Source organism: Zea mays, chromosome 8 (genome assembly GCF_902167145.1).
Source record: "Zea mays cultivar B73 chromosome 8, Zm-B73-REFERENCE-NAM-5.0, whole genome shotgun sequence".
NCBI lineage: Eukaryota > Viridiplantae > Streptophyta > Magnoliopsida > Poales > Poaceae > Zea > Zea mays.
In genome coordinates, this window is record NC_050103.1 from 142,531,700 (window position 1) to 142,602,646 (window position 70,947).

Genomic DNA, 70,947 nt, shown 5'->3' on the forward strand with positions numbered 1-70,947 from the left:
GGCATGGGGCCCATCAAGGACTTGAAAGGCGTACAGAGAGTCATGGGATGCCTTGCGGCCTTGAGCCGCTTCATCTCACGCCTCAGCGAAAGAGGCCTGCCTCTGTACCGCCTCTTAAGGAAGGCGGAGTGCTTCACTTGGACCCCTGAGGCCGAGGAAGCCCTCGGGAACCTGAAGGCGCTCCTCACAAACGCGCCCATCTTGGTGCCTCCCGCTGCCGGAGAAGCCCTCTTGATCTACGTCGCCGCGACCACTCAGGTGGTTAGCGCAGCGATTGTGGTTGAGAGACGTGAAGAGGGGCATGCATTGCCCGTCCAGAGGCCAGTCTACTTCATCAGCGAGGTACTGTCCAAAACCAAGATCCGCTACCCACAAATTCAGAAGCTGCTATACGCGGTGATCCTGACGCGGCGGAAGTTGCGACACTACTTCGAGTCTCATCCGGTAACTGTGGTGTCATCCTTCCCCCTGGGGGAGATCATCCAGTGCCGAGAGGCCTCGGGTAGAATTGCAAAGTGGGCGGTGGAAATCATGGGCGAAGCGATCTCGTTCGCCCCTCGGAAGGCCATCAAGTCCCAGGTCTTGGCGGACTTCGTGGCTGAATGGGTCGACACCCAGCTCCCAACAGTTCCGATCCAACCGGAACTCTGGACCATGTTCTTCGACGGGTCGCTGATGAAGACAGGAGCAGGCGCAGGCCTGCTCTTCATCTCGCCCCTCGGAAAGCACCTACGCTACGTGCTACGCCTCCACTTCCCGGCGTCCAACAATGTGGCTGAGTATGAGGTTTTGGTCAACGGGTTGCGCATCGCCATCGAGCTAGGGGTCCGACGCCTCGACGCTCGCGGTGACTCGCAACTCGTCATCGACCAAGTCATGAAGAACTCCCACTGCCGTGACCCGAAGATGGAAGCCTACTGCGATGAGGTTCGGCGCCTGGAAGACAAGTTCTACGGGCTCGAGCTCAACCACATCGCCCGACGCTACAACGAGACTGCAGACGAGCTAGCTAAGATAGCCTCGGGGCGAACAATGGTTCCTCCGGACGTCTTCTCCCGAGACCTGCATCAACCCTCCGTTAAGACCGACGACACACCCGAGCCCGAGAAGGCCTCGGCCGAGCCAGAGGCGCCCTCGGCCCAACCCGAGGCACCCTCGGCTCAGCCCGAGGCACCCTCGGCCCAGCCCGAGGCACCCTCGGCCCAGCCCGAGGCACCCTCGGTTCGGCCCGAGGTACCCTCAGCCCCCGAGGGTGAGGCACTGCACATCGAGGAGGAGCGAAGCGGGGTCACGCCTAATCGAAACTGGCAGACCCCGTACCTGCAATATCTCCACCGAGGAGAGCTACCCCTCGACCGAGCCAAAGCTCGGTGGTTGGCGCGGCACGCCAAGTCGTTTGTCTTGCTGGGGGACGGGAAGGAACTCTACCACCACAGCCCCTCAGGCATCCTCCAGTGATGCATTTCCATCGCCGAAGGCCAGGAGCTCCTACAAGAGATACACTCGAGGGCTTGCGGCCATCACTCAGCACCTCGAGCCCTTGTTGGAAACGCTTTCCGACAAGGTTTCTACTGGCCGACGGCGGTGGCCGACGCCACTAGAATTGTCCGCACCTGCGAAGGGTGTCAGTTCTACGCAAGGCAGACCCACCTGCCCGCTCAGGCCCTGCAGACGATACCCATCACCTGGCCTTTTGCTGTGTGGGGTCTAGACCTCGTCAGCCCCTTGCAGAAGGCACCCGGGGGCTACACGCACCTGTTGGTCGCCATCGACAAATTCTACAAGTGGATCAAGGTCTGACCCCTAAACAGCATCAGGTCCGAACAGGCGGTGGCGTTCTTCACCAACATCATCCATCGCTTTGGGGTCTCGAACTCCATCATCACCGACAACGGCACCCAGTTCACCGGCAGAAAGTTCCTGGACTTCTGCGAGGATCACCACATCTGGGTGGACTGGGCCGCCGTGGCTCACCCCATGACGAATGGGCAAGTAGAGCGTGCCAACGGCATGATTCTACAAGGACTCAAGCCTCGGATCTACAACGACCTCAACAAGTTCGGCAAGCGATGGATGAAGGAACTCCCCTCGGTGGTCTGGAGTCTGAGGACAACGCCGAGCCAAGCCACGGGCTTCACACCGTTCTTTCTAGTCTATGGGGCCGAGGCCATCTTGCCCACAGACTTAGAATACGGTTCCCCGAGGACGAGGGCCTACGCCGACCAAAGCAACCAAGCTAATCGAGAAGACTCGCTGGACCAGCTGGAAGAGGCTCGGGACATGGCCTTACTACACTCGGCGCGGTACCAGCAGTCCCTGCGACGCTACCATGCCCGAGGGGTCCGGTCCCGAGACCTCCAGGTGGGCGACCTGGTGCTTCGGCTATGACAAGACGCCCGAGGGCGGCACAAGCTCACGCCTCCCTTGGAAGGGTCGTTCGTCATCGCCAAAGTTCTGAAGCCCGGAACGTACAAGCTGGCCAACAGTCAAGGCGAGGTCTACAGCAACGCTTGGAACATCCAACAGCTACGTCGCTTCTACCCTTAAGATGCTTTCAAGTTGTTCGTATACCTCGTTCCCACGCAAAGTTTAGTCATCAAGGAAGGGTCAGCCTTGTCTCGACAAAGCCCGACCCTCCCTCGGGGGCTAAAAGGGGGGAACCCCCTCTGCGTCGAAATTTTTCCTCGAAAAAAGATCCTTTCTGCCAGAATGTCTTTCGTGCTTTTCGACTACTTCGAAAGTGGATCCTGAAAACGACGGAGTACACATAAGCAGCCAAGGCTGACCGAGCCGAGGGACTGCTACGCCTCCGGGATACGGATACCTCACTCATCACCTTCTGCGATAAGTAACTCGCGTTCGGATAAGTGATTCCGCGGACCGAACAAGTTTTCACGCTCGAAAGCCCCTCTGTCGAAGTGATTCTTCGGGCCTTCTCGACTACGTCGGTGATAGAACCCTATGGACGGGCAAGAGTGCGCGTAAGCGGCAAGGCCGACCGAGCCGAGGGATTCCTACGCCTCCGGGATACGGATACCTCACTCATCACCTTCCGTGAAAAGCAACTCTCGCTCGCACAGACAATTTTGTTACCGACGAAAAAGTCCAGATACTCGAAACAAGAGGAAAAGAAGCGCAGCTTTACAACATGACGATGGTGTGTTTGGGCCTCGGCGGCCGCAGAAAACACACGCTACAAGATAATCCGACCCTGCAGGCTCGGATCTTGACAGTTGAAGGGAGCAGCAGCACCCTCGGCGTCAACTACACCTTCGGCGAGGTCCGACCTAGCCTCGGACGGCGACGCGGTCCGAGGATCTCCACACTGAAGGACGACAACATCACCACGCCAGGGCCATCACCGCCAGGGTCTTCTCCAAGAATCCGGCTCGAGCAGACGACTCGGCCGGTCACCCCGAGGCCTCGGCCAGCTGTCCCCCGAAGATATCAGCCCGGCCCGAGGCCTCGACAACTCAATTCCGGCATCGGTCCCACCAGTGGACGTCCCGGCCAGGCTCTGGCCGACCAAGTCTTCTTTTCGAGCCAACTCTGCCTTTGTCCGTGCTGACACCGCTACCCCTGGCTTCGGCTCATCGAAGAGCGGCCAAGGGGTTCCTTTAACTATGCAAGAGAAGCCTCGTACAGCAAGGCCGACCGAGCCGAGGGATTCCTACGCCTCCGGGATACGGATACCTCACTCGTCACCTTTGCCCGGGGCGACTCACGCTGGGTGAAGCGGTTCAGATAACCAACAGGCGAGTCTTAGTGCTCGAAGAATGAGGAAAACACGGCTCCGCGCCAAAAATACATACATGTTCAGGCCCCGACAGCCGCAATGAACAAAACACCGGCATTCAAGATGCCATTACAAACGGAACCCCGGTTCCACCTCCGCAGGTACGAACAACCCCACACGATTGGGGGGCCTGCGGAGCAACAGAAGACCGACGGGTGGCTCGCCGTCGCCCGCTCCGGCAGCAGCGACAACGACCCCCGCTCCGGGTGGCCGAACTGCAGCAGCGATGGCCTCAGGGCAGACGCCGCTGCAACCTTGCCCTCACCCACGCCGGCGCTCGAGGGGCGAGGACAAGTACAAAGAGTCGGAGGCCCAAAGCACGGATGGTGGCGGTGATCCCGTCGGCGACGAGGACTTCTCGAGCCGCCTCCGCCTCGGCACCGACGATAGGGGTCGTCAGCCCATCGGCAGATCACCACTCAGATCCTCCCGGACGAGTGGAGCACCGACCCCCGCGCGGAGGCGCCGTACCGGTGCAAAGGCAGGACAGCCCCAGAACACGAACGCCGCCCTAGCAGCGCGCGACGTCTTGGGCGGTCCTCCCGTGCGCGCGGCACGACAACCGCCCTCGCGGAAGGAGGGGGCACCGGGAGCCAAGCCGGCGAGCCCAACGCGCTGAAGCTGACGACGCCCGCCGTCTACCAGCCCCGCGTTGTCGAAGTCCGCCCCTCTCGCAGGGCCAGTGAGCGCCCTCTCCCTCGAACGCTGAAGGAGAGGCTGACCCACGAACCCGCGTGGGAGGTAGAGCTCCGGCTCAGCCCGGCCTCCACCCCAGCGAGGATGATGAAAATCCTTGAAGCCGAACGATGGCTGAAAGGTACCAACTTCCACGAAGTTGCGTTCCTCCAACGACAAGGCAGAAGGATTGTGGGTGTCCCCCATCCGGGGGCTCGGAAGGTGGAAAGACACGATGCATAAGGGAGCGCGAAGACATGGTCGCCTTTCAAGGGGGTCACCCTCCTTTTAAAAGGCGACTCTCCCTACTTGTGTCCCCAGCCATCATGGGCTGAGTCTTCTCCAACACGCTTCAAGGTCCTCCCCCTACGGCGCGGGGGCTGGGTCCCACGCGTCATGCAAACTGGCTCAGGGCAGAAGAAGCCAAACCGCCGCGCGCGGTGCATGCAACCGCCCAGCGGTTACAAGAATTCCTCCACTTTCGCCCAGAACAGCGGGTGAAAGGGCGGGAAGCCATGCAGGCGGCATGCAACCGCGCCAAGTGGGCGCACCCCTCCAACTTCCAACGCACCCAGCATGGAGGCCCAGGCCCACACGTTATGCAACCGGCGCGTCGGTTGCTACGTGCGAGCAACTGCACTGCCACTCGCGCCAATACCATGCCTCCTCGACTGTGGAACCAGTACCGCGACTCGAGGCAACCCTACGTACGACCCAGCAGTGCCAGCCAGGCGCGATGGTCAATACGGCCAAAAACGGGCCGGTAGTAATGGCGGTGGCAGGCGGGCAGGAGCAGCGGTCACGTCGTCAGCCAAGCTCACGTCCCATCCAGGGACAGCGAGAGAAACCTCTCTCACGGCGTGAAGAAGGCGCGCCCGTGTTCCGTTCCTCGAACGGCTCGCGCACGCGCAACGGCCGCCTCGCGAACCACTCACCCCGTCGCATTAACTCCGCGGCGGGACAGGCGGCGCCTCTGGCAGGGGAAGCGAGCGATGCTTCGCCTTCGCCATAATGACCGCGTCAAAAAAAGGTATGCCACGTCATTCGATTTCGTATCCTTTTCCTTTTCCTCTTTCTCTCTCTTACAATAGGGACCGGGAAAGGGGGATACCCCGAAAAGGATCCTTCTCCATGAAGGAAATAGGCCCCGAGCCTCCCTACTGATCAGAGGTTCAAAGGCTGGCCCTCGGAGGGGTTTAACAGCCGCCTCAGAGCGCGTGGGCTCCACACCCACTACTGGTCAGAGGTTCGAAGGCCGGCCCCTCGGAAGGGTTCAACGGCCGCCTCAGGCCACTCGGGCTCCGCGCCCACTACTGATCAGGGGTTCGTAGGCTGGCCCTCGAAGGGTTCACAGCCGCCTCAGACACAGAGCGAGGGATGACCCTAGGTACGTTCGATACATAACCAAGGCTCGGGCTACGCTCCCGAGGTACCCTAGGACATTTCCGAGACCAGCGGGAACGATCTTGTAACGGAATCCCATCAGAGGGAGGCATCGAGCCCTCGGACCCCGTCGACAGGGGACCGGGTCCAGCAGATCACCCGCAGGTACTTTTGAGCGCGCCTCTGGGCCTCTAGCCGACCCCTAACAAATGGGGCACGGGCGTCCACTCGGATTACCCGCCAACAGCTCACCGGAGACACCATGTTCGGCGCCCTCCGAGGGCAACATGGCGCTTTCCCCCCCTCCTCCTTGCGGAAAGGCGACGCAGGGGCGTATGCAAAATAGTCGAGTCTATCCATGACCGTCCTCTCGCCCTGTGCAGAGGCTCAGGGGCTGCTCTCGCAAACCCGGCTCTGGCCAAACCGTTGACAGCGTCAACATACCAGCCCGAGAACTTGGGACCCGACCGTGCACCCGGGCTACGGCCAGCTCGCATGAGGGAACGACCAGACCAGCCGAAGCATTGCGCAAGGCATTAAGACCTCGGAGGAGTCAAACCACTCCTCCGAGGCCTCGGGGGCTACACCCGGCGGGTGCGCTCGCGCGCACCCACCGAAACAAAACGCAACCGAGAAAGGCTGGTCCCTTGCAAAAAAGTGCGACAAAAGCCTCCAAGCGAGTATTAACACTCCCTTCGAGGCTCGGGGGCTACTGTCGGGGACCATAATTAGGGGTACCCTCAAGGCTCCTAAATCTCAGCTGGTAACCCCCATCAGCACAAAGCTGCAAAGGCCTGATGGGTGCGACTAAGTCAAGGATCGGTCCATTCGAGGGACTCGATCACGCCTCGCCCGAGCCCAGCCTCGGGCAAGGGCAACCGACCCTGGAGGATCTACGTCTCGCCCGAGGCCCCCCTCCAGCAACGGACACACCTTCGGCTCACCCGAGGCCCAATCTTCGCCAAGAAGCAACCTAGGCCAAATCGCCATGCCAACCGACCAAATCGCATGAGCATTTAATGCAAAGGTGGCCTGACACCTTTATCCTGACGCGCGCTCTCCGGTCGACAGAGCCGAAGTGACCGCAGTCACTTCGCCGCTCCACTGACCGGTCTGACAAGAGGACAGCGCCGCCTGCGCCGCTCCGACTGCTGTGCCACTCGACAGAGTGAGGCTGACAGCAGCCAAGTCCGGCCCTAGGCGCCATGGGAAACTCCGCTCCGCCCGACCCAGGGCTCGGACTCGGGCTCAGCCCCGGAAGACGACGAACTCCGCTCCGCCCGACCCCAGGGCTCGGACTCAGGCTCAACCCCGGAAGACGACGAACTCCGCTCCGCCCGACCCCAGGGCTCGGACTCGGGCTCAGCCCCGGAAGACGATGAACTCCGCTCCGCCCGACCCCAGGGCTCGGACTCGGGCTCAGCCCTGGAAGACGACGAACTCTGCTTCGCCCGACCCAGGGCTCGGACTTAGCCCTGGCCTCAGCCGACGGTCTCCGCCTCGCCCGACCCAGGGGCTCGGACTCGACCTCGGCCTCGGAAGACAGACTCGACCTCGACCTCGGAGGAGCCTCCACATCGCCCAACCCAGGGCACGGACCGACCACGTCAACAGGAGGCATCATCATTACCCTACCCCAAGCTGACTCAGGCTACGGGGAACAAGACCGGCGTCCCATCTAGCTCGCTCCGCCAGACAAGTAATGATGGCGCCCCGCACGCTCTGTGACGACGGCGGCTCTCAGCCCCCTTACGGAAGCAAGAGGACGTCAGTAAGGACTCGACAGCCCCGACAGTTGTCCTTCCGCCAGGCTCCAGCGCTCCTCCGACGACCACGACACCACACGAACCGGGTGTCAAAACCTCTCCGGCTGCCACGATGGCATGTACTTAGAGCGCTAGCTCTCCTCCGCTAAACACGTTAGTACACTGCTACACCCCCCATTGTACACCTGGATCCTCTCCTTGCGCCTATAAAAGGAAGGACCAGGGCCCTCTTACAGAGGGTTGACCGCGCGGGGAAGGACGGGACAGGCGCTCGCGCGAGGCCGCTCGCTCCCTCCCGCGTGGAACGCTTATAACCCCCTACTGCAAGCGCACCCGACCTGGGCGCGGGACAAACACGAAGGCCGCGGGATTTCCACCTCTCACGCCCGTCTCCCTCCGGCTGCCTTCCCCCCTTCGCGCTCCGTCTCGCGCCGACCCATCTGGGCTGGGGAACGCGGCGACAATTTACTCGTCGGTCCAGGGACCCCCCGGTCTCGAAACGCCGACAGTAATTTTTTTTATATGTGTATGGTTATATAGGTGTGTGTTTTGTGTTTATTATTTAATTTAATGTCAAGTTTTGTTTTAATGTTAGTTTTTAGTTATCGTTTATTATATCAATATTTGTTTTTTTATTTGTCATATAAATTGTTTTGATTTTATATGTTTAGTTGTGTAGTTTTTATTTAATTGTTATATGTGTAGTTATTTAATATTGTTATTATGTAGGTTTATGTGTTGTAGGTGATAGTTTGTAGTTTTTTTTTGTTTATAGGTGTATTGTGATATTTTGGTTTGTATTTTAATTATATTTTATTTTATTCATTTATTTGTTTTATTTGTTTGAGTTGTATTTTATAGTTTTGGATTTTTAATTGTTCATTTTGTATTTTTATATAATGGATATATTTAGACAGTTATAGTTGTGTGGTTTTATACTTAGTGTGAGTGTTTTTGTTTTTTTTGGCGCCCACCGTGGGGAATTTTTATTGAAGGCGCCGTCCGTGGGGATTATTTATTTTAATATGTTAGATTCATTATTAAATTGGTGATTAGAGTTTGTATTAGTTGTATTGTGTTTGTGGCAAATTTTTCATGTGGTAATTCACTGTTGGGTTTGAAAATATCATGATATTTTTTTGAGTGTTTGGATGTGTATGCTTTGTATGTTTTTACTTTGGTGTTATTTTTTTAGTGTATTTGTTTGTGATATTTTTAAGAGTGTAGTATTAGTATTTTATTCATGTGTGGTGTAATTGCATTTGTTACATGATTTGTGTTTTTTATATATTTGTATTGTAGAAATATTGTGTTATGTTTGGGTTTTGGTTGATTTATGTTAGTACGTTTGTATTTTACATGATATTGTATTTAGTTAATTTATTGTATTGAATAATGGAATATTTTTATATTTTTTTTTCATTCAGTGTGTTTCTTATTTTTGAGTGTTACATAATTACTATTATGTGTAACATTTTGTATACGATTTGTTTGTTATTTATATTTTTTAGAAGTATTTAATGTTGATGATTAATTTTTGATTGGTATAAAGTTTGTTATTGGGTTGCGTAAAAGTTAGTTTTTTATAATTTTGTATTTGGATGTATTTAGGATTTTGTTTATATTTTATTTTGTAAGTTATTATTTTTACTTTGTATTATATTTGTTAAATTTATTATTGTTTGTTTGTTGGATTTGTGTATTTTTGTTTTTTAGTAATGTTAGGGTGTGTTTTATAGTATTAGTTTTTGTGTAACTATATTAGTATCGTGGAGTTAATTGTGTGTTTATTGTAGCAATTATGAGTAAGATGGCGCCCCGCACGCTCTATGACGACGGCGGCTCTCAGCCCCCTTACGGAAGCAAGAGGACATCAGCAAGGACTCGACAGCCCCGACAGCTGTCCTTCCGCCAGGCTTCAGCGCTCCTCCGACGGCCATGACACCACACGAACCGGGTGCCAAAACCTCTCTGGCTGCCACGATGGCATGTACTTAGGGCGCTAGCTCTCCTCCGCTAGACGCGTTAGCACACTGCTACACCCCTCACTGTACACCTGGATCCTCTCCTTGCGCCTATAAAAGGAAGGACCAGGGCCCTCTTAGAGAGGGTTGGCCGCGCGGGGAAAGGACGGGACAGGCGCTCGCGCGAGGCCGCTCGCTCCCTCCCGCGTGGAACGCTTGTAACCCCCTACTGCAAGCGCACCCGATCTGGGCGCGGGACAAACACGAAGGCCGCGGGATTTCCACCTCTCACGCCCGTCTCCCTCCGGCTGCCTTCCCCCCTTCACGCTCCGTCTCGCGCCGACCCATCTGGGCTGGGGCACGCGGCGACAATTTACTCGTCGGTCCAGGGACCCCCCGGTCTCGAAATGCCGACACCCAGCCTTGTGGAAGTAGCGCCGAAGCATGACACACTCCTCAAGGGTGTGCTTGACGAGACCCTGATGATAGGGGCACGACTCCTTGAGCATCTTGTCGAACAGGTTGGCGCCTCCGGGAGGCTTCTGAGGGTTCCTGTGCTCGGCGGCGGCGACAAGGTCTGCGTCGGCGGCGTCGCGTTTCACGTGCGACTTCTTCTTGCCCTTCTTCTTGGTGCCGCGCTGAGCGGACGCCTCGGGGACGTCTTCCGGCCGGCGCCCCTGAGGCTGCTTGTCCTTCCGGAAGATGGCCTCGACCGCCTCCTGCCAAGAGGCGCACTTGGTGGTGATGTCCATCAGCTCGCTCGCTCTGGTGGGAGTCTTGCGACCCAGCTTGCTCACCAGGTCGCGGCAAGTGGTGCCGGCGAGGAACGCGCTGATGACATCCGAGTTGGTGATGTTGGGCAGCTCGGTGCGCTGCTTCGAAAATCGCCGGATGTAGTCCCGCAGGGACTCTCCCGGCTGCTGGCGGCAGCTTCAGAGATCCCAGGAGTTCCCAGGGCGCACGTACGTGCCCTGGAAGTTGCCGGCGAAGGCTTTGACCAGGTCGTCCCAGTTGGAGATCTGCGCAGGAGGCAGGTGCTCCAGCCAGGCTCGGGCGGCGTCGGAGAGGAACAGGGGAAGGTTGCGGATGATGAGGTTGTCATCATCCGTCCCACCCAGCTGGCAGGCCAGCCGGTAGTCCGCGAGCCACAGTTCCGGCTTTGACTCCCCCGAGTACTTGGTGATGGTAGTCGGGGTTCGGAACCGGGTCGGGAACGACGCCCGTCGTATGGCCCGGCTGAAAGCTTGCAGACCGGGTGGTTCGGGCGAGGGGCTCCAATCCTCCCCGCTATCGTAGCATCCCCCACGCCTGGGGTAGTAGCCTCAGCGCACCTTCTCGTCGAGGTGGGCTCGATGGTCGCGACGGTGGTGCTCGTTGCCGAGGCGACCCGGGGCCGCAGGCGCTGTGTTTCGCGTGCGCCCGGTGTGGACCGAGGCTTCCCGCATGAATCGGGAAGTTGCGGCGCGATGCTCCGGGGGGTACCCCTGCCTTTGGGAGGCAGAGCTCTCGGCCCGTCAGACCGCGGCATCCTCCAGGAGATTCTTGAGCTCTCCCTGGATACGCCGCCCCTCGGTGGTGGATGGTTCCGGCATCGCTCGGAGTAGTATCGCTGCTGCAGCCAGGTTCTGGCCGACCCCACTAGAAGCTGGGGGCAGCCTTGCCCTGGCATCGTCGGCAATGCGGTGCTGGACGTCTTGGGCCAGATGACGCGCTTCTCCGGCCGGTGCTCGGCCTGCCCACTCCTGCCCGATATTTTGCCGAAGCTGCACAAGTTGTCCTGCTTCCTCGTCGAGCCTGGCCTGCATCTCGCGGATTTGCTCGAGCCGTGCGTCCTGACCCCTCGCAGGGACTGGGACCACAACTAGCTCCCGAAGGATGTCAACACGAGGCGCAGGCCTAGGGGGATCACCGTCCTCCGGCATGCCAAGATGGTTGCCTTCGTCGAGACCCCCTAGATCGACGTGGAAGCATTCGCGACTTGGGCCACAGTCCTCGTCGCCGAGGCTGTGGCTACTATCGGAGCAATCGGAGAGGCAGTACTCACATGCGGTCATGAAGTCCCGCATGGCACTGGGGTCACCGAGCCCGGAGAAATCCCAACCAGAGTCAGGCTCGTCATCTTCCTCGGAACCTAGGGGCCCGTAGGTCGAGACGGCTGTCAGTCGGTCCCAGGTTGACCGCATATGATACCCCGGAGGGTTTGGACATGCCTTTATGAAAGCGTCCACCGAAGCGGGGTCGCTTGGTGGGTCGCAGCTGAATCTAAAAGGCATGGGATGGGAAACGGACGGTACCTCTTGATCGACGGATGGTGACGAAGTCGCGTCAGGGACAGACTGCACCGTTATCTCAGGTACGAGGCTAACGCCCAGCAAGTCCTTCGCGAGCGTGCTGGCGTCGTCCGTCTGCTTGGGGTTGGCGTGTTGCGGGGAAACGACGCTCGTCTTCGTCTCAGGCGCGAGGTCAACGCCCGACGTGTCCCCCGTTGGGGCGCCGACGTCGTCGACTTGCTCGACAGCCGACGAGGTGCCGCCTTCTGCTTGGCCATGCCTGCCCCGCCTCCTCCTCCGTCGGCGGGGAAGGTGACGGGACAGACCTGGATGTTGCTCTTCCACCACGTGGGGAAGACGTCGTCGATTCCGCCGCCGACGGGCGGGCTGACGGCCGCCATTGTCGTTATCGAGCGGCGGAGGAAGGAGTATCATGTCGTAGCTGCCGTCGAGGGACATGAACTCAAGACTCGTGAAATGGAGCACCGTCCCGGGTTGGAGTGGTTGCTGGAGACTACCTATCTGGAGCTTGACGGGAAGCTGTTCGTCAACACGCAGCAGGCCCCTACCTGGCGCGCCAACTGTCGACGTTTCGACCCCGGGGGGTCCCTGGATCGACGAGTAAATTGTCGCTGCGTGTCCCAACCCAGATGGGTCGGCGCGAGACGAGACACAAGGGGGAAAACAGTAAGGGGAAACCGCGACCTCGTGTTGTCCTGCGCCCAGGGCGGATGCACTTGCAGTAGGGGGTTACAAGCGTTCGCGTGGGAAAGAGAGAGAGAGCGAGAGCCTTGCGCGTCGGCCCGTTCTCCCGCGCGGCCACCCTCTCGTACGAGAGCCTTGGACCTTCCTTTTATAGACGTAAGGAGAAGGCCCAGGTGTACAATGGGGGGTGTAGCGGTGTGCTAACGTGTCTAGCAGAGAGGAGCCAGAGCACTAAGTACATGTCGTCGTGGCTGTCGGAGAGGTTTTGGCGCCCTGTTCATGTGATGTCGTGGTCGTCGGAGGAGAGCTTGAGCCCTGTGGAAGTACAGCTGTCGGGACTGTCGGATCCTTGCTGACGTCTCCTTGCTTTCGTAAGGGACTGAGAACCACAGTCGTCATGGAGCACGCGGGGTGCCATCATTACTTGTTTACCGGGGCGAGCCAGATGGGACACTGGTCTTGTTCCCTGTAGCCTGAGCTAGCTAGGGGTAGGGTAATGATGGCCCCCCTGTGACGTGGTCGGTCCGAGCCCGAGGTCGGGCGAGGCGGAGGCTCCTTCGAGGTCGAGGCTGAGCCCGGGCCAAGGGGTCGGGCGAGGCGGAGACCGTCTTCCGAGGTCGAGGTTGAGTCCGAGCCCTGGGGTCGGGCGAGGCGGAGACCGTCTTCCGAGGTCGAGGTTGAGTCCGAGCCCTGGGGTCGGGCGAGGCGGAGTCCGTCGTCTGAGGTCGAGGTTGAGTCCGAGCCCTGGGGTCGGGCGAGGCGGAGTCCGTCGTCTGAGGTCGAGGCTGAGTCCGAGCCCTGGGGTTGGGCGAGGCGGAGTCCGTCGTCCGGCGTCGAAGTTGAGCCCGAGCTCTGGGGTCGGGCGAGGCGGAGCTTCCTATGGCGCCCGAGGCTGGACTTAGTTGCTGTCAGCCTCACTCTGTCGAGTGGCACAATAGTCGGAGCAGGGCAGGCGACGCTGTTTTCCTGTCAGGTCGGTCAGTGGAGCGGCGAAGTGACTGCGGTAACTTCGGCCCTGTCGACTAAGGAGCGCGCGTCAGGATAAGGTGTCAGTCGATCCTTGCATTAAATGCTCCTGCGATACGGTCGGTTGGCGTGGCGATCTGGCCAAGGTTGCTTCTCCGTGAAGCCTGGGCCTCGGGCGAGCCGAGGGTGCGTCCGTTGCTTGAGGGGACCCTCGGGCGAGGCGTGAATCCTCCTAGGTCGGCTGCCTTTGCCCGAGGCTGGGCTTGGGCGAGGCGAGATCGTGTCCCTTGAGTGGACGGAGCCTTGACCTGAATCGTGCCCATCAGGCCTTTGCAGCTTTGTGCTGATGGGGGTTACCAGCTGAGATTAGGAGTCTTGGGGTACCCCTAATTATGGTCCCCGACATTATTGCTTGTGATTTGTTTGTTCTCTCTCTAAGTTCTCTTGCGCTACTCTTTGCTAATATCTTTTTGGTGTTGCTTCAAGTTAAATTCTCATCTAATGAAGCAACGCCTTGCAAGAAAGAACTTGTGTTATTGCTCTTCTTAACTAAGCCCTCTTGCATTATTCTCCACTAACATTTCTAATAGTATTGTCATTGATTCAATTCCGCACTCTTTGAAAACAATACCATTGCAAGCAAAGGTTTTAGTTTTTATATACTCCGATAATTGTGTATATTGTTCTAACCACTAATCAAGGGATCTAGTTGGGTGTAAAGTTATAATTTTCAGGTTTCGCCTATCCACCCCCTCTAGGCGACTTTCAACAATGCTCTTATTAATATTGCCAAGATTTTCTATTTCAAACCGCTATGGAAGATGAAAATACCTCTGAAAATTAAGATCTTTATGTGGTATCTTATTAGAGGTGTAGCTCTCACGAAAGACAATCTAGCTAAGCGTAGATGGCAGGGAAGTAAAAAATGTGTGTTCTGTGATTCGAATGAATCTATAAAATACTTGTTTTTTAAATGTCATTACGCTAGATTCTTTTGGAGGCTTTTATATTGTTGTTTTGGTTTAAGTACCTCGAGATCATTTAAACATATTTTTGGATCTTAGTTGCATAGGGTGCACCTCAAAGTTAAAAATCTGATTATTACAGGTGTTGCAGCTTTATGTTAGGCTATCTGGATAAGTCGGAATGACTTAGTGTTGAACAAAACCCCGATGGTTACTTATTTGCAGGTTCTGTTTCGGGCGACCCATTGGCTTAGGTTTTGGGGATATTTGCAGAGGGTTGAATACCAGGAGACAATTTTTTTTTCTTATTTTGGTTGGAGTTTTACGAACATGATTACATATTGAGGTTATAGTATGTCTGGTGGGTGTCATGTTTATTTTAATGTTTGTGGTGTAAGATTGCACTCTATGTTGGGAGTGTTGATCTTTTAATGTCAGTTTGTTTATAAGGCTGTATCCTCCTTTGATGGAGGACAAAGCAGGAACCTGGTTTCCATTATCTAAAAAAAAGATGTTGGATCTCTGGGCTCCAAAAAAACAGTCAGACCTGAGCGCTCGGCAAGCGATCGACGCCCGTCACGGCTTCCTGTGCCTCCTGCGTGATTATATATATATATATATATATATATATATATATATATATATATATATATATATATATATATATATATATATATATATATATATATATATATATATATATATATATATATATATATAATATTTGATAAGGACGCATGGTGCTAAAAGTAATATATATGTTTATATTTAATATAATTATATATATATAGTTGTATGAATGCCAAATATAGGATAAAGTCGATTCTTTCTACTTCACTTTAGAACCAAACAGAAAAACAAAGCGACTCTGTTCTGATTGCCAAATATAGAATAGAGTCATTCCATACTCTAAAACAGAGTCATTCCATCCAAATAGGTTCTGGAACCAAACATTAACTTAGTGAATTTGTGTTGAGTATGCATTGAACTCGTTGGTCTCTCTTGCCAAATTTGTTCGACGGTAGTGTTATCCCATTTTTTTTTCTGCAGTATTATTGATACGAGGTGTTGGGTAAGGATTTGAATAAAAAAGTTCAAGAGAAAATAGGCCTAATATTAGTGCTTATCAATTATCATCGATGGTTTATGTGCTCGATTGCGAGAACTCATAAATATAATATAAAGCGGTGGACTCTTAGAGGAGGCTCGAGCTCGATGTCACGTTTACGTTAGCAGAACTTGTTTATGCTTTTCTTCTACTTTTGATTTTGTAATGCGTGATGGGATAGGATAGGACGATTCCTGAAATAAGATTGTTTGGTTCAGAGTTAAGGACTGAGACCAGAATATTCCAGTGTTGTCCCAGTTATCCCTCAAAATTGGAGGAACGAGAGAGGATATTAGGGAACGTCTCTATCATAGCTGTCCTGCAATCAAACGTACCCTAAATGATTAATAGATGCACTAGATTGCACGTTTATGTTTGTGGATTCTAAAATCTCTTAGCTCCTGAGAGCTATCTGTCTCTGAGGCAGAGATCAGATATGCTGGAGATTGTTAGACTTCTTATTTCTGATCTTTTGCTAAACCAGACTCCTGTATTTTCGTTTATCTCGACGGAAATGAGGCTTGCATGGTATGGAAAAATACAACGAACAACATTATCAAACCTCTCCATTCATAAAACGCCATGAGAAGATAACATATGGTATAGTTTGCACACCGGGATCATGTTGCAATCAACAAACCCAACGAAAATCAAAGACTTCATGCTCCTTACTATTTATTACTTCGAAAGTTCGAATATAATTGTGAAACGGAAGATGAGAAAGCACGTACGTAGGGTTGGAATAAGCTCAGATCATAATTTTGGAGGAGTCTATTAGGATCTTCAATCCAACGCCCTGAGCAAAACGAGGATTCTCAGATGACGAATCCCTCCTTCCCCACGGTTAATAACATCTCGCCTCAAAATAATGTCCTAAAATTTAAAATATATCTTTAAAAATGTTTATGTCATTAAAAGCAAATTAAGCTCTAATTTTAAGCCCTAAATCATATATTTTAGAAAATAAATTATATTATCATGAAAAGAAAAAAAGATTGATGATGATATAGAAAACAAGATATTGTATTTAAGTCACTTCATAACTGTTCTATATTTTTTTATTAAAATCTAAAAATAGAACATTATTAAATCTAGGGGTGGATCTGAGGGGGTTATAGCCAGCTACAGAAAACTCTAAGAGCTAGTTTATGAGCCACAAAACCGGAGGAGATTGAAGATGCTAGAATCCCATTTTTATTCAAAATGTTGAATAAGAGAGTAAAAAGAGGCTAGAATCCCTAATGGAGAAAGAGGCGAAGGAAAGATGAAGAAGAGAGAGTGAGAGAAATGAGCCCTCTACTACCTTATGTTGTCTCCACCACTAGTTAATAGGTAACTAGAACATGAGGCGCCCATCGCTCTATCGGGGTTTGGATAACATAGCAGCAAGCGAGCATCCGCAATTGAGGAAACCTTGACTCCTGAAAACCAGAAAAGTTCTTTTAACAAATTGGGCAGCAGCAGGACAACTCGTTTCCGTTAGACCACATAGTTGCAATAGATTCAAACAAATAAAATTGTAAGGTTCACAGGAAGAAAATACTTGCTCATATGCTGGGATCAGGCCTTGAGGCGTGAGACAAATTATTTAGCCTGAGAGCTTCCTTGTTGTGCCAAAATATGTGGAAGAACAACCAATTGTAAAATAAAAGCATATCACACTCAACTTTGACAAACAAATAGCAAAATGGTTTGTAAAATCTAATAGAGTCCCAACCATTATAGCAACTTGGGCAACAACAGGACCACATGACCTACCCTTTGAATTAGACATATTGATGATCATATCATCTCCCATGCTACCAGGAAAGCCAGAACACAAAGAAAGCAAGTAACCAAAGTGCCCTAGATGTAAAAGTGCAGAGGTGTTCAGGCATTGGATGAGTTATACATATTACTCGGACTCACCGTGTCTTGTTGGGATTTCTGCCAACAAATGTCAGAGCGGTCATATCCTCGACTAACCTTGATATGGTACGATATAACCAATTAATGAAAAAGTTAAGATAATTACCCCCCTACACAAAATTAAATGACTGGTCTACTTTACTCCACAAAATATTAAAAAATATCTAGGACCCATTTGGTTGAAGAGTGTTATTTTCATTGAACAACAGACAATTTAGCTTTGCAACCTTCAGCATGCTACTTTAAAAAGATGTACACTTATGGCTGCCAAAGCAGCAAATGCATCAGCTCTAAAATGCAGAAAAATAGAACACAATTCCAAACTGAGGAAATGTTATAGGTTCAGGCAACATAGACACAATGTTAATACAATTTCTAACTGGCAAAATTTCGATACACAACAGCAAGAGAAGCTAGTGCACACCCACCACTTGACTGGTGACAATGAAACAAACTGCAAGCTAGTCTTTGAGGCAAAATCCAGAGGAGCTTTCTTTCCTACGAACAATCATATTAGAAGGGCAATGTCTGAAGACTTAAACGTAATACCACCAACTTGTCCATTAGGGGCGTTGAGCCTAGAAGCCACAAAAGCATCACAAGCTCCAAACCCTTTTAGTACTCTTTCCTAAAATAAAGCATTAGAAATCTGAAATCTTAGGTGGTGTTATAACAGATGATAAGTTGCAAGAGGAAGAATTATTATTACCATATCAGATTTGTTAGAACCAGTCTGCTTCTCATCGCCAACATGAAGCTCAGATACACTCCACAAAGCATTTTCACTCCATTTCTCAACTTCCTTGAAACCTGGTTTTGCAGCCTCCATGGATGGAACAAAAGTGTCCAACTTAGCAGAGTCGCCATGACCCCTGAATTATGATAAACAAGCCGAGTAAGAGCTTAATAACAATGAAAAGATTGAACCTAAAGTTCTGCAACCAAATCATTACATTATAGTGAAGATGGTGCAAAACTTGAGGCTGTTGCAGAATCAACAGACTTAGAAACCTTCACAATATTCTGTAAGGCATCATGTAGGGTATTCACACTTAGCACCGAACCAGATATCCAACCGCATAAAAGACTAACTCAGTGTCAACGAGTCCAACAAAATGGGTAAAAACCTCTAACTCTAACCTTGCAATTTTCGTTACCAAACTTTCCTGCTTTTCTCATAGGGAAAGCCTCTGTAACATGTGTGTTGATATACTTGGATATCTTTTGTTGTTCTGTGTTCTGAAGTCCATTGTTTGACCTATAGTGAGAGATAATAGTCACACAAAAAGAGAGCATAAGAGCAACACATGGCATAAGTGAATTATGAAAATGAAAAAATGGAGACATTCACTGTCAAATAACTTGCACTGGAATTCCATTGTTTCTAGCAGCAATTGCAGTTGTGTGACTGCTGAAGGTAAGACCATACATGCACCTGATAAATCTTGTCATTTTCCGAGAGAACAAAAGAAACAACCAAAATAATTTTGCAGGCCTATTGATATCATGACGTGTGGCATGTTGATATCATGATGCCTCATCCCAATCCTTAATACACTCTAGGGTGAGCTCATCACACTTCACAAGGGTCCTAACTGGTTCAGTCGAGAGCTAGCTGTCAAAGGTCTACCAGTCCTAGATAGTATTGCTTATACAAGTTTGGTACTATGCTTCTAAGTGAAGTGAACATGCGGGTTCACTGCTTAGATCAAATTTAATATCTAATTTTGGAGGAGCATCGTCACTACAACCACATAGATCTGTTGATTAGTCTGTAACTCCCAATGCAAAAGTAGGTGTGTTGATCTTAAGAACTCTGAAACCACACAAAGTGTTGTTGTCTTATAGTAGAAGTGGAATGTGAAATATTAAAAAATGGGTCGATCTTAAGAACTCTAAAAAGAGATAACATGGTAAGCAGGTAGCTCAAGACAAAGAATAATATATTCTAGTATATTTAAGACAAAGAATAGCTAGAGTCTTAAATAACAAGGTAAGCTAAAAACAATAATAAATCAAAGGACAGTGCCAATGGAGTCCTAATTCTAACAAAGGGCCAAGCTATTAGCACATACGTACATGTTGTGTGAGGTTCTGGAAGAAACTGCTTACTCACCAACATGTTCCCTTATTGTAGAACTTGTTCCTATAATCTCATGTATATATAATCTATCAATAAAAAACCACAACATTGACGATGGTCCAGTATCTAAATGGCCCTTCCTGAAAGAGCAAATGTTGGCATACTTCTAAAAGACTATTATCCTAAAGAATTGCACTGCTCCCTATTCCCAGGTGTATGGACATGCCGTTGCCTAAAATACTACAATGGCTTCTACACGTATCGATAGAATGGACTCCATCAGGTTATATCCTTTGAGCTGCTAATAACGTAACTGCAGAAGCCAGATACACTTACCTTCTGAAGAACTCCTATTGCTGCTTGCAGTGGTGTTAGGTACTCGTAAGAGATCCAGAGATTAAAAAACTTTGAAAAGCAATACTCTTATGAATATTTGTATACTATATTATATATACAAACTTAAAAAGAGAACAAAAACTGTGCTTGATCATGTACAAGAAATGAAGAATGCAACTGCAGTTACCTTGTCGGTTAGCAGTTCCCATAGAACAATAGCAAAGCTAAAAAAACATCTGCTCTGTGATCATAGGGCTTATGTTCTATGACCTGAAATTTCAATAATAACATGGAATATAAGAAAAGGAAAAATATGCATTTTTCTTCTGAAATACATATTCATGACGGTGCACCTCGGGTGCCATCCAAATCTAAGTTTCAGTTTCTGCGGTCATCGCTCCATATTGGTCTTTCACACGTGCAACACCGACTTATGAAACCTTTACATCCTGCAAAATATATTCCAAATACTTTTTAGTGGCATCAGTCACCACTTTAGTATTTCAGGAACCCTGGTAGCATTACTATGTTTATGGCGGTAATCATAGACACTCCCTCCTGACAAGAAATCTAAGACCAAGACATTCAAAAAAGGGGTATGGGGATTAGACACCACACAAATTTATTAACATATCTACTGCAGAGATGAATCTCACCGTTGTGTACCTGTTAGTATATACAATGTTGTTTGTTTTGTCCATGAACCGATAAACTGCAATAGTTTGTGTGAAGAATGTTGATTCAGATTTAGCTTTTCCTATATGCTTGACATGTTAACACAAAATAAAAATCAATGATTGAAGGTGTAAACATACTCATCGGATGACCCCAGAGCTCGCCAGGGCATGGTCGAGCAGGGAGAAAGCGGACATGTCCAGGTTCAGGAGCACACACGCGGGCGTGGGCATCCATTTGGGCGCTGCGACAGTGGTAGCCTCTGAGGCAGCGGAGAAGGAGGGGGGCCCAGGGATGGGGAAGTCGATGATCTTGTCGGGGTCGGTCATGAAGTAGGTGGTCTGTGGGAGCATGGTGGCCGCTGTATAGAAGCTTGCGCTTGGTGACATAGCCCCCTCTAGGTCTGGCCAGGGCCCCCTCGACATCGGCGCAGGAGTGTGGTGGCCGTTGTATAGGAGCTCGGAGGCAGAGGAAGTCAAGGAGGACGGGGAGGAGTAGGCATGGGCAGGCGTCGTGGAGGCGCGGAGGTGAGCGCCTCATTCTCAAAGGCAACACGAAGGTGAGGCAGCCGGGGGACGAGATGTAGTAGCGTGAGCCGGAGGTGATGGTGGCATCGGCGTCGGCAGAGTGGACGGCGTCGAGGAAGGGCTGCAGCACGAAGGCGAGGAGCACGGCGGCTGGCGAACAGGAGGGGGGAGAAGGCGAGGCGGTGGAGCGCGTGGAGGGACCGAGGGAGGTGGATGAGAGCGGACTTCAACCGGATCGACGCACTAAAACGAATGAAAAGTTCGGATCCGGACACGCCTACACGTCACGGAGCGTTGTAGTACCCTTGAAACGCGGGGAGAGCTTCAAAGGAGTTGAGGTTTTAAGGAACAAGATGAGTCAGTGGTGGACCCAAAAAACTTCAAAAGCCTAGGCTTTTGCTTTGCGAGCTAGACCTTACCAATTTTTACCCATGCTAACTTGTATTTTGCTCCTTGAATATGTATACTTGACCACATCATGCAGTAGACGAGCCCGGGCAGCTGCCAGGGTAGCCGGGCGTTGAGTCCGCCACTCGTTCGTTTGCCCTAGAACTGGTCTTTGATAGCCTTATTTTCTATTAATGGTTAGGACCCTAGCTGTGAGAAATTAAGTGTTGTGGCTCTCTGAAAGGGAAATGTGCCCTTAGGCCATTTCTAAGTATTTTGGTGATTGAGTGCCAACACAAGTGCTTAAATGTGAATTTATGCTCATGGATGGACAAAGTGCAAATCAAGAGTAAAGGTATGTTTCTAAGCCTTAGTACATTGGTTTTGTGTACTAATATACTTGTCTAAGTGTTAGAAACAGAAAGAAGAAGAAAAGAGAAGAGTTGGCTGTGTACAGCCAAAAGGCTGTTTCGGTCTGGGGCACCGGACTGTCCGGTGGTGCACCGGACAGTGTCCGGTGCGCCAGGCTGACTCGGCGCGAAGTGGCCGCTCTCGGGAATTCGCCGACGGCGTACGGCTAAAATTCACCGGACTGTCCGGTGTGCACCGGACTGTCTGGTGAGCCAACGGTCGGCCGGGCCAACGGTCGGCCGCGGAATCTGCGCGCGACACGGGGCCGGGCCAACGGTCGGAAGGGGGCACCGGACTGTCCGGTGTGCACCGGACATGTCCGGTGCGCCAACGGCTCTCTGGCCGCCAACGGTCGGCTTCGCCATTTAAGGAAGGAAATCGGGCACCGGACACTGTCCGGTGTGCACCGGACTGTCCGGTGCGCCCGATGACAGAAGGCAAGAATGGCCTTCCAGATTTGCTCTCAACGGCTCCTAGCTGCCTTGGGGCTATAAAAGGGACCCCTAGGCGCATGGAGGAGGAGACCAAGCATTCCTACAACATTCCTAAGCACCAAGACATCGATTCCGCACATTTGGTTCATTGAGATAGCATCTAGAGCTCTTGTTGAGTTGTGAACTCATTGAGTTGTGTTGCGAGCTCTTGTTGCGACTTGTGTGCGTGCTGTTGCTCTGATTTTGAGTCTTGTGTGCGTTGCTAGTTCCTCCCTTACTCCGTATTTCTTTGTGAATCTCAAGTGTAAGGGCGAGAGGCTCCAAGTTGTGGAGATTCCTCGCAAACGGGATATTGATAGGCAAAGCAAAACATCGTGGTATTCAAGTTGGTCTTTGGACCGCTTGAGAGGGGTTGATTGCAACCCTCGTCCGTTGGGACGCCACAACGTGGAGTAGGCAAGCGTTGGTCTTGGCCGAACCACGGGATAAACCACTGTGTCATCTCTGTGTTTGATCTCTTGTGGTATTGTGTTTTGTTGAGACTCCTCTCTAGCCACTTGGCGATTATTGTGCTAACACTTAACAAGTTTTTGCGGCTATAAGTTTAAGTTTCACAGGATCACCTATTCACCCCCCCCCCCTCTAGGTGCTCTCAATTGGTATCAGAGCCGTTCTCTTCAAGAAGAGGGACTAACCGCCCGAAGAGATGGATCCTAAGGGCAAGGGGATAGTGATCAACGATAAGGAGAAGGAGTCTTTCGTCAACGAGCCCAAAGATGACAAGCCTACCGACTCCGGCTTAGGTCATAGACGAAAGGAAGGGAAGAAGAAGAAGACAAGGCGCATCAAGGAGATCGTCTACTACGACGACAACGATGAGTCTACTTCTTCCCAAAAGGACGACGACCACAACGACTACGAGAGAAGGAAACCGGTTAATTCGAACTTTTCCTTTGACTACTCTCGTATTCCGCAAAGTTCAAATTCACATTTGCTCTCCATTCCACTCGGCAAGCCCCCACACTTTGATGGAGAGGACTACGGATTTTGGAGCCACAAAATGCGTAGTCACCTATTCTCTCTCCATCCTAGTATATGGGAGATTGTAGAAAGTGGAATGCACTTTGATAGTTCGGATAGTCCCATGTTCATTAATGAGCAAATACATAAGAATGCACAAGCTACTACTGTTCTTCTAGCTTCTTTGTGCAGGGATGAATACAACAAAGTGAGCGGCTTGGATAACGCCAAGCAAATATGGGACACCCTCAAGATCTCTCATGAGGGAAACGACGTCACCTTGCTCACCAAGATGGAGTTGGTGGAGGGCGAGCTTGGACGGTTCGCAATGATAAGGGGCGAGGAGCCAACTCAAACATACAACCGGCTCAAGACCCTTATCAACAAAATAAGGAGCTATGGAAGCACGCGATGGACGGACCACGACGTCGTCCGCCTAATGCTAAGGTCATTTACCGTTCTTGATCCTCATTTGGTGAACAATATTCGTGAAAATCCCAGGTACACCAAGATGTCGCCCGAAGAAGTTCTTGGGAAATTCGTTAGCGGGCGGATGATGATCAAGGAGGCGAGGTACGTGGACGACGCCTTGAATGGTCCGATCAACGAGCCACAACCCCTTGCTCTCAAGGCAACAAGAAGCAAGGAGGCGCTACCTAGTAAGGTGGCACAAATTGAGGCGGCCGGACTTAATGATGAAGAGATGGCCCTCATCATCAAAAGATTCAAGACGGCGCTTAAAGGTCGCAAGGGACAGCCAAGCAAGACCAAAGCCAAGGGAAAACGCTCATGCTTCAAATGCGGTAAGCTTGGTCATTTTATTGCTAACTGTCCCGACAATGATAGTGATCAGGACCAAGGGAATAAGAGGGAGAAGAAGAAGAATTATAAGAAGGCAAAGGGCGAGGCTCATCTTGGCAAGGAGTGGGATTCGGACTGCTCCTCATCCGACTCCGACAATGAAGGACTCGCTGCCATCGCCTTCAACAAGTCATCCCTCTTCCCCAACGAGCGTCACACATGCCTTATGGCTAAGGAGAAGAAGGTATGTACTCAAGACTCTACTTATGCTTCTTCAAGTGAAGACGAATCTAGTGATGAGGAAATAGATTACTCTAGCTTGTTCAAGGGATTGGACAGAAATAAAATTGATAAAATCAATGAATTGATTGATGCCTTGAATGAAAAGGATAGGCTTTTAGAAAAGCAAGAGGATTTGTTGTATGATGAACATGACAAATTTGTAGAGGCACAAAAATCCTATGCTTTAGAAGTTAAAAGAAATGAAATACTTTCTTGTGAACTATCTACGTGTCATGAAACCATTTCTACTTTACAAAGTGTTAACAATGATTTAAATGCTAAATTAGAAGTAGCAAATAAATCTAATTCTTGTGTAGAACACGTTATGATTTGCACTAGGTGTAAGGATTTTGATATTGATGCCTGTAATGGACACCTAGTTTCAATTTCGAGATTAAATGATGAAGTAGCTAGTCTTAATGCCCAACTTAAGACTAGCAAAAGTGATTTCGATAAGCTAAAATTTGCAAGGGATGCCTACACAATTGGTAGACACCCCTCAATTAAGGATGGTCTTGGCTTCAAGAGGGAAGTCAAGAACTTAACAAGCCATAAGGCTTCCATCTCCACAAAGGAGAAAGGGAAGGCCCCTATGGCAAGTAATGCTAAAAAGAACCATGCCTTCATATACCATGATAGAAAATTTTCTAGAAATGTTCATGATGATAGGAGTTGTAATGCGTATAATGCTTTTGACTCTCATGCCATGTTTGCTTCTAGTTCTTCCTATATGCATGGTAGAAATATGTCTAGGAGAAATGTTATTCATAATATGCCTAGGAAAAATGTTGTTAATGTTCCTAGGAAAGTAAATGAACCTTCTACAATATATCATGCTTTAAATGCTTCTTTTGCTATTTGTAGAAAGGATAGGAAAATAGTTGCTAGGAAGTTAGGGGCAAAATGCAAGGGAGACAAAACTTGCATTTGGGTCCCTAAGGATATTTGCACTAACCTTGTAGGACCCAACATGAGTTGGGTACCTAAGACCCAAGCCTAAATTTGCCTTGCAGGTTTATGCATCCGGGGGTTCAAGCTGGATTATCGACAGCGGATGCACAAACCATATGACGGGGGAGAAGAAGATGTTCACCTCCTACGTCAAGAATAAGGATTCCCAAGATTCAATAATATTCGGTGATGGGAATCAAGGCAAGGTAAAAGGGCTAGGTAAAATTGCAATCTCCAATGAGCACTCTATCTCTAATGTGTTTTTAGTAGAGTCTCTTGGATATAATTTACTATCTGTTAGTCAATTGTGCAATATGGGATATAACTGTTTATTCACAAACATAGATGTGTCTGTCTTTAGAAGATGTGATGGTTCACTAGCTTTTAAGGGTGTACTAGACGACAAACTGTACTTAGTTGATTTTGCAAAAGAAGAGGTCGGTCTAGATGCATGCTTAATGGCTAAGACTTGCATGGGCTGGTTGTGGCATCGCCGCTTAGCACATGTGGGGATGAAGAACCTCCACAAGCTTCTAAAGGGAGAACACGTGATAGGTCTAACCAATGTCCATTTCGAAAAAGATAGACCTTGTGCAGCTTGTCAAGCAGGTAAACAAGTGGGAGGAGCACATCACAGCAAGAATGTGATGACCACGTCAAGACCTCTGGAGCTGCTACATCTGGACCTCTTCGGACCCGTCGCCTATCTAAGCATAGGAGGAAGTAAGTATGGTTTAGTTATTGTTGATGACTTTTCCCGCTTCACTTGGGTGTTCTTTCTGCAGGATAAGTCTGAAACCCAAGGGACCCTCAAGCGCTTCCTCAGGAGAGCTCAAAATGAGTTTGAGCTCAAGGTGAAGAAGATAAGGAGCGACAACGGGTCCGAGTTCAAGAACTTTCAAGTGGAGGAGTTCCTTGAGGAGGAAGGGATCAAGCACGAGTTCTCCGCTCCCTACACACCACAGCAAAATGGTGTGGTAGAGAGGAAGAACAGGACACTAATCGATATGGCGAGGACGATGCTTGGTGAATTCAAGACCCTCGAGCATTTTTGGTCGGAAGCCGTGAACACGGCCTGCCACGCTATCAACAGGGTCTACCTTCATCGCCTCCTCAAGAAGACTTCGTATGAGCTACTAACCGGTAACAAACCCAATGTATCTTACTTTCGTGTATTTGGGAGCAGGTGCTACATTCTAGTAAAGAAGGGTAGAAATTCAAAATTTGCTCCCAAAGCTGTAGAAGGGTTTTTGTTAGGTTATGACTCAAATACAAAGGCGTATAGAGTTTTCAACAAATCATCGGGTTTGGTTGAAGTCTCTAGCGACGTTGTATTTGATGAGACTAATGGCTCTCCAAGAGAGCAAGTTGTTGATTATGATGATGTAGATGAAGAAGATGTTCCGACGGCCGCTATACGAACCATGGCGATTGGAGAAGTACGGCCACAGGAACAAGATGAACGAGATCAACCTTCTTCCTCAACAACGGTGCATCCCCCAACTCAAGACGATGAACAGGTTCATCAAAAGCAGACGTGTGATCAAGGGGGAGCACAAGATGATCACGTGATGGAGGAAGAAGCGCAACCGGCACCTCCAACCCAAGTTTGAGCGGTGATTCAAAGGGATCATCCCGTCGACCAAATTTTGGGTGACATTAGCAAGGGAGTAACTACTCGATCTCGATTAGTTAATTTTTGTGAGCATTACTCCTTTGTCTCTTCTATTGAGCCTTTCAGGGTAGAGGAGACCTTGCTAGATCCGGATTGGGTATTGGCCATGCAGGAGGAACTCAACAACTTCAAGCACAATGAAGTTTGTACACTGGTGCCTCGTCCCAAGCAAAATGTTGTGGGAACCAAGTGGGTGTTCCGCAACAAACAGGACGAGCACGGGGTGGTGACGAGGAACAAGGCTCGACTTGTGGCAAAAGGTTATGCCCAAGTCGCAGGTTTGGACTTTGAGGAGACGTTTGCTCCTGTGGCTAGGCTAGAATCAATTCGTATCTTGCTAGCATATGCCGCTCACCATTCTTTCAGGTTGTTCCAAATGGATGTGAAGAGCGCTTTTCTCAACGGGCCAATCAAGGAGGAGGTGTACGTGGAGCAACCCCCTGGCTTCGAGGATGAACGGTACCCCGACCACATGTGTAAGCTCTCTAAGGCGCTCTATGGACTTAAGCAAACCCCAAGAGCATGGTATGAATGCCTTAGAGACTTTTTAATTGCTAATGCTTTCAAGGTTGGGAAAGCCGATCCAACTCTTTTTACAAAGACATGTGATGGTGATTTGTTTGTGTGCCAAATTTATGTCGATGACATAATATTTGGTTCTACTAACCAAAAGTCTTGTGAAGAGTTTAGCAGGGTAATGACGCAGAAATTCGAGATGTCGATGATGGGCGAGTTGAACTACTTCCTTGGGTTCCAAGTGAAGCAACTCAAGGACGGCACCTTCATCTCCCAAACGAAGTACACGCAAGATCTGCTAAAGCGGTTTGGGATGAAGGACGCCAAGCCCGCAAAGACTCCGATGGGAACCGACGAACACACCGATCTCAACAAAGGAGGTAAGTCCGTTGATCAAAAAGCATACCGGTCAATGATAGGGTCTTTACTTTATTTATGTGCTAGTAGACCGGATATTATGCTTAGCGTATGCATGTGTGCTAGATTTCAATCCGATCCTAAGGAGTGTCACTTAGTGGCGGTGAAGCGAATTCTTAGATATTTGGTTGCTACGCCTTGCTTCGGGCTCTGGTATCCAAAGGGGTCTACCTTTGACTTGGTTGGATACTCAAACTCCGACTATGCTGGATGTAAGGTCGATAGGAAGAGTACATCAGGGACGTGCCAATTCTTAGGAAGGTCCCTGGTGTCGTGGAACTCTAAGAAACAAACTTCTGTTGCCCTATCCACCGCTGAGGCCGAGTATGTTGCCGCAGGACAGTGTTGCGCGCAACTACTTTGGATGAGGCAAACCCTTCGGAACTTTGGCTACAATCTGAGCAAAGTCCCACTCCTATGTGACAATGAGAGTGCTATCCGCATGGCGGAAAATCCTGTTGAACACAGCCGCACAAAGCACATTGACATCCGGCATCACTTTTTGAGAGACCACCAGCAAAAGGGAGATATCGAAGTGTTTCATGTTAGCACCGAGAACCAGCTAGCCGATATCTTTACCAAGCCTCTAGATGAGAAGACCTTTTGCAGGTTGCGTAGTGAGCTAAATGTCTTAGATTCGCGGAACTTGGATTGATTTATAGCATACATGTGTTTATGCCCTTGATCATGTTCATTATGCATTTCGTTGCTTACTTATGGTGCTCAAGTTGTACAAACACTCCCCGGACCTCACAAGTCCTTTGTGCAAGTGATGCACATATTTAGGGGGAGCTGTGCTACAACTTGACCCTTTGAGACTAACCATGTGCTTGAGTTTGCTTGTTTTAGTCTCAAAGGAGGTTTGGAAAGGAAAAGGTGGACTTGGACCATGAAAGACTTCCACTGCACTCCGATGAGAGGGTAACTTATTCCAAGTTCATCTCATGTACTCTCATTGCCTTTGAATTCTTTTTGAAGATTTTGGTGAGGCAATGGGGTTAAAAGGGCCAACATTAATCCCGTTTTGGTGCTTGATGCCAAAGGGGGAGAAAATAAAGGCCAAAGCAATAGATGGATCAGCTACCACTTGAGAAATTTTGAAAATAGTAGAATAGAGCTTTTGGTTTGTCAAAACTCTCGCATTGTCTCTTTTGTCAAAAGTTGGTCTCTTGTGGGGAGAAGTGTTGATTATGGGAAATAGGGGGAGTTTTTCAAATCTTTGATCAATCTCTTTTGGAATGACTCTCTGTATGCTTCAACATGTATGTTTGACTTAGAGATAGAGATTTGAGTTTGATTTGCAAAAACAAACCAAGTGGTGGCAAAAGAATGATCCATATATGCCAAAATTGAATCAAAATAAATTTGAGTTTTATTTGAAGCGATATTGCACTTGTTCTAGTTGCTTTATGTTGTGTTGGCATAAATCACCAAAAAGGGGGAGATTGAAAGGGAAATGTGCCCTTGGGCCATTTCTAAGTATTTTGGTGATTGAGTGCCAACACAAGTGCTTAAATGTGAATTTATGCTCATGGATGGACAAAGTGCAAATCAAGAGTAAAGGTATGTTTCTAAGCCTTAGTACATTGGTTTTGTGTACTAATATACTTGTCTAAGTGTTAGAAACAGAAAGAAGAAGAAAAGAGAAGAGTTGGCTGTGTACAGCCAAAAGGCTGTTTCGGTCTGGGGCACCGGACTGTCCGGTGGTGCACCGGACAGTGTCCGGTGCGCCAGGCTGACTCGGCGCGAAGTGGCCGCTCTCGGGAATTCGCCGACGGCGTACGGCTAAAATTCACCGGACTGTCCGGTGTGCACCGGACTGTCCGGTGAGCCAACGGTCGGCCGGGCCAACGGTCGGCCGCGGAATCTGCGCGCGACACGTGGCCGGGCCAACGGTCGGAAGGGGGCACCGGACTGTCCGGTGTGCACCGGACATGTCCGGTGCGCCAACGGCTCTCTGGCCACCAACGGTCGGCTTCGCCATTTAAGGAAGGAAATCGGGCACCGGACACTGTCCGGTGTGCACCGGACTGTCCGGTGCGCCCGATGACAGAAGGCAAGAATGGCCTTCCAGATTTGCTCTCAACGGCTCCTAGCTGCCTTGGGGCTATAAAAGGGACCCCTAGGCGCATGGAGGAGGATACCAAGCATTCCTACAACATTCCTAAGCACCAAGACATCGATTTCGCGCATTTGGTTCATTGAGATAGCATCTAGAGCTCTTGTTGAGTTGTGAACTCATTGAGTTGTGTTGCGAGCTCTTGTTGCGACTTGTGTGCGTGCTGTTGCTCTGATTTTGAGTCTTGTGTGCGTTGCTAGTTCCTCCCTTACTCCGTATTTCTTTGTGAATCTCAAGTGTAAGGGCGAGAGGCTCCAAGTTGTGGAGATTCCTCGCAAACGGGATATTGATAGGCAAAGCAAAACACCGTGGTATTCAAGTTGGTCTTTGGACCGCTTGAGAGGGGTTGATTGCAACCCTCGTCCGTTGGGACGCCACAACGTGGAGTAGGCAAGCGTTGGTCTTGGCCGAACCACGGGATAAACCACTGTGTCATCTCTGTGTTTGATCTCTTGTGGTATTGTGTTTTGTTGAGACTCCTCTCTAGCCACTTGGCGATTATTGTGCTAACACTTAACAAGTTTTTGCGGCTATAAGTTTAAGTTTCACAGGATCACCTATTCACCCCCCTCTAGGTGCTCTCACTCTCTAGACACACAATAGATTGGTCTGGGAAGGGCGGCCGCTGGGAGAGTGGAGATGAGACTCTACTTATACCTGAGTCCATGTGCACGGTGGCTCTTGGGTTGGAGATTGCCAAAAAGGCCAACAATTGGTTTTGCATTATCTGATTATTTAATTTTTGGTCATTGGAAAATGCAATGAAAAATGCTCAGGGCCCATCATTTATGAATTTTCCTATCTAGTACTGAAATTGGAAAGAAAATATTGATTCAGATTATAAAATAGTACTAGTTGTTTTCCGTTTACCTGACTCTGTTTTGTTTGGGCATGGTTTACATGAATGCCATCTTTGTTGAATACTTCAGTTGCTTACATCAGAAACAAATCATGACCATGCAAGTTGCAAGAGTACTTGGTTTGCTTCGGCAAGTTGCGGTCAGGGTCTCCGATAAAAAAATGGTTTTGACCAGAGGAGCAAGATGGGTGATAATAATGGGTTACATATTACTGGTTTGGTCGAAAAGTTGGCCATACCTCTTCAAATATTTGTCCGAATACTCAATTGTTTTTTTCTCCGGTTAATAGAAAGGTTGGGTTTTTAATGGAATATATTTAGATTGGTCTGCTTTACTAACATCACTGCAACTGCTTGTTGTGATGTTATCTACAACTGTTTGGTGTACCTGAGCATAGCCGTGCAGGCCATCCAGTTATAATTCGTGGATCGTCTGCCTGTTTAATTCTGGCGCAATCCAAAGGTGATAAGTTGGAGAAATGAATTTTAGAGCAAATCCACGATCCGTCTGGGACCAGAGGACGGACCATTCGCGTGACATCACTAAGGCTAGATAGCTGTTGATCTGTTAGTCATAGACGTTGGATTGTCAGTTACATCCGTTGAGTTGACAGATCTAGCCGTTGAGAGGGACCAGATCGTTCAGGTCTGAGGCACGGACCATCCTCTAGTGCGCAAAAGGTGTAGCAAGGGGGATAGTGAAGCTCTCTCTTTCTTCCGTCTAGAGGAGTTGTCTTAGGAGTGGTGTGAATGGTGGTGTGTGTCTGTAAGTTTGTTGCTCGTGTTTGGGGTTTCACCCCTTTTTCTTGTTCTTAATACAAAAATACACAGATCTCCTGCGTATTCAAGAAAAAAAACTATATGGATGATTGAGATATATAAATACCCCAAATCAGCTCATTCCAGGCATCTAAGCAATACATTCACTCCTATTCAATACAAGAGCTAGAGCAAACATTCATACATTCATTGCAATAAGTCCAAGCCATCCAATTCCACACAAGTACCATATTTAAGAGAATTGAGATAGATGAGATAGTGCCTTGTATGTGATCGTGTTGAGTTGATTTGTTGCATATCTGTGCTCTTATGCTTGGATTTTTTTTTACTTTCTTTCTCTCACTCTCATTCTTGTAAAAGCTAGCAAAAGACTCCGTATTGTGTGGAGATCCTTGCGAAAACTCCGGTATCTTGACTTGAGAAAGGATACTTAAGCTCGATCTAGGTGATCGCTTGAGAGAGGGAAACGGTTGAAAAAGACCCGTCTTAAGTGGTCTTCTCAACAGAGACATAGATTTTCTCGGGGAATCGAAATCCGGTAAATAAATTGTTCGTGTCTCTTGTGTTGTGTTTTCCTCGCAATTTATTTCCCCCTTCCCTGTTGTAAGTTAGTGCTTGTGTTGCTCACAAGTAATTACACAATCATGAGAGCAACACTTGCTAGAAGAACATCTCTCCCTCACCCCGATTAAATTACCTCTCGTTATAACGTCTAACCGGGATTTGAGTTTTTTTACTTTAAGTGATAAATTTTGGGTTTCCTCAATTCACCCTAGGTGACTTTCAGTCCCGGCTGCATACACCACATGCAGCCACCTTTGTCCCGGTTATACTGCCCGCGACCTCCATGGCCACCTCTAAAGGCGTCGTGGCTGCTGCCTCCACCGCCCCGTAATGGTCGTGGTCACGGTCACCTCCATCCCGATTGCCGAGGTTGCCTCCACGAGTCATGCGACCCAGGCCTCAGTTGTTGCCACCGTTTGGGGCGGTGAAACGACCATCACGTTGGCCCCCAGCCTGTGCCCTTGGCCCCTCTGGTCTTGGAGGGCTGGCCTCTGCCCTGCCTTCTTATCCCATGACCAAGCGGCGCGCGGGCAGCTCCATCAGTCAACCCTTGCGGCATGCGCCCTATAGGACAACATCAGTTCATATAGCCCTACCCCGACCGACCTCAGATGTTGGGATCTCTCAACCGCTAGTACACCCAGGAGCCTTCATTGCTTCGAGGGGGGGTGGGGGCAGCTCCCGCGGTCCTCCGTCACTGCTCCACTGTGAATATCGGTACACATACCCAGCGCGCGAGAACATCACACTATTTCATGTTTGGATGGATGGGTCCATAATCAGTTGCAGCGTAAATCGACCCGATCTCGTAGAACACTTCCTCCCCTCCCCTACTAGCGTAATTGGTTCCCTTAGGCTTTGTTTGGGTACTCTAGTATTGACCTCAATCCACATGTATTGATGTGGATTGGGGTGTAAATTAGTTTAAGTTACATCCCAATCCACCTCAATACAAGTGGATTGAGGTCAATACTAGAGTACCCAAACTAGGTCTTATGTGTCCCGGTGTCCGTAGCCGAACAAACATAGTGGTTTTAGTTCCTCTGGAAACCGTTAGCAAGTTGCGTTACCGTTCCGGTACTTCATGTTGAAAGAAAGAAAAACAACACCTCAATGTTATATTGTCACGAGTGACATCCAATCCTCTGCATAAAAAAACATAATAGCGGTTTTTTACGGTGTAGATGAGAAATTTTGACACGAAATGGGTAAAGTTATGATGTTGTGGCTGTGTCGCTGTTTTCCGCTAACCCGTGGGCGCGTAGGCTCGACCAAAACAACCACACCGTACCTGCGTGCAAGTGAAGGTGCCAGACAGCAACCGGTCCAGTTGGCCCAAATCGATCGCTTTCCATGTCCGTCGTCTATCTCTGCTGGTACTGCCTAGTACCTATATACTAGGATAGGAGGGATTTTCCGTGCCGATCCAGGCATAGCAACGGCACTACTCCGTACTACCAAGCAACGGCATTCATAACAGCGCAACGCAACACCCCCGCAGGATGGAGCAGCGGCGCGTCAGGCTCCGCCGCCCGTGCCGTAGCATGCACCCGATTCAGAGCCCCGTCGTCTTCGTCTGCTTGGCATCGTCGTCGTCGGCTCGTCGCCGCACATGCACTGGGTCCACACGCCAGCATCCACACCACACCGTGCCTGGCCGCCCATTGGATTTGGATCTCCCTCTGTGCTGCCCTTTGTGCTAGATCACATCGGCAGATTCGATGCTTCAGTCTGCAGAATTGAATAATCACCCGCTTTATCAGAGTACCAGGACTGACGCTACCTACGCCGCGTCCGGCCGGCGCGCTGTCTTGTCCACCCGGGCCGGGAAACGGAAACCTGCCATTCCAAACCAAGCAACACGAAACCGCGGGACGAAGTTTCGTTGCTGCTGCTACTCACTCCACTCCAGTCCGGTCCAACTGCTGCAGAATTCCACATGGAATGTGGGCTCCATCCAGCTTCACCCATTTCACCTGCAATGCAAGGTGTGTGTTTTTGGTGCGAATTCCAGTATAAATAGCCAGCTACCCATATACCTTCCTCTCATGCAGCAGCGAACAACACAAATTAAGTAGTGGAGTGTCAGAACTTGGGAGGCACAAATTAAGTACAAAGCAGTCTAATTAATGACGGGCCCGATGGAGATTCCGGTGATCGATCTCGGCGGCCTCAACGGCGGCGGCGAGGAGAGGTCGCGGACCTTGGCGGAGCTCCACGACGCCTGCAAGGACTGGGGCTTCTTCTGGGTAAGCAGAGCACCAACGAATGCTTGCAATTAATATTTGACAACTTCTTTCCATATGCATGCGCGCGGGCGTACGTACGTCATTATGATGCGCCGGCGCCGCTCGCATCCGCATCGCAGGTGGAGAACCACGGCGTGGACGCGCCGCTGATGGACGAGGTCAAGCGCTTCGTCTACGGCCACTACGAGGAGCACCTGGAGGCCAAGTTCTACGCCTCCGCCCTCGCCATGGACCTCGAGGCCGCCACCAGAGGTGACACTGATGAGAAGCCCTCCGACGAGGTGGACTGGGAGTCCACCTACTTCATCCAGCACCACCCCAAGACCAACGTCGCCGACTTCCCAGAGATCACGCCGCCGACACGGTCCGTATATATACTGCTGTGCTGCCTTCGTCGATTCGACCTCAATTAGTTGTTGCCGCACACCCACACACCATGCATGCTTCGTACGCGCTATCATTCTTCATCTTCATGTAACACGCAGAGAGACGCTGGACGCGTACGTCGCGCAGATGGTGTCCCTCGCGGAGCGTCTGGCCGAGTGCATGAGCCTCAACCTGGGCCTCCCCGGGGCCCACGTCGCCGCCACCTTCGCGCCGCCGTTCGTGGGCACCAAGTTCGCCATGTACCCGTCCTGCCCGCGCCCGGAGCTGGTGTGGGGCCTGCGCGCGCACACCGACGCCGGCGGCATCATCCTGCTCCTCCAGGACGACGTCGTGGGCGGCCTCGAGTTCCTCAGGGCCGGCGCCCACTGGGTCCCCGTCGGCCCCACCAAGGGGGGCAGGCTCTTCGTCAACATCGGGGACCAGATCGAGGTCCTCAGCGCCGGCGCCTACCGGAGCGTCCTGCACCGCGTCGCGGCCGGGGACCAGGGCCGCCGCCTGTCCGTGGCCACGTTCTACAACCCTGGCACCGACGCCGTGGTCGCGCCGGCGCCCCGCAGGGATCAGGACGCCGGCGCCGCGGCGTACCCCGGTCCCTACAGGTTCGGGGACTACCTCGACTACTACCAGGGCACCAAGTTCGGCGACAAGGACGCCAGGTTCCAGGCCGTCAAGAAGCTGCTCGGCTAAGCGAACAGCTGCAAGTAGGCAGAGGCAGCTTAGCTCGTGGACTATGCATAGTTTCAAGCTTGCTGCTTGCTTCTTGTTCGATCCATTGTCTGCATGCGTACTGTTGCGTGTTTAAATTTAGCAAATCTTATACGTAGTCGTTACTGGTACTACGTATTCTGTGGTTGACAATACATTGTTGCGGTTTAAGGGCGCATCCGTTTGGTGGACTTGCACATGCCATTCGACAAAAAAGTTGGCTTTCCTTGTCAATTAATAGTCAACTAGTACAATGACACGCAAATATTCGGTAAGCACACATGTCCACATGTTGAAAAAACATCTGCAAGCTTCCGTTCAGTTTACGTGAAAATCAAAGGGGTTACCGGATCAAGAAAAAAAAATATAAAACTAAATATATCCAACACGAATGAGCTCAAATATTTACATGTTGATCAACGTTAGAGACATAGGTTTGTTTGCCATGTCAGAGACAAACTGTTCGCCGCAAACTAGTTATACTTATGAACAATCGTGTTACGTGTGCGGCGGTAGGGAGGAAGATGCAAGGGATCGGTCGGCGGTCCCTGGCTTCGCAGGTGATGAGGACTATATTGACAACAAAGGGGAAAGACCGGATTAGGAGAGGGGGCGGTTTGGAAATAACTTCTTTCATGATTCCTTAATCTGACTCTGCTTACATTTATATAGGCCAGCTGATGGCCGACATCTAATCTGTTAAAAACTTTCAACTACTAATCTGCTATCCTTTCCTAGATTCTTTCAACTACTAATTTGCTACTAAGAGCAACTCCAATAGTTATGTAAATTTTAGCTCTCTAAATCACAGATTTAAAAAGTTGCTAAATAGTTTTTGGAGTAAAAAAATGTGAGTTCTCCAATAGTTCTCTAAATATAGGTTGTAATTTTGTTTTGTATTTATCCACATAAAAAATAAGTCACAAAAACTATATAATGCAGTCAACATTTTTGTTTAGGGAGTTGTTAAATGGTTGCCAAATGTAGAGAGAAAATGAGGTTAGATGACAAATTGTTAAATTTAGAAAGTTTATTTAGAGAACTGTTGGAGAATAGTTTTCATGTTAACTACCTAAATTATTAATTTAGGAAGTCTTTTAGATAACTACTGGAGTTGCTCTAATCTGCTATTCTTTCCTTGATTCTCTAAACTACCTTGCTGAACTGTCTCAACTAGTAGTATTATGTTTTCACCTACGCAGATAGGTAGTGCCCCACATAACATATCTCCCCCTATCGAGAAGCAGTTTGTCCTCGAACTGGAATAGAGGATATTGCCTACATAAGTCATCCAGGTCCTCCCAAGTAGCTACTGAACTAGGTAGAGACTCCCACTGAATAAGAAGCTGGCGAACACCGTGGGCCCGGCGGACCTTCAATGCTTGAGCCGGTTGTAGTTGGGCGGTACCATGGTGGATCGAGGGGTAGAGGTGGTGGTGACCCCGGAGGTGTGCACATGATTTTTTTGAGTAATCCCACATGAAACACATCATGAATGTGTGTCGTGGCCGAAAGTTCGAGGCGATAGGTCACCTCGTTGATCATGGCCGTCACCTTGTATGGGCTATAGTAAAACGACCTAATCTTGCCACGCATTGCTGCCGGCAGGGTCGTTGGGGTGTGATGACGGACCTGTAGCCATACCCAATCTCCTGGTGAGAAGGTCAAAGCCATGTGTCCTCGGTCGTAGGCATGTTTGGCCACCGCCTGGGCTTGTTCCAGCCATGCACGAATATCGCCCAAGAACTCATCCCTTTCTGTCATTGTTTGCATGATTGTCGGAACATGGCACTCGCCTACGTCGTACTCACGCAATGCTGGTGGATCATGTCCATAGATGACACGGAAGGGGGTCTCCTTAAGGGCAGTGCGAAGGAGGTGTCGTACTCTGCCCATGGTATCTACTTAGGCCATTGACGAGGATGATCATTTGTCAAACAACAGAGGTACATACCAACTGTCTTGTTGACGGACTCTATTTGTCCATTGGACTACGAATGGAAAGCTGAACTCATGTGAAGCTTCATGCCCATTAACTTGAATAGGTTTGTCCAGAATGTGGATGTGAAAATTGGATCACGATCCGACACTATCGTTGTTGGGAGGCCATGAAGTTTGACTACCTCCAAGAAGAAGGCTGCAACCACTATCTTTACTGAATATGGGTGTTGAAGGGCAAGGAAGTGGGCATACGTGGAGAAGCGATCCACTACTGAGAGGATGACTGACTTGCCTCCAACCTTTGGAAGGCCCTCGATGAAATCCATCAAGATGTCTGACCAAACGGACGTTGGTACTAGTAAGAGAGTGTTGGGGGCCTTCGTCTTCCGAAAGTCCTCAAAAATATGATTTAACAATGTCTTCCAAGTGTGACATATGAACAGGTACCTTCGAACTCGGGTTAAAACCATACGCGATGTGAAAAGCATGATTGAGACGAAGGTTGATGTTGCTCCGAAGCTACACGTAACGGAGCTTTGGCTAAGTGGCGGAAAAAGGAACCGACCTAAAGGGGAAAAGGCTATTTAGTCCTCGTTGGTTTATCCATAAGTCAATAGAAAATATAAAGGGCATAAATATAAATTTACACAGGCTGCACCCGGTGCCTATAAATAGATGAACAGTACCCCCGTACTGTTCACACTGACTAGTACTCGCTCGTACATCACACTTGTATTTTCACCTTCTGTCAAGCCGAAGGTATAAATGTAATTCAATATTGTTTCTGTATATCCATGATAATGTAATAAATATGTATTGATAATGTCATGTGATTATTCATATTGTCTCTTGTATTTCGTATGCTTCTTCTTCTATTAACATATATACCACGATGATGAAGGTACGTCATTCATGACCTTCGTCTGAAGATCATTATATCTTAAGGGAAATAATGCTTCGAAGGACGAAGGGCATTAACCTTTAACATTTTGTGTTGCCTTGTTCTTAATTCATAGCATTTGAGAACAAGTCCCCAACATTGGCGCCCGCCGTGGGTGTACTCACTTCCACAACCTTCGACAAAGCACCGACCTTCGTCATGCCACCGAAGAAGATAACAGCGCCAGGGGCTGCTGCACTGCAGCCACTGGACACAAGTCAGGAGACTCTCTCTCTCTCCGAGAGGCTCGAAGCCAGAAGAGAAAGGCCACCAGTCCAACACTCCAGGAGGAGGAGTTGGACCAAGAGATCAGGGACATGGAAATCATCCATCAACAAGTGCAAAGGAAGAAGGAGAAGATGGCTAGGCTGGCCGATCTTCAAAGAAAGATCGACGAAGCTACTGAAGAAGTGCGTCATCTTGCTCAAGATGAACAAGACCGAAGGCCCCAACACAGGGAGCTTCGTCAGGAAGGCTTATTCAATGAGGATGGATGGTATGATGATTTTAATCATGATACCTTTACTTTTGATGATGATTCTCCCTTAGCAGCAGAATTGCAGGCTATCCCATTACCGCAATCTTACAAGCCGCCCCAGCTACCCATGTACGATGGACACTCAGACCCAAAACAATTTCTGATGAGCTATGAGGCAACAATATCCTCATACGGGGGCAATGCAGCTGTATGAGAAACTAGAAGCTTATCTGGTGTGCAAGACATAACAATATAAGATAAGGCTCGACGACCCTAGTGATGGCAAACCCCCAGGAACATAATACTTGCTAAGGTCATATGGCACTTTCCTTTAATACCACGTTTGAAGCATTTGATTCATAATAAAGAGCACACAAAAATGATGTTATTGGACAAAGAAGAGCATAAAGTAGATAATATGTTGAGGCACCCTGCTGATAGTTTGCAATGGTGGAAAATCAATAGAATGTTCTTGGAGTTTGTAGAGGGTGCAAAGAATGTAAGGTTTGTTTTAAGCATAAATGGCATGGACCTTTTGGTGAGTAGAGCAGCGGTCATAACAATTGACCTATAACTCTATGCATGAAAAATCTACCTCCCTAGTTATAATTAAAGTAGAAGTTCATTATGATGTTGACGCTTATCCAAGGCCCAAAGCAACCTCGCAATGAAATTGATGATGTGTATGTAAAACCACTAGTCGATGAATGTTTGCAGTTGTAGTCCGAAGGTGTACGTATGTGGGACGAGCATAAAAGGAGGGTTTTGACCTATGCGCTTTACTGTTCACAACCATCAATGATTGATCTATACTTTCAAACCTATAAGGACAATCCAACAAGCAATTCAGGGCACCCATTGTTTAGATTAGACTGACATCATGTATCTACATCTCTGTAGAAAAGTTGTTTACATGGGCCATCATTGATTTCTTATGGCCAAACACCTAGTAAGGAAAAAAAGGCAAGCATTGGGATGAGAAAGAAGACCATCATGCTAATCCAATTTACCAAAATGGCAATCTTGTATTCGAGATGGTAAAGAACTTAGTGTAGTCTTTGTGAAGCGATCTAGTGGTCAACTTGTTTTAATTGAAGACAGAAAGGCACCAATGTGCAAAAGAGGTCAATGTTTGGGCATCAACCTTACTAGAAAGTATAAGATGTCCGCCATACAATCGACATGATACACACCACAAAAAATATTTGTGTGAACATAATTGGTTTCTCAGGAACATATGGTGGTCTATATTTATCTTCTTAAAGTTGGTGGTCTGTACGACCTTTAGCTTTCCCTTCTTTTTTTAGCTTTTTGTATGACATTAGCACTGGAATGTGCCTAACATGTCTTAGATGCACCATCCTTTTTTCAAGCCTTTTTCTCAACATCAAGAGAGGCTAACAAATTTTCAACAGAAGTTCCAATTACTTTTTCTAAATATTTTAGTGTTTATCTTATGTTGTTACAATGATAAGTTTGATAGGGGTGAAAACGGGTCGGTTATACCCGTCAGATACCGGATACAGATAGTACAAATATGTGTTTTTATACGAATTTAGGTATTTTTATACTCGGGACGACTATGGGTAGTACCCGGATAGTGCAGCTTCGAATTCGGATCAGAACAGAGCGAGGACTACCCGACAAATACCCGTATATTTCGTCGGATATGGGTACCCGGGTTTCGGGTACCCATTTTTTATTTTTGCATAATATTGTTATAAAATCATAACTTTACATATGAACCTGTATGAAGATAAAGTTTATATGAAAATCGTAGAGCTCGAAGAGATCTACAACTTTGTATTAAATCATATTTTTGTTTGAACAAATCTTCGCATCAAAATAATTAAAATAATGTCCAAATTTATATCAAAGTAACAAACTATACATCGCATGTGTAAATCTACTACTCCATAGCTTATTAATAGACTACTAGGGATATACCCGTGCGTTGCGACGGCACAAAATCTCTACTCTCACGAAACCGAAATCAACAATACAATCATATATTAAGATGTGCCTTATTCCCTCCATCAACGAAATAAGCCCGAAAAATTCTATTTGAGGCCTAAATAACCTCGCAACAGATGCTTGCAATCTGACAAATCTTGTTTAGATACCAGAACATATTGGATCTTTTAAAAAAGACAATTTAGATTGACACATAAATGCAATGATATGATCAGAAAAAGAAAAGAGGGGGATGTGACCAGCCAAAACAAGCCCCATATAGTATATGATCTCTAAAGTCTGGACACATGCCACACATGAATAGCACGAACTAAGTCAGGGATAATGGTTTGATGTGACACTATACTACCATTACACAACATAACCCCTGCAAATTTCGTTTCAAGTGAGAAGAGTCAACCTACCCCTTAAGAATACTTTGTTCAACCCTACTAAGAACTGGAGGTTGAGTTATAGCAATCACCATGAGACCGCGACAAGAAACGTTGGAGAAAAATCAAAGAAAGGAACAAACTGAGACCAAGCCCTTTTTGAAAACAAAAGGATGGCATCATACATAATTCATTCAAAATGGCAGAATAGCTACATTACTTGTAGAGGCCATTTATATCCAAAAGCTCTTCTTTCATACTTGGTACTCGGATACTCATTTCCTTCAACGTGTCTGTTCTGAAGATGTGAAGCTCACCCTTATCAGGAGACAGTGAATGCTTCCACAAATGACAAGGTGAGCTCGTGCAAGTATAAGCTCGTTTCTAGCCTAGTGATTGTGTAGTCCCTGAGAAAATCAACCCAACAAACCTTCCAATCATGAACACCCAGAATTAGGACACTCAACCTTTATGAAGGGCATGTCAATATGTGACAACTCTAAGAATAAGATGAGGTAATAACTCTTGTAGTTAATCAACACAATGTTATTTTTCTTAATTTAGGTATGATACAGATGGCAGAATTAATCATCTCAGTGCAAAGTGATCTGCAAATTTAATCACAAAGCAAAATATAGTTTAAACTTTAAAGGAACAACACTGATTTGGGGCATTACTACATTGACTACAGAGCATCCACCACAACTCACATATATTTTGTTTTATTAGGATATGGCACAAACCGATCAACATATATTCTTTCTATTACCCAACAAAGATGGAACCAATATTACTTTGCATTTGGGAATACAAGAGAGAAGATATCTGATGCAATCTAACTCTATCTAAAAGAGAAGGTAGAAAGATAAAAACTATAGCTAAACATACTTTGAATCAATACACTTTTCTAACAATTAGTTGCACATGTCAATGACTTTCATAGAGATCTAGTTTTACCGCTGCTACATCATATGCCAACTAACAATGGAAGGTCAAATTCTTTCTGAATGTAACTTACTGATTCCAACAGGCGCATTTAGAACAAATTATCCAAATGCATTAAGGAATGCTCCTTGAATGGGTGGGGAAAAAGTTGTGTAGTAAAATCAGAGAAATGAAAATAGGAAAAATAAACAGATCCTATATAACTCACAACTAACAGTTTGACTGTTATTCGATTTCATGGAACATTTTGAGGGGCAAACAACCTTCACTTTCACCTAAATTTGCAAATAAAACATTATATTGTCACCCCATGGAGTTCCATCAACAAAGCAAAATATAACTAACTGATTTATGACATGAGTCAATAGCAATATATAGAAAAAATACCACAAAAGGAATGTCCACAAGCAAGCCGCTCAATGAACCATGGTAGTAAAATCTAATTGGATCACCTACATCTATTTTCAAAATTTGAGCACCATCCTGCACAAAAGAGAATAATAGCCTACTGCATGTTTGTGCATATAATTCAGTATCAATGTTCAAACTAATCATATTACAGAAGAAGAGGCTACATTTGCTTACATGAGGAGATATAATTTGATAGAGAATGTTGTTTTCCATGATCGAGGATGGCACCCAGAATGCAGCTATGACATGTACTGTATTTTCAGTCATTGAAATAGTTGGACGCAAGATCAAATTGATATCGTTACCTGCTTCACTGTTTTTAGGTGCTAACAACAAGCATGCTAGTATTAACTGCACTTGTCGAGCTGACACACAAACAGATCTGAGTTATTTTGTTAGATCGATCTTGCGCGCTCTTGAACCATCCTGTTCAGCTTGCCTAGGTAACTCACCAGCGAACGAAGAAATCGATCTGAGCCTGGACGGATCTACACCCCACGCTTACCCACCATCTCCCATTCCTTCGCAGCTCATCCAGGAACCAAAGTGCCTCTACCAGCATTGGCCCTGAGGACAATGGAGATGGCAAGGTGGCCGAGGAGGTTGTCGTAGCCTCTATCTCGGTCGCGCACTCGACCCCCTCGCCTGACGCGCGCTCTACAGCAGCGGCGTGGACGAGTCTGGCACGGGCCCAACACGAGCAACGACGGGGACACAGGCCTGGTGGAGAGGTGGGATGAGGAGGCAAGGTGCGGCGGGAGGGAGGCATCACTGACGGTGGTCCTGCTGGCAAGGTTAGGAGAGGGAGGCAGGGTGCAGCGGGAGGTGGCAGATCCGAAACGCGGGCACGAGGGGAGGGAGGCAGGGGTTGGCGTGGGCGAGGGTGTGGCGAGGGCACAACTAGGGTGCGGGAGCGCGTGAGCCACTTGGGCACGCGCAGGCGTGGGCGAGCGGGGACGGGGACATATGAACGCCTTCTGAAAATCACCTAGAGGGGGTGAATAGGCAAATCTGAAATTTATAAAGTTTAAGCACAACTACAAGCCGAGGTTAGCATAATAAATATAAACGAGTCCGAAAGAAAGGGCGAAAACAAATCACAAGCGAATAAGAGTGGATGAAACAGTGATTTGTTTTACCGAGGTTCGGTTCTTGCAAACCTACTCCCCGTTGAGGTGGTCACAAAGACCGGGTCTCTTTCAACCCTTTCCCTCTCTCAAACGGTCACTTAGACCGAGTGAGCTTCTCTTCTCAATCAATCGGGACACTAAGTCCCCACAAGGACCACCACACAATTGGTATCTCTTGCCTTGATTACAATTGAGTTGTAAACAAGAAAGAAGGAAGAAGAAAGGCAATCCAAGCGCAAGAGCTCAAATGAACACAAAAGTCTCTCTCTCTAGTCACTAATTTCTTTGGAGTGATTCTGGACATGGGAGAGGATTTGATCTCTCTGATTGTGTCTTTGAATGAAGTCTAGAGCTCTTGTATGAGGTTTGATGGCTGAAAACTTGGATGCATTGAAGTGTGGTGGTTGGGGGGTATTTAAAGTTGACCGTTGGTGAAGGTTTCTATCGTATGGCGCACCGGACAGTCCGGTGCGCCAGCCACGTCACCAGGCCGTTGGGTTCTGACCGTTGGAGCTTCTGACAACTAGGCCACCGAACAGTCCGGTGGTGCACCGGACAGGTCCTGTTCACTGTCTGGTGCGCCTTCTGCGCCTGCTCTGACTTCTAAGCACGCAGTCACGCACTGTAGCGTTGCAGACGACCGTTGGCGCGGTATAACCGTTACTTCGTTGGCACACCAGACAGTCCGGTGAATTATAACGGAGTGGCTCCCAGAATTCCCGAAGGTGGCAAGTTCAGAGTTGGGTTCCCTGGTGCACCGGACACTGTCCGGTGGCACACCGGACAGTCCGGTGCGCCAGACCAGGGCTGCCTTTGGGTTGTCTTTTGCTCTCTTTGTTTAAACCCTTTCTTGGTCTTTTTATTGGTTTGTTGTGAACCTTTGGCACCTGTAAAACTTATAATCTAGAGCAAACTAGTTAGTCCAATTAATTTGTGTTGGGCAATTCAACCACCAAAATCAATTAGGAAAAGGTGTGAGCCTATTTCCCTTTCAATCCCCCCCTTTTTGGTGATTGATGCCAACACAAACCAAAGCAAATATAAAAATGCAGAATTGAATTAGTTTGCATAAGGTAAGTGCAAAGGTTGCTTGGAATGAAACCAATTATTTCTACTAGATATGCATGGATGGCTTTCTTCTAATTAAAATTTTGGACCACGCTTGCACCACTTGTTTTGTTTTGCAATGTTTTGGAAATTCTTTTTCAAAATCTTTTGCAAATAGTCAAAGGTATATGAATAAGATTTTGGGAAGCATTTTCAAGATTTGAATTTTTCTCCCCCTGTTTCAAATGCTTTTCCTTTGACTAAACAAAACTCCCCCTTAATAAAATCCCCCTCTTAGTGTTCAAGAGAGTTTTAGATATTAATTTTGAAGAGGGTATACCAATTTGAAATTCTATCAAAAATAAGATACCAATTTGAAAATCTTTGAAAAACACTTCTTTAATACCAATTGAAAGACTATAAATTTTTGAAATTGGTGGTGGTGCGGTCCGTTTGCTTTGGGCTAATACTTTCTCCCCCTTTGGCAAGAATCGCCAAAAACAGATACTTGTGAGTGAAATATAAGCCCTTTCAAACTTTCTCCCCCTTTGGTAAATAATATAGGAGTGAAGATTATACCAAATTGGAGAGCGTTGCGGAGCGACGGCGAAGGATGAATAATTCGATGGAGTGGAGTGGAAGCCTTTTGTCTTCGCCGAGGACTCCATTTACCTTTCAATCTATGACTTAGCATAATATTCACTTGAAGAACACATTAGTCATAGCAAATGAAAGAGATGATCAAAGGTATAGAAATGAGCTATGTGTGCAAAACATCAACCAAAATTCCTAGAATCAAGAATATTTAGCTCATGCCTAAGTTTGGTAAATGTTTTCTCATCTAATGGTTTGGTAAAGATATCAGCCAATTGTTCTTTAGTGTTAATATAAGCAATCTCGATATCCCCCCGTTGTTGGTGATCCCTTAAAAAGTGATACCGAATGGCTATGTGTTTAGTGCGGCTATGCTCAACGGGATTATCCGCCATGCGGATTGCACTCTCATTATCACATAGGAGATGAACTTTGGTTAATTTGTAACCATAGTCCCTAAGGGTTTGCCTCATCCAAAGCAATTGCGCGCAACAATGGCCTACGGCAATATACTCGGCTTCGGCAGTAGAAAGAGCGACAGGATTTTGCTTCTTTGAAGCCCAAGACACCAGGGATCTTCCCAAGAACTGACAAGTCCCTGATGTGCTCTTTCTCTCAATTTTACACCCTGCCCAATCAGCATCAGAATATCCAATTAAATTAAAAGTGGATCCCCTGGGGTACCAAAGGCCAAACTTAGGAGTATAAACTAAATATCTCAAGATTCGTTTTACGACCCTAAGGTGAACTTCCTTAGGATCGGCTTGGAATCTTGCACACATGCATACGGAAAGCATAATATCCAGTCGAGATGCACATAAATAGAGTAAAGATCCTATCATCGACCGGTATACCTTTTGATCTACGGATTTACCTCCCTTGTCGAGGTCGAGATGCCCATTAGTTCCCATGGGTGTCTTGATGGGCTTAGCATCCTTCATCCCAAACTTTGTGAGTATGTCTTGAATGTACTTCGTTTGGCTAATGAAGGTGCCTTCTTGGAGTTGCTTTACTTGAAATCCTAAGAAATACTTCAACTTCCCCATCATAGACATCTCGAATTTTTGAATCATGATCCTACTAAATTCTTCACAAGTAGATTTGTTAGTAGACCCAAATATGATATCATCAACATAAATTTGGCATACAAACAAATCTTTTGCAATAGTTTTAGTGAATAGAGTAGGATTGGCTTTTTCGACTTTGAAGCCATTAGCTATAAGAAAATCTCTTAGGCATTCATACCATGCTCTTGGGGCTTGCTTGAGCCCATAAAGCGCCTTAGAGAGTTTATAGACATGGTTAGGATACTCACTATCTTCAAAGCCGGGAGGTTGCTCAACATAGACCTCCTCCTTGATTGGTCCATTGAGGAAGGCACTCTTCACGTCCATTTGATAAAGCTTGAAGCCATGGTAAGTAGCATAGGCAAGTAATATGCGAATTGACTCAAGCCTAGCTACGGGTGCATAGGTTTCACCGAAATCCAAACCTTCGACTTGTGAATAACCCTTGGCCACAAGTCGGGCTTTGTTCCTTGTCACCACACCATGCTCATCTTGCTTGTTGCGGAAGACCCACTTGGTTCCTACAACATTTTGGTTAGGACGTGGAACTAAACGCCATACCTCATTCCTCGTGAAGTTGTTGAGCTCCTCTTGCATCGCCAGCACCCAATCCGAATCTTGAAGTGCTTCCTCTACCCTGTGTGGCTCAATAGAGGAAATAAAAGAGTAATGTTCACAAAAATGAGCAACACGAGATCGAGTGGTTACCCCCTTATGAATATCGCCGAGGATGGTGTTCACGGGGTGATCTCATTGTATTGCTTGGTGGACTCTTGGGTGTGGCGGTCTTGGACCGTCGTCATCTTCCTTGTCTTGATCATTGGCATATCCCCCTTGATCATTGCCCTCCTCTTGAGGTGGCTCATCTTCTTGATCTTCATTTTCATCCTCTTGAGCTTGATCCTCATCTTGAGTTGGTGGAGATGCTTGCATGGAGTCAGATGGTTGATCTTGTGTTTGTGGAGGCTCTTCGAATTCCTTAGGACACACATCCCGAATGGACATATTCCTTAGCGTGACGCACGGAGCCTCTTCATCATCTAGCTCATCAAGATCAACTTGCTCTACTTGAGAGCCGTTAGTCTCATCAAACACAATGTCACAAGAAACTTCAACTAGTCCAGTGGACTTGTTAAAGACTCTATATGCCCTTGTGTTTGAATCATATCCTAGTAAAAAGCCTTCTACAGCCTTAGGAGCAAATTTAGATTTTCTACCTCTTTTAACAAGAATAAAGCATTTGCTACCAAAGACTCTAAAATATGAAACATTGGGCTTTTTACCGGTGAGGAGTTCATACGATGTCTTCTTGAGGATTCGGTGAAGGTAGAGACGGTTGATGGCGTAGCAAGCGGTGTTGATTGCTTCTGCCCAAAACCAATCTGAAGTTTTGTATTCATCAAGCATGGTCCTTGCCATGTCAAGTAGAGTTCTATTCTTCCTCTCCACTACACCATTTTGTTGTGGCGTGTAGGGAGAAGAGAACTCATGCTTGATGCCCTTATCCTCAAGGAAGCCTTCTATTTGTGAGTTCTTGAACTCCGTCCTGTTGTCGCTTCTAATCTTTTTTATCCTTAAGCTGAACTCATTTTGAGCCCGTCTCAAGAACCCCTTTAAGGTCTCTTGGGTTTGAGATTTATCCTGCAAAAAGAACACCCAAGTGAAGCGGGAATAATCATCCACAATTACAAGATAATACTTACTCCCGCTGATGCTTATGTAAGCTATCAGGCCGAATAGGTCTATGTGGAGTAACTCAAGCGGCCTGTTGGTCGTCATGATGTTCTTGTGTGGATGATGAACACCAACTTGCTTTCCTGCTTGACATGCGCTACAAACCCTTTCTCAAAATGAACATTGGTTAGTCCCAAAATGTGCTCTCCCTTTAGAAGCTTATGAAGATTTTTCATTCCAACATGGGCTAGTCGGTGGTGCCAGAGCCAACCCATGTTAGTCTTAGCAATTAAGCAAGTGTTGAGTTTAGCTCTATTAAAATCAACTAAGTATAGCTGACCCTCTAACACTCCCTTAAATGCTACTGAATCATCACTTCTTCTAAAGACAGTAACACCTATATCCGTAAAAAGACAGTTGTAGCCCATTTTACATAATTGAGAAACAGAAAGCAAATTGTAATCTAAAGAATCTACAAGAAAAATATTGGAAATAGAATGGTTAGGTGATATAGCAATTTTACCAAGTCCTTTGACCAAACCTTGATTTCCATCCCCGAATGTGATAGCTCTTTGGGGATCTTGGTTTTTCTCGTAGGAGGAGAACATCCTTTTCTCCCCTGTCATGTGGTTTGTGCACCCGCTATCAATGATCCAACTTGAGCCCCCGGATGCATAAACCTACAAAACAATTTTAGGCCTAGTTTTTAGGTACCCAAACGGTCTTGGGTCCTTTCACATTAGAAACAAGCACCTTGGGTACCCAAACACAAGTCTTTGACCCCTTGTGTTTGCCCCCAACATATTTGGCAACTACTTTGCCTGATTTGTTAGTGAGCACATAAGAAGCATCAAAAGTTTTAAATGAAACATTAGGTTCATTTGATGCAATAGGAGTTTTCTTCTTAGGCAATTTAGCATGAGTTGATTGCCTAGAACTAGATGCTTCACTCTTATACATAAAAGCATGATGAGAGCCAGAGTGAGACTTCCTAGAGTGAATTCTCCTAATTTTGTGCTCGGGATAACCGGCAGGGTATAAAAGGTAACCCTCGTTATCCTGAGGCATGGGAGCCTTGCCCTTAACAAAATTAGATAATCTTTTAGGAGGGGCATTAAGCTTGACATTGTTTCCCTGTTGGAAGCCAATGCCATCCTTAATGCCAGGGCGTCTCCCAGCATAGAGCATGCTTCTAGCAAATTTAAATTTTTCATTTTCTAAGTCATGCTCATTAATTTTGGCACTAAGTTGAGCTATGTGATCATTTTGTTTCTTAATTAAAGCTAGGTGATCATGAATAACATCAACATTAATGTCTCTACATCTAGTGCAAATAGTAACATGCTCAACGGTAGATGTAGAGAGTTTGCAAGTATTTAATTCAACAATCTTAGCATGTAAAATAACATTCTCATTTCTAAGATTGGAAATAGCATCATTGCAAACATTTAAATCTTTAGCCTTAGCAATTAATTTTTCATTCTCAAATTTAAGGCTAGAGAGGGATGCATTTACTTTGTCAATCTTAGCAATCAAATTAGCATTATCATTTCTAAGTTTGACAAGAGAATCATCACTAACACTTAATTTCTCAACCTTAGCAATCAATTTATCATTTTCAACTCTAAGGTCAGAAATAGTGTCATGGCAAGTGCTAAGCTCACTAGTTAATTTTTCATTTTTCTCTACCTCCTGAGCATAAGCATTTTTAGTCTTAACATGCTTTTTGTTTTCCTTAATGAGGAAATCCTCTTGGCTATCCAAGAGTTCATCCTTCTCATGAATAGCACTAATCAATTCATTTAATTTTTCATTTTGTTGCATGTTAAGATTGGCAAAAGGAGTGAGCAAGTTGTCCTCATCATCACTAGAATTATCCTCATCACTAGAAGTTGCATACTTAGTGGAGGATCTTGATTTTACCTTCTTCTTGACGTCCTTTTCCATGAGGCACTTGTGGCCGACGTTGGGGAAGAGAAGACCTTTGTTGATGGCGATGTTGGCGGCATCCTCGTCGTCGGAGGAGTCGGTGGAGCTCTCGTTCGAGTCCCACTCCTGAAAAACATGGGCATCGCCGCCCTTCTTGTAGTACATCTTCATCTCCTTCTTCTTCCCCCTCTTGTCGTTATCCCTATCACTATCACTAGACAAAGGGCATTTAGCGATAAAATGACCGGGCTTACCGCATTTGTAGCAAACCTTCTTGGAACGGGGCTTGTAATCTCTCCCCTTCCTTTGCTTGAGGATTTGGCGAAAGCTTTTGATGATTAAAGCCATCTCCTCGTTGTCGAGCTTGGAGGCGTCGATGGGAAGCCTACTTGGTGTAGACTCTTCCTTCTCCTCCTCCATCGCTTTGAAGGCGACGGGTTGCACCTCGGGTGTGGAGGTGGCGCCTCGCTCGATGATTTGTTTGGAGCCTTTGATCATTAGCTCAAAGCTCACAAACTTTCCTATTACTTCCTCGGGAGACATTAGTTTATATCTTGGATCACCACGAATTAATTGAACTTGAGTAGGGTTAAGAAAAACAAGTGATCTAAGAATAACCTTGACCATTTCATGGTCATCCCATTTGGTGCTCCCGAGGTTGCGCACTTGGTTCACCAAGGTTTTGAGCCAGTTGTACATGGCTTGTGGCTCCTCTCCTTGGTGAAGCATGAAGCGACCGAGCTCCCCCTCGATCGTTTCCCTCTTGGTGATCTTGGTCACCTCGTCTCCTTCGTGCGCGGTCTTGAGCACGTCCCAAATCTCCTTTGCACTCTTCAACCCTTGCACCTTATTATACTCCTCTCGACTTAGAGAGGCGAGGAGTATAGTGGTTGCTTGGGAGTTGAAGTGTTGGATTTGTTCGACCTCCTCTGAATCATAATCCTTGTCCCCCTTCTTCGGTACCTGCGCTCCATACTCAACAATATCCCATATGCTTTTGTGGAGTGAGGTTAGGTGATACCTCATTTTATCACTCCACATAGAATAATCTTCACCTTCAAACATAGGTGGTTTGCCTAATGGGACGGAAAGTAATGGAGTGCGTTTTGAAATACGAGGGTAGCGAAGGGGCATCTTACTATACTTCTTGCGCTCATGGCGCTTAGAAGTGGCGGACGCCGATTCCGAGCTGGAGGTGGAGGGTGACGAAGAGTCAGTCTCGTAGTAGACCACTTTCTTCATCTTCTTCTTCTTGTCACCCTTCCGTTGGGACTTGATAGAGGAAGAGGATTCCTCCTTGTGCTTGTGGGAGGACTCCCTTGAATGCGTTCTCCCCGAGCTTGCGGACTTGTCGCCGGTCCCGATGTCCCTCATGGCGGATGCTCCCGACATCACTTCAAGCGGTTAGGCTCTAATGAAGTATCGGGCTCTGATACCAATTGAAAGTCGCCTAGACGGGGGGTGAATAGGCAAATCTGAAATTTATAAAGTTTAAGCACAACTACAAGTCGGGGTTAGCGTTAGAAATATAAACGAGTCCGAAAGAGAGGGTGAAAACAAATCACAAGCGAATAAGAGCGGATGAAACAGTGATTTGTTTTACCGAGGTTCAGTTCTTGCAAACCTACTCCCCGTTGAGGTGGTCACAAAGACTGGGTCTCTTTCAACCCTTTCCCTCTCTCAAACGGTCACTAAGACCGAGTGAGCTTCTCTTCTCAATCAATTGGGACACTAAGTCCCCACAAGGACCACCACACAATTTGTGTCTCTTGCCTTGATTACAATTGAGTTGGAAACAAGAAAGAAGGAAGAAGAAAAGCAATCCAAGCGCAAGAGCTCAAATGAACATAAAAGTCTCTCTCTAGTCACTAATTTCTTTGGAGTGATTCCGGACTTGGGAGAGGATTTGATCTCTTTGATTGTGTCTTTGAATGAAGTCTAGAGCTCTTGTATGAGGTTTGATGGCTGAAAACTTGGATGCATTGAAGTGTGGTGGTTGGGGGGTATTTATAGCCCCAACCACCAAGTTGACCGTTGGTGAAGGCTTCTGTCGTATGGTGCACCGGACAGTCCGGTGCGCCACCGGACAGTCCGGTGCGCCAGCCACGTCACCAGGCCGTTGAGTTCTGACCGTTGGAGCTTCTGACAACTGGGCCACCGGACAGTCCGGTGGTGCACCGGACAGGTCCTGTTCACTGTCTGGTGCGCCTTCTGCGCCTGCTCTGACTTCTGCGCGCGCAGTCGCGCACTGTAGCGTTTCACTGTAGCGTTGCAGACGACCGTTGGCGCGGTATAGCCGTTACTCCGCTGGCACACCGGACAGTCCGGTGCTACACCGGACAGTCCGGTGAATTATAGCGGAGTGGCTCCCAGAATTCCCGAAGGTGGCAAGTTCGGAGTTGGGTTCCCTGGTGCACCGGACACTGTCCGGTGGCACACCGGACAGTCCGGTGCGCCAGACGAGGGCTGCCTTTGGGTTGTCTTTTGCTCTCTTTGTTTGAACCCTTTCTTGGTCTTTTTATTGGTTTGTTGTGAACCTTTGGCACCTGTAAAACTTATAATCTAGAGCAAACTAGTTAGTCCAATTAATTTGTGTTGGGCAATTCAACCACCAAAATCAATTAGGAAAAGGTGTGAGCCTATTTCCCTTTCACCTTCCACGGAGAGCTGGGGCTCGGTCGTCGCGCCTTCCATGGAGAGCATGGGCGGGGTCAACATGGTAAGGCAAGGGAGCGTTGATTTCGAAGCGAGGAGAGTGGATCCGCGTGGTGCAAGAGTGGATTGCGTGTACCATGGAGCATGGATCGCTTGCTCGGACGTGGCACCTTTCTTTCACCACCCACGTGGTAAGGCGAGCGTTGATTGTGTGAGGAGAGTGGATCAGTGGATTGCACCAGCATTCCATGGAGAGCTGGGGCTCGGTTGCGCCTACCACAGAGAGTGGTGAAGAGTGGATCTGGGGGTGGGAGGCAGAACCATGCACCACACCGGTGTGGACGCCTACGCTCTGCTCTTAAGAAGTAGTAGAGATATATCATATATGTTGAACTATCTTGTGTTGTATAGAGCATCTTATGTCATTTGAAAACTATCAGGTGTTGTATTAGACTATTGTGTGATTTGAATCTTATCATTACATTCAAACTATTGTGTTGGACTATTGTATGATCTCAACTTATAGGTACATTGTCATGTTGATCTATGGTCTATGCAATGCTCACGGTGTCACTGTCTTGCGTGAGAATTGAATTCTAGTGAATAATAAGCAACGCATGCATTATTCGATAAGTATCCAGTATCCACTTGTATCTGGTCAAATAATATATGTATCCATCACTTATCCGTTCGAATAAATATCTAGTCCATGTATTCGTATCCGTCCTGTTTCTAATTATTCGTATCCGGTCCTAAATCCGATTGAAATACATTAGGGTAGGATATAATATGACCTACCATCCGTCCATATCCGTGCCATTTTGACTCCTAAAGTTTGAATTGTTTCAACTATTGTTTTTAATGGTTCTATCTTAGCTCATGGAGTTGCTACCTTGGTTGAAAGATGGAGATATGGATGTTGGTTGAGCGGCTGAGGGTAATCACTGCAACTACACCATAAAGAGCATAATCGCTACAACGAGTGATTATTGAGCCTACAGTCCTCAACAGTGTTGTGAGACAACTTGGCATAGAGGAAATAAAAAAATAACTTTTAGTTAAGGTCCTATTTGATTTCTTTAGTTCTAGGACTAAACTTTACTCATATGATTAAATTTTAGTCCCCACTACGTTTTGGTCTAGAGACTATGTGGTGTTTGGGACTACTTACATCCATAAACCAGTGGTCAAACACTTCCAACTCCAACTAGCTTTGCTCCTAAAAAGCATGGAGTTTACCATAACTCCACCAACTTAATGGAGCGGCAAAAGACGTGCTCCACAAATTCATGTTTCCACTATCGTCGTGGAGTTGGTATGAAATTAACCACCATGCACCTCGTTACACAACGTACCAGTTCTTTCTGATATGTTTTCTTCCGCTTGTTTTCCTGCCCAAGGCCAACTCAGGCCTCATTGTCGTGGAGTTGGAGTCACCCTGTAAGCCAGATAATTCAAAAACTCCATAAACTCCATGGTGGACCTACTCCACGGTGGAGTTGATGGAGTAGAGCTAAAAATGGTGGAGTAAGCAGTCCCAAACACCCTAAAAAAGTGATCAATTGTCATTAAAACATCTTAAAAGACCATATTGCCATTCAACCAACCACCCTTCTCTCACTGGTACCTGGACTAGGGCTGAAAAAACCCTCGAGGCTCGCGAGCTGGCTCGGGCTCGATCAGTCTAGGCTTGGCTCATATAGGTCTGAGTCGAGCCTACTTTTGTGGCTTGCTTAAACAGCGAGCCGAACTTGAGCTAGCCTAGTGATATGGCGCTATATTGTTATACTTTTACAACATTATTATGTTTTTGTTTTATTTTCTTATTTTTATGGACTCAATACTAGTTTAAAATATGTTGTTGTCTTTTTGGAACATATTTTTTATTTTATATATAGTGAAAATATACATTTTATGCTCTAAATAGGAGAGTGTGGTGTCTCGCGAGTCGGCTCGAGAGCGTGAACGAGCTCGAGCCGAGCCATATCTCCCGGCTCGCAAGAGGACCGAGTAAGCCGAGCCTTGCTCGCTGGTTTACCGAGCCGCACCGTCGGCTCGGCTCGTCTCCGGCCGTAACCTGGACAATGTAATAAAGGAGGGCACACACTGTAAAAGAAGTCGTTTAGTCTCTTTTAGTCACCTCTTGAGAGACTAGAGACTAAAATGATTTAGGTGTCGTTTAGTTCACATATTTATAATGTGATGGGTAACTGATAACGTTACATCATGTTTGTTTAAATCCAACCGCAGTCAGTTATCATAGTAGGAACTAATATCAACCTATTCAAACTTGTTACCGCTGGTACTCGGGTGTAAATCATTGCCGTTATCATTTATGTTACATTTCGTGAACTAAACGACACATTAGTCTCCTTCTAGTCATCTATTTAACAATTTAGGATCTGAAACTAACTAAAATACATAGACTAAAAATTAGTCCTCGAAACAATCAGAACCAGAGGCTGTCTCCAATAGCTTTTCTATCATATTTTTTATTTTAAAGTTTACTCTATAAATAATGTACTTTACACTACAAAACGTTGTTTTACGTGACCATATGTACACTCTCCTCAAAACAGCCTTGAACTACCACCATCCATATGTGTAGGCGCTAGCAAGCCCATTATTTTTATTCTATCATTTATCTCATCCACTATTCAAACTTTACTTTACAAATATTATCATGTATCCCTAAGCAGGGAAGACATTCCAGCCCAATAAAATAGCCGGAGCCAACCCAAAAGCATCCGACCAAAATAACAGCCGAGCCCAATGCGTGAAAGCACCACGTCACTGTCACTGACACGCGGGACGGGCAGCGCAGCCGGAGAGGTGGAGAGTGGACACTCACGGCTCACGCCCCCGGCGCCCTCCTGAAAATGCGAAAACCATATCCACGCCGCGTGGGCCCTGTGCCAATCCAAAACCGCCACGTGCCATATCCGGTGATACGCCTCCCCGGCCTCTCGTGTCTCGTCGTCTCCCTCTCCCTCCACAACGGCATAGCTGCAGCAGCCAAGTCCTCTCCGCTCTCTTCGCCGCCACCGCCGACAAATAACCGCCGCAATTCGAAGCAAGAGAGCCGCACCAGGAGAAGATATAGTGAGAGTGAGAGCCCGAGGAGGGGGTGGCGCGATGGGGCTCTCGGGCGCGACGATCTCGGCGCCGCTCGGCTGCTGCGTGCTGCGGTGCGGGGCAGTTGGCGGAGGTAAGGCCCTGAAGGCGGACGCGGAGAGGTGGCGGCGGGCGGGATGGAGCCGACGCGTTGGCGGACCGAAGGTGAGGTGCGTGGCGACCGAGAAGCACGACGAGACGGCGGCGGTCGGGGCGGCAGTGGGCGTGGATTTCGCGGACGAGGAGGACTACCGCAAGGGCGGCGGCGGCGAGCTGCTTTACGTGCAAATGCAGTCAACCAAGCCCATGGAAAGCCAGTCCAAGATCGCTTCCAAGGTGATTAGATTGCCAACACTAATTTGCTAATCATATTTGGAGTTTGTTCTAGTGATCGTGATTAACGTGTGAAGGAAAAAAATAAATTATAGGTTTCGCCCCCCTTTATTGTGCTGGTATTTGGAGATTTATTTACAGGATGGAATCCAGAACATCATGCACCTACTGAATATTACCTTTTCCGGTAGAAAAAAGAAAACATAACCAATGTTTAGGGCACGACAATACTGCACGTTTCAATATGAACCACGTTGTCCTGCAGCCGTACTTCACCTGCGTTGGCTACAGCTACAAGGATGTTCACTGGAAAGCAGGGTGATCGCCTAGCGGTAGGCAACGCGTTTCACCTTCCTGGCTGGTTTTGCAGTCTAGATGTTTCGAGCCAGTAGATTGACATAGTTTGCCCGTTTGGAAATGTATGTAAATTAAATATTCTGGAAATGTATTTCATGAGAAAATGGCAGTACCTCATCAGGAACTGTCATAACACTAAATCTACTGTGGTTCGTGGGAACAAAGACTGCTCACATACTTCTCTGGACTATTCTACTTATACGAACTACAGTGCCAGGCACCACATTAACGACCGTTATTTTTTTGTGCGCACTAGTTCCTTACATTGTATGAGTATGACAGTAGCTTGTTGCCTGATCACACAGTAATGTTGAGTTCTCTGGATTGTACACGCATGAGCATCATGTCATTTCCAGTCCAATGTCACTGCTGACTTGCTATAATTTGAGCAGTCAAGTGGAGTACTCTAGCTAGGCACAGGCAATTCCACAAAACCTGGAATTTTGTATATGACTGCACAGAACAGAAGAGCTTCCTTGTATAGCGCTCTTTCTTTTTTTCCTTCTGTATCAATACAAGTTGTGCAGATCTCCTGCCGACCGTTAAAAAAACCCGCAGAGCTTCAAATGGAGCCTTTGTGCCATTATTTTTTTTATACGGAATACGTGGGCCATAAACTATGCACCCCACCAGCGCTATCCTTATTTTTTCTTCATAAAAAAACTATTTTGCTTCAGGGCGAGGTAACCAATGTTCAACTTTACATGGCATCAGTCTTATTTTATATAAAAAAGTGCTAACAGTCTATTCTGTCTTTGTATCCTAAGGAAAGTTAACTGTGGTCTTATGTTCTGTTTGCAGCTATCGCCCATATCTGATGAAAATACAGTGCTTGATTTGGTTATCATTGGTTGTGGTCCAGCTGGTCTTTCTCTAGCTTCAGAGTCAGCTAAGAAAGGTCTCACTGTAGGTCTCATTGGGCCTGACCTTCCATTCACAAATAACTATGGTGTGTGGGAGGATGAATTTAAAGGTATTCTGTTATTTGCTTGTTGAATGCAGAGTGCCTGCATAACATCTCTGTCAGTGTCAGCCCAACTTAACATGATGATATATACTTTTTTCTCTCGTCTACTGTCCAGATCTCGGTCTAGAGAGCTGTATCGAGCACGTCTGGAAGGATACTATTGTCTACCTAGACAATAACAAGCCGATACTGATTGGCCGTTCTTATGGCAGGGTGCACCGTGACTTGCTCCATGAGGAACTGCTGAAAAGGTAAATCTTCATGTGGTAGTTAGAATTGGGACTCAGAAGTGTCTTTTCCATGCATGGTGGTATATAATATAATTGACGAGTAGCAACACTTGAATAATTCGCAGATGCTATGAAGCTGGCGTGACATACCTGAACTCCAAAGTGGACAAGATCATAGAATCTCCAGATGGACACAGAGTAGTCTGTTGTGACAAGGGTCGCGAGATAATTTGCAGGCTTGCCATTGTTGCTTCGGGGGCAGCATCTGGTAGGCTTCTAGAGTATGAGGTTGGGGGTCCCCGTGTTTGCGTGCAGACTGCATACGGAGTAGAAGTTGAGGTACACCAAGACTCAAGAATCTGTTCATTTTTTTTTATTGCTTGCACAAATTAGACAGACCAGTTTGCTCAATAAGTCTCTAGTTGAAATTTTCAATATATCATTTATGTGCTAGATCTTCGTTATTTCAAAACTGTTTGAAAATTTCAGGTGGAAAATAACCCATATGATCCTAGCTTAATGGTTTTCATGGACTACAGAGATTGTTTCAAAGAGGAATTCTCACACACTGAACAAGAAAATCCCACTTTCCTGTATGCTATGCCCATGTCACCCACACGAGTTTTCTTTGAGGTCGGTACAGAGTTTTTGTTACCTCTGTGATTAAGCAACCCGCGCTTCCCATCAAATTCTCAAAATTTGTGACTAAATACCTTATCACAGGAAACATGCTTAGCTTCTAAAGATGCTATGTCTTTTGATCTACTTAAGAAGAGGCTGATGTATCGGTTGAACGCGATGGGAATTCGTATCCTGAAAGTTTATGAGGAGGTAAGAGGGTCTACAATTCTTAATTCTCACACATTATATTCTGAAAATAAACTGAAATGTTCTCGGTTTAAGGAATGGTCCTACATTCCTGTTGGAGGGTCCTTACCAAACACAGATCAGAAAAACCTTGCATTCGGTGCTGCAGCAAGTATGGTGCATCCTGCAACAGGTACATACGAATCATCAATTTTTTGCACACCAGTTTCCTCCTAGCTTATATTGACAACTTTTCACAAAATACATAGGGTACTCAGTGGTCAGATCTTTGTCTGAGGCTCCAAGATATGCTTCTGTGATATCGGACATCTTAGGAAATCGAGTTCCTGCAGAATATATGCTCGGAAATTCACAAAATTACAGTCCATCAATGCTTGGTAAGCATTTTTCTGGTATTTATTCAAGTTGGTTGGTTCGGTTCTACTGTGTAAAGGTTCAGACAAGTTAGCGAAACTATTATAATATGATGTTTCAGCATGGAGAACACTGTGGCCTCAAGAGAGGAAACGCCAACGATCCTTCTTCCTTTTCGGATTAGCGTTGATAATCCAACTGAATAATGAAGGCATACAAACATTCTTCGAAGCCTTTTTCAGGGTGCCGAGATGGTAGTCGCACTTTTTACCTTGTCTCAGTTGGTCTTCAGAGAAATTCAGTGCGCTGAAGGCTACTACCTCCATGAAGTTTTTGATAACCACTATTTTTCCTTGAACAGGATGTGGCGAGGATTTCTTGGCTCGACCCTTTCATCCGTCGATCTCATACTATTCTCATTCTACATGTTTGCGATAGCTCCAAATCAATTGCGAATGAACCTTGTCAGGCATCTCCTCTCTGACCCAACTGGCTCATCCATGATCAAGACCTACCTGACCTTATAAAACCATTTGCACCAGGCTGCAAGAACTCTTAGAAACTGTACAGTTTTGTAGTTGTACATAAGTTAGAGAGGATCTGGGGGGTTACTTGGCGGCGGATCTAGGGGTTAGCAGCAATGCTATAATACACTGTAAATCTTTTATGGTTGCTATGGTGATTGGATAGAGAAGCACACCGTGTTGTGCACGATGGAAGAATAATAAGAGAGATCAGGTGATGGTCATGGTTCCTGCATTGGCCAATTTTAGGTTGCATTTGCTGTTTCAAGGCTTCTTACATGTCCAATCAATTACACCCTTATTTTAGGTTGCTCAATGCCAATTTTCTTGTGGAACAATATTTGCAAAAGCAAAAAAGGGAAAAACATAATTGGATGTGCAAGAATAGTATGAGGCTGTCCTTGCTCCTGCGCCATGGCATTTAGCTGCAAGATGTTGGGGAAGGAGAAGACCTGTAGGAGACTAAGGTTGGAGGCAAGGGAGAGAAAGGAAGGAGGGCAGGAGGAGAGGCGGAACAACCCGTCTCCCTCCATCTCTCTACCTTCTTCTCCTGCGCCCCTATCCATCGCTCGCACCACCCACTGACCGGCCGGCGGCATCCTTATTACCATAACATCACGGGACGGTGGCGCGATGCAAGGAGGCCCACTGAGCCCGGATGAGTACTGGGTGATATCGCCGCCGGCGCTGCTGCACCAGCCGGCGTCCACCATCGTCGTGGCCATCGACCGGGACCGGAACAGCCAACTGGCCGTGAAGTGGGTGGTGGACCACCTCCTCTCCGGCGCCTCTCATATCGTCCTGCTCCACGTGGCCGTCCATTACCACACGACCCGTACGTCGTTCATCTCCCGTACCCATTTCGCCAGTGCAGCAGCAGCAGCTGAGCTCTGGTTTGCTTGGACATGCGCAGATGGGTTCGCCATGGTTGAGACCACGCAGGGTGCGCTGGAGGCTGAAATGAAGGAGATCTTTGTCCCCTACAGAGGATTCTTCAACCGGAATGGGGTAAATGTAATAACAACAATAATGCAAAAAACATCCAAAACGTATCAAGATGATTATATTGTTGGTGAAATCGTATCGACGCTGCTGCTGCTAGCAGGTGGAAGTATCCGAGGTAGTATTGGAAGAGGCAGACGTGTCCAAAGCCATTCTAGGTTACATCACTGCAAACAAGATCCAGAGCATTGCGCTCGGCGGAGCCAACAGAAATGCGTTCACCAAGTATTCTTTTTTTTTCCCCATCATTTCTTTTTCGTCCAGATTGCACCGTCTCAGCTCTCGCCTCGGGCAGGAAATTCAAGAACGCGGACGTGCCGTCGACCCTGATGAAGTGCGCTCCAGACTACTGCAACATCTACGTCGTGGCCAAGGGCAAGTCCGTCAATGTCAGGCTCGCCAAGTGCGGCGTCCCGCCGATGCACACTGGCGCCGACATCGCTTCGGACACCGACTCCCTCCGGGAATCGGTGCTCTACATGCGACGCGGCTCCAGGGGGCACCTGCCGCGGGTGACGCCTGACGCCTGGCGCTCCATTGACGGGCGCACACCGCCGGAGCTATCCACGCGGCCACTGTTCCGCGAGCGCTTGCTCTCGTCATCGGCCACCACCAAGAACTTTGTCGTCCTGCCAGGAAAGGACAACTTCGAGACGTCCTCCCGCTCGGCGAGACACGACTCGTTAGGCGGCGACCTCGACTTCGGCCCGAGCACGCGCTTCTCCTACATAGACTTGGGCGAGAACCTCGATATGTCCACCACTCTCCCCGCTCTGGAACCCATGTCACCGGCCACCGGCGTGAGTCATACGTTCAATTCGTACTTGTTTGATTTCTTGCTATCCACCCTTGTCCCTTGCTGCTGACGGCTGACCTACGACATGTGGCGCGGATGCAGGCGCAGCGGGATACCGAGGCCGAGATGCGGCGGCTCCGGTTGGAGCTCAAGCAGACCATGGACATGTACAACGCGGCGTGCAAGGAGGCCATCAACGCCAAGCAGCGGGCCAAGGAGATGCATATGATGAAGCTGGAGGAAGCGCGTCGGCTGGAGGAGGCCAGGAACGCCGAGGAGGCTGCTCTGGCAGTGGCCGAGATGGAGAAGGCCAAGTGCCGCGCGGCCATGGAGGCCGCCGAGGCGGCGCAGAGGCTGGCTGACCTGGAGGCGCAGCGGCGCCGCAACGCCGAGGTGCGCGCGCGCCGGGAGGCCGACGAGAAGGTGCGCGCTCTGGATGCCATTTCCAACCACGACTTCCGGTACCGCAAGTACCACATCGACGAGATCGAGATGGCCACGGAGCGCTTCTCCGACGAGCTCAAAATCGGCGAGGGCGGCTACGGCCCCGTCTACCGCGCCTCCCTCGACCACACCCCCGTCGCCATCAAGGTGCTCCGGCCCGACGCGCACCAGGGGAGGAAGCAGTTCCTGCAGGAGGTGGAGGTGCTCAGCTGCATCCGCCACCCCAACATGGTGCTCCTCCTCGGCGCATGCCCGGAGTACGGCTGTCTCGTGTACGAGTACATGGACCACGGCAGCCTCGAGGACCGGCTGTTCCGTCGGGGCGGCACGCCGCCGCTCGCGTGGGCCCAGCGGTTCCGGATCGCGGCGGAGATCGCGACGGCGCTGCTGTTCCTGCACCAAACGAAGCCGGAGCCGCTGGTGCACCGGGACCTGAAGCCGGCCAACATCCTGCTGGACCGCAACTACGTGAGCAAGATCAGCGACGTCGGGCTGGCACGCCTGGTGCCGCCGTCGGTGGCGGACAACGTGACGCAGTACCGGCTGACGGCGACGGCGGGCACCTTCTGCTACATCGACCCGGAGTACCAGCAGACGGGCAAGCTGGGCGTCAAGTCGGACATCTACTCCCTCGGCGTGCTCCTGCTGCAGGTGGTCACCGCGCGGCCACCCATGGGGCTCACGCATCACGTCGAGAAGGCCATCGACGCGGGCACCTTTGAGCAGATGCTCGACATCACCGTCAAGGACTGGCCCGTCGAGGAGGCGCTCGGCTACGCCAAGCTCGCGCTCAAGTGCACGGAGATGCGGCGGAGGGACCGGCCGGACCTCGCCACAGTCATACTGCCGGAGCTCAACCGGTTAAGGAACCTCGGCCACGCGTACGAGGCACGCATGAGCGCCGCCAGGGCCAACGGTGGAAGTGGAGAGAGTGGTGCCCAGATCAGCGGGGACTCGACAACGGTGGGTGGTTCATGGGAAACGGCGGACAGCTAGCGGGCGGTCCGGTGATCGGTGTGGCCGGTGGCCCGGATGAGTCAGTTAGAGAGCGAGCTTTTTTTTTGATACGGGGGAGTTAAAAAATCCAAAAATCTTGGTGTATGTACAGTTCTGTCTATGAGAAATACTAACGCGTCTTGCAGTGCTGCTGCCTGCTGCCTCATCCTTTTGAGGGTCGTCATCCATGATCCATTTTTTTATTCTGTTGGCCCAACCTAGAAATTACGATTGCGTTATAATCGATCATCCTTTTTATTTGTCGTGGTTTAGTTAAAAAATAAACTAACGGCGACAAATATTCAAGAACATAGGTAGTATAGATCTAGTCTCTTATGAGAATTAAGTTATGTTTGGTAGAATATATCTGAGAAGCTAGTGAAAAGAAACTTCTACTTATTATCATTACCTATTCTTAGATTATTTTAAGAAGCAGCTGAACCTAGGACTAGATATTAAACCAACTCAGCTCAATCGAGTTCGAGTTGGCTCGTTTAGCTCGTAAGCGAGAGAGAAAAATAATATATATTTGTTAGCTAGAAGGGGAAGGTTCCAGTCAAGATTCCGGAGACATCGTTACTGTTAGAGGTCCGGTGCACCAGCCGAGACTAGATCTGAGCAAGATTCAACAAGAGCTAGTTGGAGGTTTTGGCTATAAATAGCCCCTTAACGAGCATCCTCTCTTCTCCATGTCACCAAAGACACCAAAGTGTCACCTAGCACATCATTCCTACGTATTAGAGAAACACACCAAAGTGATCTGAGTGCATATTCTTGTGAGATAGAGTTTGTGCTGCTGTGTGTGCTCGTGTTCTTGTTCTTTGGTGGTGTTCTTGTGCTCTTGCTACATTCTACTCCTCCCTCTTGTTGTTCATTGGAGTTTTAGCTCCCATAAACTTGTGTATGACTGCAAGAGACTCTGATCTGTGGAGACTGTTGGGGGCCTTCGGCTTACGAAGGTCCTCAAAAACAGGATTTAACAGTATTTCTGGAGTTTAATGTGTGAACAGGCATCTTCGGACTCAAGTCGGTATCATAGCAGACCAGAATATTACGAAGGTTGATACAGCGCCGAAGGTGTGAGCAGGAAAGCTTCGGCATGATAGCAACAAAATGAAACCGACTTAAGGATGAAAAGGCTATTCAGACCTCGATAGATTACAATAGAATTATTATCAAATGTAAAGGGCATGAATGTAATTTTGCATAGGCTGTGTCCTGTGCCTATAAATAGGTGGACAGTACCCCCGTACTGTTCACGCTGATTTGGCATTCGCTTTTGCGTCACGCTTGTACTTTTATCCCCTTCAAGTCGAAGGTACATTTGTAATTCGACGTTATTTCTGTTTACATATGATAATAGTATATAATTGTTTATGTTGTCCTTTATATTTCTTACAATTCATCCTTCGTCACTGCATAGTATATTTATGAAGGTACGCCCTTCATGGCCTTCGTCCGAAAACCATTATGTCCTAAGGGGAATAATGCTTCGAAGGACGAAGGACTAAATCGATTAACATTTTCTATGTTGCCTTGTTCTTAACTCATAGCATTTAAGAACAAGTCCCCAACAGAGATCCTTGTGAGGAGAAAGAGGAAGAATTATGGCCTCAAATTGATCATTGGACCACTTGGGAAGGGTTGAGTGCAACCCTCGTTCTTTGAAAAACCACAACGTGGATGTAGGTAAGTATTTGAGGCTTAGCCAAACCATGGTAAAAATCGTGGTGTCTTGTGTGCTCTACTTCTCTACGATTTGCTCTTCCTCCCTTACTCTAAGTTCTTGATCTTCACTTGACTGGGAACTGTGTTGGTGCCCTTGACTATGATTGCTTCTGTCTTCACTTTGACTGGGATTGTGAATTGTCCTGACATGCCTCGGATGAAGCCTCCTCTGAAGCCCCTGGTCATCTCAGAGCACATGTAGGCTTCCTCCCTTCTTTGTCGGAATTCATTGTCGGCTCTGATATATTCATGCATCTTTTGGAGAAGCTTCTACAGGGTTTGAGGGGGCTTTCTAGCAAACTATTGTGCCATTGGGCCTAGGCGAAGTTCCTTGATCATGGCATCAATGACGATCTCATTTGGCACTGTTGGTGCCTGGGCTCTGAGGCGCAAGAACCTTCGGACATATGCATGCAGATATTCTTCGTGATCCTGTGTGCACTAGAACAAAGTTTGAGCGGTCACTGGCTTCGTCTGAAATCTTTGAAAGCTAGTGACTAACATATCCATCAATTTCTGCATGATGTGATTGTTCCTGGCATGAGAGAAGAATATCAGGTTTGAGCAACACTCCTGACTGCCATGACAAAGGATTTTTCCATGACAGCCATGTTGCCCCCATATGTTGATATGATCGCCTCGTAACTCATCAGAAACTGCTTCGGGTCTTAGTGGCCATCATACATGGGTAGATGAGTTGGCTTGTACGAAGGTGACCATGGGACAACCTGCAACTCTGTAGCTATGGGGGAAGCATCATCAAAAGCAATGTTATCATGGTGAAAATCATCATACCACATGTCATCATGGCTGGGGCCTTCTTGACGAAGGTCTCTTTGTCGTGGTTTGTGCCCTTGCTCAGTATCATGTGCAATATGTCGCATTTCCTCGGTTGCTTCATCAATCTTCTTTTGGAGCTCAGCCAACCGAAGCATCTTTTCCCTTCTCTTTTCCACCTATTGATGGATAGCTTCCAGGTTGCTGATTTCTTGGTCTAGCTCTTCGTCTTGTACGGAGTTGGGCTAGTGGCATTCCTCTTCTGGCTTCAGGCCTCCCTTAGAAGGATCCCATCTTGATTGGTGCCCAGGGGAGCAAGGACAACCCCTGGCGCCGTTGTCTTCTTCGGCGGTATGACGAAGGTGCTTGCAGAATTCTCCTGACGAAGGTGGTCGTTGAGTTCACCGGAGGTGGGCGCCAATGTTGGTCACTTGTTTTCGATCACTATACATAATAAAAAACAAGGCAACACGATATTAATAAAGATAGATGATCCTCGTCTTGAAGAAGTTGTACCTTCAGGATAACTCCTTCGGCGACGAAGTTTAAGTGTTAGGTGAATAAATGAACATACAATGAATATAAAAGAGTTTGAATATTATAACTCAATTAAGATATCTTCATGATATATTCATCCTTTCGTAAATTAACATTACAATGGTACCTTTGGCACTTGTGGAAAGAATTACAATGAAGGTGTCTTGGAGAGAAAATTACACATCAATTGTACAGTCCACCGTCCCCCGCTTTATGCAGGCACTGTTCATCGAATTATAAAAGGCGACTTTCTCGTAGTGCAAAACTAAAAGCACATCTGAACCTGCTTTTAGCGGCTTTCAGATGTAGTTTTGAAAGGGAAATGTGCCTTTGGGTCATTTCTAAGTATTTTGGTGATTTAGTGTCCAACACAAGTGCTTAAGTGTTGATCTATGCAAAGTGGTGGACAAAGTGCAAATCAAGTCAAAAGGTATGTTTCTAGACTTAGTATATTGTTTTATGGACTGATGTATTGTGTCTAAGTGCTGGAAACAGGAGAAATCAAATTGGAAAAGAGATGGCCTTGTTCAGCCAAAGTATGCTCAGTCTGGGTGCACCAGACTGTCCGGTGCGCCATATTGGCTCAGGCGAACTTGCTGCTCTCGGAAAGAAATTAACGGCGTACGGCTAAAATTCACCGGACTGTCCGGTGAGCCAACGGTCGACCGGTCCAACGGTCGGCCGCGCGATCCGCGCGGGACACGTGGCCGAGCCAATGACTAGTAGGGGGCACCGGACTGTCCGGTGCGCCAACGGCTCTAAGGCTGCCAACGGTCGGCTTCGCCAAATAAGGAAGGAAATCCGCACCGGACAGTGTCCGGTGGTGCACCGGACTGTCTGGTGCGCCAGGCGACATAAGGCAAGAAATGCCTTCCTGGAATGCTCTCAACGGCTCCTAGCTGTCTTGGGGCTATAAAAGGGACCCCTAGGCGCATGGAGGAGTACACCAAGCATTCTCAAAGCATTCCTAAGCACTAAGACATCGATTCCGCGCTTTTGATTCCTTGCGATAGCAATTAGAGCTCTAGTTGAGTTGTGAACTCATTGAGTCGTGTTGTGAGCTCTTGTTGCGACTTGTGTGCGTGGTGTTGCTGTGATTTCTTGTCTTGAGTGTGTGGCTCATCCCTCACTTACTCCGTGCTTCTTTGTGAATTTCAAGTGTAAGGGCGAGAGGCTCCAAAGTGTGGAGATTCCTCGCAAACGGGATATAGTAAAGCAAGCAAAACACTGTGGTATTCAAGTGGGTCTTTGGACCACTTGAGATGGGTTGAGTGCAACCCTCGTCCGTTGGGACGCCACAACGTGGAGTAGGCAAGCGTTGGTCTTGGCCGAACCACGGGATAAACCACTGTGCCATCTCTGTGATTGATCTCTTATGGTTATTGTGTTTTGTTGAGACTCCTCTCTAGCCACTTGGCATTATTGTGCTAACGCCTAATCAAGTTTTTGTGGATTAAGTTTCAAGTTTCACAGGATCACCTATTCAAGACGGCGCTAAAGGGTCACAAGGGGCAGCCAAGCAAGACCAAGACAAAGGGGAAGCGCTCATGCTTCAAGTGTGGTAAGATTGGTCATTTTATCGCTAACTGCCCCGATAATGATAGTGACCAGGAACAGGGGAACAAGAGGGAGAAGAAGAAGGCATACAAAAAGGCTAAGGGCGAGGCACACCTTGGCAAAGAATGGGACTCGGATTGTTCGTCATCCGACTCCGACAATGAAGGACTCACCGCCACCGCCTTCAACAAGTCATCTCTCTTCCCCAACGAGCATCACACATGCCTCATGGCGAAGGAGAAGAAGGTATGTACTCGAAACAATGCCACTTATGATTCTTCTAGTGATGATGAGTCCAGTGATGAAGAAATAGATTACTCTAGTTTGTTCAAGGGATTGGATAGAACTAAAATAGATAAGATTAATGAATTGATTGATGCCTTGAATGAAAAGGATAGACTTTTAGAGAAACAAGAGGACCTTTTATATGAAGAACATGATAAATTTGTAGAGGCACAAAAATCTCATGCTTTAGAAGTTAAACGAAATGAAATGCTTGCTTGTGAACTATCTACTTGCCATGAGACACTTTCTAGCTTAAGGAGCATAAATGATGATTTGAAAGCTAAGTTAGAAATAGCTAGTAAATCAACATCTTGTGTAGAAAATGTTGTAACTTGCAATAGGTGTAAAGATTTTGATATTGATGCTTGTAGCAAACACCTAGCTTCAATTTCTAAATTAAATGATGAAGTGGCTAGTCTTAATGCACAACTTAAGACTAGCAAAAGTGAATTTGATAAGTTAAAATTTGCAAGGGATGCCTACACGATTGGTAGACACCCCTCAATTAAGGATGGACTTGGCTTCAAGAGGGAAGCCAAGAACTTAACAAGCCATAAGGCTCCCATCTCCGCCAAGGAGAAAGGGAAGGCCCCTATGGCTAGTAGTGCTAAAAAGATCCATGCTTTCATGTATCATGATAGGAGATATTCTAGAAATGCCTATAGAAGTTATGATACTTATGATTCATATGCTATGACTGCTTCTAGTTCCCATGTTGTGCATGATAGAGATATGTCAAGGAGAAATGTTGTTCATCATATGCCTAGGAGAAATGTTGTTCCTAGGAAAATTAATGAACCTTCTACAATATATCATGCTTGCAATGCCTCCTTTGCTATTTGTAGAAAGGATAAGAAGGTAATTGCTAGGAAATTAGGGGCAAGATGCAAGGGAGATAAAACTTGCATTTGGGTCCCTAAAACCATTGTGACTAACCTTGTAGGACCCAACAAGAGTTGGGTACCTAAAACCCAAGCCTAAATTTGCCTTGCAGGTTTATGCATCCGGGGGTTCAAGCTGGATTATCGACAGCGGATGCACAAACCACATGACGGGGGAGAAGAAGATGTTCACCTCCTACGTCAAGAACAAGGATCCCCAAGATTCAATCATATTCGGTGATGGGAACCAAGGCAAGGTGAAAGGCTTAGGCAAGATTGCAATCTCAAATGAGCACTCTATTTCTAATGTGTTTTTAGTTGAGTCACTTGGATATAATTTGTTATCTGTTAGTCAATTATGCAATATGGGATATAATTGTTTATTCACAAATATAGATGTGTCTGTCTTTAGAAGGTGTGATGGTTCACTAGCTTTTAAGGGTGTACTAGACGACGAACTTTATTTAGTTGATTTTGCAAAAGAGGAGGCCGGTCTAGATGCATGCTTAATTGCTAAGACTTGCATGGGCTGGCTGTGGCATCGCCGTTTAGCACATGTGGGGATGAAGAACCTTCACAAGCTTCTAAAGGGAGAACACGTGATAGGTTTAACTAACGTGCATTTCGAAAAAGATAGACCTTGTGCAGCTTGTCAAGCAGGTAAACAAGTGGGAGGAGTGCATCACAGCAAGAATGTGATGACCACATCAAGACCCCTGGAGCTGCTACATATGGACCTCTTCGGACCCGTCGCCTATCTAAGCATAGGAGGAAGTAAGTATGGTCTAGTTATTGTTGATGACTTTTCCCGCTTCACTTGGGTGTTCTTTTTGCAGGATAAGTCTGAAACTCAAGGGACCCTCAAACGCTTCCTAAGGAGAGCTCAAAATGAGTTTGAGCTCAAGGTGAAGAAGATAAGAAGCGACAACGGGTCCGAGTTCAAGAACCTTCAAGTGGAGGAGTACCTTGAGGAGGAAGGGATCAAGCACGAGTTCTCCGCTCCCTACACACCACAACAAAATGGTGTGGTAGAGAGGAAGAACAGGACGCTAATCGATATGGCGAGGACAATGCTTGGAGAGTTCAAGACCCCCGAGCGCTTTTGGTCAGAAGCCGTGAACACGGCTTGCCACGCCATCAACCGGGTCTACCTTCATCGCCTCCTCAAGAAGACTTCGTATGAGCTACTAACCGGTAACAAACCCAATGTTTCGTATTTCCGAGTTTTTGGGAGTAAATGCTACATTCTAGTGAAGAAGGGTAGAAATTCTAAATTTGCTCCCAAAGCCGTAGAAGGGTTTTTGTTAGGTTATGACTCAAATACAAAGGCGTATAGGGTCTTCAACAAATCATTGGTTGAAGTCTCTAGCGACATTGTATTTGATGAGACTAATGGCTCTCCAAGAGAGCAAGTTGTTGATCTTGATGATGTAGATGAAGAAGACGTTCCAACGGCCGCAATGCGCACCATGGCGATTGGAGATGTGAGGCCAATGGAACAAAAGGAGCAAGATCAACCTTCTTCCTCAACAATGGTGCATCCCCCAACTCAAGAAGATGAACAGGTTCATCAAGAGGAGGCCTGTGATCAAGGGGGAGCACAAGATGATCAATTAATGGAGGAAGAAGCACAACCGACACCTCCAACTCAAGTCCGAGCGATAATTCAAAGGGATCATCCCGTCGACCAAATTTTGGGTGACATTAGCAAGGGAGTAACTACTCGATCTCGATTAGTTAATTTTTGTGAGCATTACTCCTTTGTCTCTTCTATTGAGCCTTTCAGGGTAGAGGAGGCCTTGCTAGATCCGGACTGGGTGTTAGCCATGCAAGAGGAGCTCAACAACTTCAAAAGAAATGAAGTTTGGACACTGGTGCCTCGTCCCAAGCAAAATGTTGTGGGAACCAAGTGGGTGTTCCGCAACAAACAAGACGAGCACGGAGTGGTGACAAGGAACAAGGCACGACTTGTGGCAAAAGGTTATGCCCAAGTCACAGGTTTGGACTTTGAGGAGACTTTTGCTCCTGTGGCTAGGCTAGAGTCCATTCGTATTTTGCTAGCATATGTCGCTCACCATTCTTTCAGGTTGTTCCAAATGGATGTGAAGAGCGCTTTCCTCAACGGGCCAATCAAGGAGGAGGTGTACGTGGAGCAACCCCCTGGCTTCGAGGATGAGCGGTACCCCGACCACGTGTGTAAGCTTTCTAAGGCGCTCTATGGACTTAAGCAAGCCCCAAGAGCATGGTATGAATGCCTTAGAGACTTTTTAATTGCTAATGCTTTCAAGGTTGGGAAAGCCGATCCAACTCTTTTTACTAAGACATGTGATGGTGATCTTTTTGTATGCCAAATCTATGTCGATGACATAATATTTGGTTATACTAACCAAAAGTTTT

General features: G+C 47.5%; 3 protein-coding genes and 1 long non-coding RNA gene across 8 annotated transcripts; 3 read left to right on the forward strand and 1 right to left on the reverse strand.

Annotated features, from left to right (window-relative positions):
- The first annotated feature begins 34,387 nt into the window (after nucleotides 1–34,387).
- On the forward strand, nucleotides 34,388–35,881 carry LOC100283053 (1-aminocyclopropane-1-carboxylate oxidase 1). The gene is made up of 3 exons (NM_001155955.2): nucleotides 34,388–34,592; nucleotides 34,712–34,956; nucleotides 35,078–35,881. Exons 1-3 carry the CDS (start codon nucleotides 34,473–34,475, stop codon nucleotides 35,664–35,666), a joined length of 954 nt encoding a protein of 317 aa, NP_001149427.2. The 5' UTR covers nucleotides 34,388–34,472; the 3' UTR covers nucleotides 35,667–35,881.
- Nucleotides 35,882–41,203: 5,322 nt separating this feature from the next.
- LOC109941654 (uncharacterized) lies at nucleotides 41,204–43,680 on the reverse strand. The gene is made up of 2 exons (XR_002264371.2): nucleotides 43,197–43,680; nucleotides 41,204–43,109 (listed from the first exon to the last, which is right to left on the reverse strand). It is a non-coding gene; the product is annotated as an uncharacterized lncRNA (long non-coding RNA).
- Nucleotides 43,681–55,924: 12,244 nt separating this feature from the next.
- Nucleotides 55,925–59,555, forward strand: LOC100280448 (uncharacterized). The gene is made up of 10 exons (NM_001153368.1): nucleotides 55,925–56,290; nucleotides 57,446–57,617; nucleotides 57,727–57,862; nucleotides 57,967–58,180; nucleotides 58,331–58,474; nucleotides 58,565–58,672; nucleotides 58,745–58,841; nucleotides 58,918–59,046; nucleotides 59,145–59,277; nucleotides 59,385–59,555. The coding sequence occupies exons 1-10, from the start codon at nucleotides 55,976–55,978 to the stop codon at nucleotides 59,548–59,550; spliced, it is 1,614 nt and encodes a 537-aa protein (NP_001146840.1). The 5' UTR covers nucleotides 55,925–55,975; the 3' UTR covers nucleotides 59,551–59,555.
- Nucleotides 59,556–59,916: 361 nt separating this feature from the next.
- Nucleotides 59,917–62,969, forward strand: LOC100216601 (uncharacterized). 5 transcript variants are annotated; one of them, XM_008656234.4, is made up of 5 exons: nucleotides 59,917–60,382; nucleotides 60,461–60,561; nucleotides 60,650–60,774; nucleotides 60,845–61,349; nucleotides 61,448–62,969. In XM_008656234.4, exons 1-5 carry the CDS (start codon nucleotides 60,181–60,183, stop codon nucleotides 62,783–62,785), a joined length of 2,271 nt encoding a protein of 756 aa, XP_008654456.1. In that variant the 5' UTR covers nucleotides 59,917–60,180; the 3' UTR covers nucleotides 62,786–62,969.
- The last annotated feature ends 7,978 nt before the right edge of the window (nucleotides 62,970–70,947 follow it).

What these genes read in the sequence shown, in the direction of transcription:
- LOC100283053 (NM_001155955.2), top strand. Translation starts at nt 34,473, where the DNA reads ATGACGGGCCCGATGGAGATTCCGGTGATCGATCTCGGCGGCCTCAAC. An exon ending in AGGACTGGGGCTTCTTCTGG is followed by an intron (nt 34,593 to 34,711) that starts GTAAGCAGAGCA and finishes TCCGCATCGCAG; the next exon opens with GTGGAGAACCACGGCGTGGA. An exon ending in GAGATCACGCCGCCGACACG is followed by an intron (nt 34,957 to 35,077) that starts GTCCGTATATAT and finishes TGTAACACGCAG; the next exon opens with AGAGACGCTGGACGCGTACG.
- LOC100280448 (NM_001153368.1), top strand. Translation starts at nt 55,976, where the DNA reads ATGGGGCTCTCGGGCGCGACGATCTCGGCGCCGCTCGGCTGCTGCGTG. An exon ending in AGTCCAAGATCGCTTCCAAG is followed by an intron (nt 56,291 to 57,445) that starts GTGATTAGATTG and finishes TTCTGTTTGCAG; the next exon opens with CTATCGCCCATATCTGATGA. An exon ending in TATGGTGCATCCTGCAACAG is followed by an intron (nt 58,842 to 58,917) that starts GTACATACGAAT and finishes CAAAATACATAG; the next exon opens with GGTACTCAGTGGTCAGATCT.
- LOC100216601 (XM_008656234.4), top strand. Translation starts at nt 60,181, where the DNA reads ATGCAAGGAGGCCCACTGAGCCCGGATGAGTACTGGGTGATATCGCCG. An exon ending in TCAACCGGAATGGGGTAAAT is followed by an intron (nt 60,562 to 60,649) that starts GTAATAACAACA and finishes TGCTGCTGCTAG; the next exon opens with CAGGTGGAAGTATCCGAGGT. An exon ending in AACAGAAATGCGTTCACCAA is followed by an intron (nt 60,775 to 60,844) that starts GTATTCTTTTTT and finishes CGCCTCGGGCAG; the next exon opens with GAAATTCAAGAACGCGGACG.